The sequence below is a fragment of the Gorilla gorilla genome, chromosome 23 (assembly GCF_029281585.2).
Source record: "Gorilla gorilla gorilla isolate KB3781 chromosome 23, NHGRI_mGorGor1-v2.1_pri, whole genome shotgun sequence".
Lineage (NCBI taxonomy): Eukaryota > Metazoa > Chordata > Mammalia > Primates > Hominidae > Gorilla > Gorilla gorilla.
The window spans coordinates 15,092,116-15,151,374 of record NC_086018.1 but is presented as its reverse complement, the minus strand read 5'-3'; the positions used below and the strand labels follow the sequence as shown (position 1 = coordinate 15,151,374).

The window sequence follows — 59,259 nt, the reverse complement described above, 5'->3', positions numbered from 1 at the left end:
ATGTGCCTCATGCCATCCCTTCCTTTTCCTTCTTTTTTTGAGACGAAGTCTCGATCTGTGCCCCAGACTGGAGTGCAATGGCGAGGTCTCGGCTCACTGCAACCTCCGCCTCCTGGGTTCAAGCGATTCTCCTGCCTCAGCCTCCCAAGTAGCTGGGACTACAGGTGCATGCCACCACACCTGGCTAATTTTTTGGTTTTTAGCAGAGACGGAGTTTCACTATGTTGGCCAGGCTGGTCTCGAACTCCTGACCTCGTGATCTGCCCGCCTCGGCCTCCCAAAGTACTGGGATTACAGGTGTGAACCACTGTGCCTGGCCAAGCATCTTTCTTTTCTTCCCAGACCCACTTATGGGTCTGATGGATGGATGTGCCATTCCAATTTCCTTGACTTTGTGTAAACATAGCACCATCATCCTTACCCTACTTAATGTTTTCATGGAACCTACCGCCCCATGACCCACATATACTTGCTGATTCTATGTCTTCTACTACTCTATGGACTCTGTCCATATTGGTTCATAACTGTGTCCCCACACCTGCATGCCTGGCACTTGGCAGGCTTCAAAAGATGATAGTAGATGGCCCCTGAGACCCTCCTATGGTGAGTCCTCCACAGGGCCCTTGGACATGAACACGCCTCCCTCTGCCTTCACTCCCTAGGGAGTGTGGCAGAAGTGAAAGGACTGCAGGCCTGGCGATGGAGTCCCAGCCTGGCCATCCACTAGCTATAGGGCCTTGGGCAACTTCCTTCACTCCTCCAAGCTTCCATTTTCTCACCCGTGAAATTGCCATTGGCAATGTTTGTTTCATAGGACTATCTGAGAAATAAATGAGCTGTTATAAGTACAGTTCTGTATAATTTCAGATTATGTTCTGTTCCTAACAGAAATCTTTTTGGTCTTTTTCTTTTAGAGTCTGGGGTCTTGCTGTGTCACCCAGGCTGAAGTGCAGTGGCACAATCACTGCTCACTGCAGCCTCTACCTCTCAGGCTCAAGTGATTCTCCCACCTCAGCCTCCTGAGTAGCTAGGAGTAGAGGTGTGCCCCACTGCACCCAGCTAATTAATTTTTTTTTTTTTTAAGAGATGGGGTCTCACCATATTGCTCAGACTGGTCTTGAACTGACATCAAGTGATCCTTCCACCTTGGCTTCCCAAAGTGCTGGGATTGCAAGCATGAGCCACTGCACCTGGCCTCTAACAGAAGTTTGATTGGTGGCTTGACCCAACAGGAGGTTATTTTTCTAAGTGATGGGAAGGTCAGAAGTGGCATGTCAGGGCTGGGAGCAGTGCCAGGCTATCCTGGAGGACTCAGTGCCCACCCCACCATCCTCAGCACGTGTGCTTTGTCCAGTGGCAAGGTGGCCCCCTTACATGTGCAAGCCCCTCAGCCCCACTGAGAAGGGGGAGGGAGGGAAGGGCCCAGAGCAGAGCTCATGGAGCTTCATCCCCAGGAGTGCCCCCTTCTGACCTCCAGTTCTGCAGGTGATGATGAGGGGGTCACACAGACACCCCCAGTGACAGGCAGGGACTGGCACATTGTCGCTCAAACAAAATTCGGGTTGTGTGTGAAAGGCTCATGGGGTGCATGTTGGGCAGGTGCCTCGTGGCGCCAACAGCACGAAGGCACTGAGCTGGGTTATTCTGTCAATCTGGGTGGTGAGGTTGACCTGTTGACCTATCTGACCTGAGAGCTCATCTGGGCTGCACCCAGAGCAGCTGCTCCAGGACATGACGCAAGTCTCTGAGTCTCTGAAGACCAGCCCTGGCCTCCGAAGCACCTTTGTGTTGGCCATCTGAGCTGCTGGCCAGGACACAGTCTTGCTGGCTCACATTTGCATGGTGGTTAGCATTTTCCAAAGCATTTTGAAACAGGTGTCATCCGTTCCTACTTTGTTAGAGCCTCACAAAGCCCCTCATGGAGAGAGAATTCTTATCTATGCCATTTTCAGAAATGAAGGCACAAAGTCAGAAACCATTCATTCTTTCTCATTTAATTTCACTTTTTTATTTATTATATTTTGAGATGGGGTCCCACTATGTTGACCCAGCTGGTCTTGAACTCCTGGGCTCAAGCAATTCTCCCGCCTCAGCCTCCTGAAGTGCTGGGATTACAGGTGTGTACCACCACACACCACACACTCTGGCTGGAGTGCAGTGGTGTGATCATGGCTCACTGCAGCCTTGACTTCCTTGGGCTCTAGTGATGCTCCCACCTCACCCTCCCAAATAGCTGGGACTACAGGTGTGCACTACCACGCCCAGCTAATGTAATTTTTTTTTTTTTTTTTTGAGACGGAGTCTCGCTCTATCGCACAGGCTGGAGTGCAGTGGCGCAATCTCGGCTCACTGCAACCTCCGCCTCCCGAGTTCAAGTGATTCTCCCACCTTGGCCTCCCGAGTAGCTGGGATTACAGGCGCCTGCCACCACACCCAGCTAATTTTCTGTATTTTTAATAGAGATGAGGTCTCACAATGTTGGCCAGGCTGGTCTCAAACTTCTGACCTCAGGTGATCCACCTGCCTCAGCCTCCCAAAGTGCTGGGATTACAGGCGTGAGCCACCGCGCCCAGCCTGTAATTTTTTTATTGAGACAGGAACTTGCTATGTTACCCAGGCTGGTCTGGAACTCCTGGGCTCAAGTGATACCCCTGCCTCAGCCTTCCAAAGTGTTGGGATACCAGGCGTGAGCCACAGTGCCCAGCCCCCTATTTATTACTTGTTTGGGTTTCCTAAAGTAAAGATATCATAAGCTATTTTAGGCTGGGTGCAAAAGAGCAAGTGTCCTGCCACATGACTTATGCAAATCTAGAGAGCAGGGCCAGCCACTCAGCTCTGATTCCAATTTTGTCCCTTAGGGGCTTTGTCTAAACCCTGGAACCAAAACTCATCCAGCTGCTTTCATTTGCTCAATCCCAAATGAATGACAATGTTATCTTTTTGTGTTTTGATGGAGCCGAGTGAATAAAAAAAAAGACTGTGAGTGCATCGAATAGGATGTAAGGCCATATTTTTAATGAAATTATTAACATGGGACAAAACTTCATCAGGTTGCACATTGAACAGATAAAATCCCCTTGGGTCTGAGCCATTACCTTGGAATCAGAACACGGGCATTTCCTTGGTGTTCCCCTTGGCGGCAGCCGCCTGCTCTCAGCCTGAGGCAGGTGCAGGGAGCCTGCTGGTAATCGGGACACCCTGCAGAGCTGGGGTTGCTGTAGCAACCAGATGCTGCCTGGAGGGCGGAATTTTAAAATAGCTATAATAGTTTTTTTCACATTCTGTCACTTCCCCAGTGCTGCATCATACTGCTGAGGTGGGCCATGCGGGGACACAGGGGCCCTTGGGTGGCAGCTTCTGTGGGTGTTGGAAGTGGGAAGATGGTCTCAGGGTGTTAACTGCTGGGCAGCTGACAGCCTCAGCTTTCGCTTCCAGGTTCCTCCAGCTCTTGGTTCCAAAGCCTCGTGTCATTTTCTCTCTTTTTGGGGTGACAGAGGGGATGGAGAGAGAGAATAGGAGTCTAGCTTGAAACTCCTTCCCTACCTCCTCCCCCTCTGACTTGAGCTTTCTGGCTCTGCATCCCTAGGCGAGCAGCCTTGGCGTTCTTGGAGCTGTCTCTTTGGAGAGGGGAGGGGTGTTCCTTCTTCCTTTCTTGTCTGCTTCTTCCTTTGGTCTTTCTTTTTTTTTTTTTTCTTGAGACGGAGTCTCGCTCTGTCGCTCAGGCTGGAGTGCGACTCACTGCAAGCTCCGCCCCCCGGGTTCACGCCATTCTCCTGCCTCAGCCTCCCCAGTAGCTGGGACTACAGGCACCCGCCACCACCCCCGGCTAATTTTATTTTTTTAATTTTTAGTAGAGACGGGGTTTCACTGTGTTAGCCAGGATGGTCTCCATCTCCTGACCTCGTGATCCGCCTGCCTCGGCCTCGCAAAGTGCTGGGATTACAGGCGTGAGCCACCGCGCCCGGCCCCTTTGGTCTTTCTAACTTCCTCTATTCGGCTTCATTTATTCACATATAAATGACTGTTGCTCTCCTACCAAACGCAGTGTTAAGAAATGAGGCCGGGCTCGGTGGCTCACGCCTGTAATCCCAGCACTTTGGGAGGCCGAGGCAGGCGAATCACTTGAGGTTAGGAGTTTGAGACCAGCCTGGCCAACATAGTGAAACCCTATCTCTACTAAAAACAAAACAAAACAAAAATTAGCCAGGCAGGTGGCACGTGCCTGTAATCCCAGCCACTCGGGAGGCTGAGGCAGGAGAATCACTTGAAACCGAGAGGCAGAGGTTGCAGTGAGCCGAGATTGCACCATTGCACTCCAGCCTGGGTGACAGAGTGAGACTCCATCTCAAAAAAAAAAAAAGAAAAAAAAAGAAAGAAAGAAAGAAAGAAAGAAAGAAAGAAAGAAAGAAAGAAAGAAAGAAAAGAAACGAGAAATTCCCTTGTTCTAGAGGAATTCATCCTGTCTTGACCCTGGACTTGCCTATCAGATATCAAGCATTTTTATAAAGTTACAGTAATTAAGACACTGTTCTACTGGCAGAGGGAGAGACACAAACCAATGGCACAAAGGAGAGTACCCAGAAACAGACCTACACGTGTATGAAAATGTGGCTTCACAAAATCTTTCTTTCTTACTCATTTCATAGCCTGATATGGGTCAGGTGGCCACTCTTGACCTTTTCGCTTCAAGTGGTGACTTGGGGATCCAGGCACCCTCCAGTTGGTGATGCTGTCATCTTCCACACATGGGACCAAGGTCTGTGGGAGAGAGTGTGAATGGATAGCTGTGAAGGGATTTATGGCCGAACCAGGCTGTGGTGGGTGCCACATGTGTGCATGTTTATTGGCTAGCCACATGGTTCTAATGTGACTACAAAGAGGATGGGAAATGTGGTCTTTCTCTGTCTAGGAAGAGGAAATGGGATTGGACAGCATCTAGTCTGTCTCTGTTGCCATATTACTATTTACTAGGAATAAAGAAATTCTGGCCAGGCTTGGTGGCTTACACCTATAATCCCAGCACTCTGGGAGGCAGAAGCAGGAGGATCTCTTGAGTCCAGGAGTTTGAGACTAGCCTGGGCAACATAGGGAGAGCCTCTCTCTACAAACAAACAAAAAAAATAGCTGGGCGTGGTGGCACATGCTTGTAGTCACAGCTACTTGGAAGGCTGAGGCAGGAGGGTTGCTTGAGCCCAGGATTCAAACCTGCAGTGAACTATGATTGTGCCACTGCACTCTGGTCTGGACAACAGAGCAAGACCAATAGAGCAAAAAATTTTGTTTTGCTCAATTTTTGTTGAAATTCATGAATAGATATTAAATGTTTGTTTCTCTGTATTTGTTGAGTTGATCTTAAGTGTTCTTCTCCTTTAATCTGTTAATATGGTAAACTATGTTAATATATTTTGTTTTTATCTTTTTTTTTTTTTTTGGAGACAGGGTCTCTCTCTGTCACCCAGGTTGCAGTACAGTTGCGCAGTCCTGGCTCACGGCAGCCTCGACCTCCCGGGCTTAAACAATTCTCCCGCCTCAGCCTCCCAAGTAGCTGGGACTACAGGTATGTGCCACCACACCCCAGCTAATTTTATTGTTTAATTTTTTGTAGAGGTGAGGTCTTGCCATGTTGCCTAGGCGGCTCTCAAACTCCTGGGCTTCAAGCGCTCCTCCCACCTTGGCCTCTAGAATGTTGGGATAACAGGCGTGAGTCACTATGCCCAGCACCTGTTGTCATCTTTAACTCTTTCTTTCATCCCTGGGATAAAACTAAATTGGTTATGTTACATGTTGCTGGCCGCTACTGCTGGTAATTTGTTCAGGAGTTCTTTGTCTATGTTCATAAGTGCAATTGGTCTATGTCTTAGTCCATTCAGGCTATTAGAAGACCATAGACTGGGTGTCCTGTGAAAACAGAAATTTATTTCTCATACTTTTGGAGACTGGACAGTCCAAGATCAAGGCATCAGCAGATTTGGTGTCTGGTGAGAGCCTAATTCCTGCTCCTTGGTTGGCCTGGACCAGAGAGGTGGCCAGCCTTTGAATCTGCTCTGCACTGTGGGTCCTTGCACTCTGGGCTGGTGATGGGAGTGCCAACTCTCATGATCTCTGAATTGCCTTCAGGGTCCTTCTTCCATTATCTTGGAGAACAGCTCCTAGCTTCTGTTGCAATGGCTGATCCATACTAATCTTACTAAAGGAGCTTGGCAACAGAGCAACACCGTTAGTGTTCTCTCCAAACTGGGTTCTCGTTCTTTTCTATATGGATGGGCTGATCATTTTTCAGAATTTCAAGTTCTTATTACTTTTTGCTTAACGGTTCTGTCTTTAAGTCATTTATGTCTCTCTTGAATTTTATTGGAAGCAGTCAGAAGGAGCTAGGTAACTCCTTCAATACTTTGTTTAGAGATTTCCTAAGCCAAACATCCAATTGCAAGTTTCATTGCTTGCAATTGTTACCTCCACAAAATGATAGAACATGAACACAATTTAGCTAAGCTCTTTGCTTCTTCCTAACAAGGATGGCCTTTTGTCCAGCTTCCAGTAAGTGTTCTTCATTTCCATCGGTGGCCCCATCAGAATGGCCTTACTGCCTGTAATCCCAGCACTTTGGGAGCTCAAGGCGGGTGGATCACTTGAGGTCAGGAGTTCTAGACCAGCCTGGTCAACATGGTGAAACCCCGTCTTTACTAAAAATACAAAAATTAGCCGGGTGTGGTGGCATGCAGCTGTAGTCCCAACTACTCGGGAGGCTGAGGCAGGAGAATCACTTGAACCCAGAAAGTGGAGGTTGCAGCAAGATCACACCACTACACTTCAGCCTGGGCGACACAGTGAGACTCTGTTAAAAAAAAAATAAATTAAAAAAAAAAAATAAAGAATGGCCTTACTATATATTCCCACCAGCATTCTGTTCAGGATTACTTAGGTATTCTCTAAGAAGACTGAGGTTTCGCTACAGCTCTCCTCTTTTCTTTCTGAGTCCTCATCAGGATCACCCTTAATGTCCACATTTCTAGCACACACCTCAAAACTCTTTCAGCCTCTACCTGTTACCCAATTTGAAAGTTGATGCCTTGGCCTCTCAAAGTGCTAGGATTGCCAGGTGCGGTGGCTCACGCCTGTAATCCCAGCACTTTGGGAGGCTGAGGCTGGCAGATCACGAGGTTAGGAGATCAAGACCATCCTGGTTAACATGTTGAAACCCCGTCTCTACTACAAATACAAAAATTAGCCGGGCATGATGGCGTGTGCCTGTAGTCCCAGCTACTCAAGAGGCTGAGGCAGGAGAATTGCTTGAACCCAGGAGGCAGAGGTTGCAGTGAGCTGAGATCGCACTACTGCACTCCAGCCTGGGTGACAGAGTGAGACTCCATCTCAAAACAAAACAAACAAATAAACAAACAAACAAAAAACAAAGTGTTAGGATTACAAGCATGAGCCACCATGCCCAACCATATTTCCTTCTTTGTGTTTTCATTGTACTTGCTTTTCTTTCTCCAACTTTTATTTATTTATTTTGAGACAGGATCTCACTCTGTTGCCTAGGCTGGAAGTGGTGTGATCGTGGATCACTGTAGCCTCAAACTGCTGGGCTCAAGAGGTCTTCACCTCGGCCTCCCAAGTAGCTGGGGCTACAGGCATGTACCATCATGCCTGGCTAATATTTTAATTTTTTATAGAGACAACATCTTGCTATGTTACCCAGGCTGATCTCAAACTACTAGCCTCAAGTGACCCTCCTGCCTTAGCCTCCCAAAGTGCTGGGATGACAAGCCACTGTGCTCAGCCAATTTATTAAGTTGGATGTTTACCTTATTAAATGTTCAATTTTCTCCTTTTGTAACACAAACATTTAAGGCTATAAATGTTCTTCTTCTGCTTTGGCTATGTCCCATCCATTTTGACAGGTGGTATTTTCATGTTCATTTAGTTCTAAATATTTTCTAATTTTTGGATGATTCATTTGGAAGTATGTCTTTAAACTTCCAAATATGTGGGGGGTGGTTGGTCGTTGTTTTGTTATTTTATTCTAATCTAATTGTTGTGAGGTCAAAGGATTGGTCTGTACATGGTCAGGCTTTGTAAATGTTGCATGTAAAATTGTAAACAATGTGTAGTATCTAGTTTTGGAGGTACAGAGCTCTGAATTCAGCCATTTAGATCAAGCTTGTTAATGATATGGTTCAACTTGTATACATCTGTACCAATGTTTTATCTGTGTGAACTATCAATTACTGAGAGATGTGTTTATATTTCTCACTATCATTAGGTTATTTGCCAGTGTCTCATAAATATTACCCATTTTTATTTATATATTTTAGGGCAATGTTATTGAATACACATACATTCAGAACTATGGTCTTTCTGGAACTTGGTCCTTTTACAGCAGCAAATATGTACATAGCACTTTGTGCTGAGAACTTTCTATCTATTAATTCATTTACTCCTCATAACAACTCTGTGAAGGGGGTACTATTATTTTCCCCATTTTCTAGTGGGAAAATCAAGGAAAGAGAGATTAAGTAATTTGCCTAAGGTCACTCAGCTTCTAAATGGTGGAGTCAGCCAGGCGCGGTGGCTCATGCCTGTAATCCCCGCACTTTGGGAGGCCGAGGTGGGCAGATCACCTGAGGTCAGGAGTTCAAGAACAGCCTGGTCAACATGGTGAAACTCTGTCTCTACTAAAAATACAAAAAAAAATTAGCTGGGTGTGGTGACGGGCGCCTATAATCCCAGCTACTTGGGAGGCTGAGACAGGAGAATTGCTTGAACCTGGGAGGAAGAGGTTGCAGTGAGCCGAGATCGTGCCACTGCACTCGAGCCTGGGTGACAAAGTGAGGCTCTGTCTCCAAAAAATAAAAAAAATAAATAAAAATAAAATAAAACTAAATGGTGGAGTCAGGGTTTGAATCCAGGTAGTCTGGCTATAGAGTATGTGCCCTTCACTACTATGGCGTACTGTCTTCTATCATTACATAGTGAACTTCTTTATCCCTAAGAATATTCTTTGTCATATAGTTTATTTTTTTGGTATTAATATTGCCAAACCCACTTTTTAAAGTTGATATTTGCCTAGTTTAATTATATACATGCATTAAATTATATTTGTGTATTTTTTCTTCAGCCCTTTTTTACTTTGTTTGTCTTTATATTTTAGGGATGTTTCTCTTTTTCTTTTATTTATTTATTGTTGAGACAGGGTCTTGCTCTGTCACCCAGGCTGGGGTGCAATGGCGTGACCATAGCTCACTGCAACCTCCAACTCCTGGGCTCAAGGGATCCTCCCACTTCAGCCTTCTGACTAGCTGGGACTACAGGCGTGTATTACTACACCTGGCTAATTAAAAACGATTTTTTGAAGGCCGGGCATGGTGGCTCATGCCTGTAATCCCAGCACTTTGGGAGGCTGAGGTGGGAGGATCACCTGAGGTCGGGAGTTTGAGATCAGCCTGACCAACATGGAGAAACCCTGTCTCTACTAAAAATACAAAATTAGCTGGGTGTGTTGGCGCATGCCTGTAATCCCAGCTACTCGGGAGGCTGAGGCAGAAGAATCACTTGAACCTGGGAGGAGGAGGTTGTGGTGAGCTGAGATCTCACCATTGCACTCCAGCCTGGGCAACGAGAGTGAAACTCCATTAAAAAAAACAAAAACAAAAACAAAACCCGCCTCCCTCAAAAAAAAAAATGAATTTTTTTTTTTTTTTTGGTAGAAATGGCATCTCATTTTGTTGCCCAGTCTGGGCTCTAGGGTTCCTTCTGCCTCAGTCTCCCAAAGTGCTGGGATTACAGGCGTGAACCACCGTGCCAGGCCATGGGATATTTCTTATAAAAGCCTATAACTGGACATTTAAAAAAAAATCCATCTGATCATGTGTTGTTTAATATGACATCTATTGTGATTACTGATTATTTAGCTTTATTTCTACCATCCACTGCATTCTGACTTCTGTTATTTCTGATGAGAAGTCTGCCATTAATCTAATTGTTGTTTGTTGTAAGTAATTTGTTTTTTTACTGTTTGATTTCTCTTAAGATCTTTTTCTTGTCTAGAGTTCTACAATTTTACTTGAAAACATCTCGGAGCATGTTTATTTTTATTCATCCTGTTTAGGATTCATTGCAATTCCTAAATCTGTGGGTTGGAGAAGTTCTTTCACCAATTTTGGAAAATTCTCAGTTCAAATTTCTGTATTGTCTTTCCCTTATTCTTTTATATTCTCCTTCTGGAGCTTCTGTTAGACATATTTTGGATATTCCAATCTATCTCTCATGTCTCTTGTCTCCTAGATATTTTCAGTCTCTAGCTCTCTGTACTACATTCTAGAGAATGTCTTCATATATATTGTTAAATTTACTCACTTCAGTTGTGTCTAATTTGCTGTTGAGCTCATCCATTAATTTTTCAGTGACTATACAGCAGTCTCTCCTATTTGCAGTTTCACTTTTCATGGTTTCAGTTCCATGGTAAAGCACTGTCTGAAAATATTAAGATATTTTGAGATAGAGAGGCACCACATTCACATACAATTTTATTATAATATATTGTTATAATTGTTCTATTATTAGTTACTATTCTTAATCTCTTATGGTACCTAATTTATAAATTAAACTTTATCATAGGTATGTATAGGAAAATAAACATAGTATATGTATATCTTCAGTTTCAGGCATCCACTGGAGGTCTTGGAATGAATCCCTCATGGATAAAGGGAGGACTACTATATACTTGAAATCTAAAGGTTTCTTTTCTTTTCTTTGAGACAGGGTCTTGCTCTGTCACCCAAGCTGGAGTACAGTGGCATGATCATAGCTCATTGTAACTTCGAACTCCTGGCCTCAAATGACCCTCCCACTTTAGCCTCCTGGGTGGCTAGGAGTCACAGGCACATGCCACCACGTCTGGCTACTTAAAAAAAAAATTATTTTTATGGCCAGGTGTGGTGGCTCATGCCTGCAATCCCAGCACTTTGGGAGGCTGAGGCATGCAGATCACCTGAGGTCGGGAGTTCGGGACCAGCCTGACCAACATGGAGAAACCCTGTCTCTACTAAAAATACAAAAATGAGCTGGGTGTGGTGGCGGGCGCCTGTAAGCCCAGCTACTTGGGAGGCTGAGGCATGAGAATCGCTTGAACCCGGGAGGCGGAGGTTGCAGTGAGCCGAGATCGCACCACTGCACTACAGCCTGGGGGATAGAGCAAGATTCTGTCTTGAAAAAAAAAATTATTTTTAGAGATGAGGTCTTGCTATCTTGCCCAGGCTGATCTCGAATGTGCCCGGCCAGGTTTTTTGTTTGTTTGTTTATTTTTGAGCACCTCAGGTAGGACTGAAGTGTTTGTTTGTTTGCTTTCCCCCCAGACGGAGTATTGGTGAAACACCATATTGATCAGGCTGGTCTTGAACTCCTGATCTCACCCTGCCCCACATGGGTGGACCCTGGCCCCAACTGGCACCCTGAATGTCTCACACTGTGAGCCTGAGAAGACCAGCTCCAAGAATCAGTGCTCCTAACCATGGCAGCTTTGTTCCTGGGCACTTACCAAAGTGCAACGCTACTGGGGAGCAGAACTCAGAGTCCAGGCAGAAAACAGCCATTGGTGGCGCCTGCTATGAGTCGATGTTCCCTGGGAGGCTAAGGCATGGGCTAATGGAATGATGATAACACAGAGACCTTTAACTGAGCATGGACTCTGAGCCAGGGACTGGCTCTGTCATCGAAGAGAGATTACACACATGATCTCTCTTCATACTCACAACCATCCCTTAAGGTAGGAGTGAGGTCCTTTTTTTTTTTTTTTTTTTTTTTTTGAGATGGAGTTTTATTCTTGTTGCCCAGGCAGGAGTGCAATGGCACAATCTTGGCTCACTGCAACCTCTGCCTCCCGGGTTCAAGCGATTCTCCTGCCTCAGCCTCCCGAGTAGCTGGGATTACAGGTGCGTGCCACCACCCCTGGCTAATTTTCGTATTATTAGTAGAGGCGGAGTTTCACTGTGTTGGCCAGGCTGGTCTCAAACTCCTGACCTCAGGTGATCTGCCCGCCTCTGCCTCCCAAATTGCTGGGATTATCACCGTGCCCGGCTAGTTTTGTATTTTTAGTGGAGATGGGGTTTCTCCATGTTGGTCAGGCTGGTCTCAAACTCCCGACCTCAGGTGATCCGCCCGCCTCGGCCTCCCAAAGTGCTGGGATTACAGGCGTGAGCCACCGTGCCCGGCTGGGGTGGGGTCCTTTTTACAGATCAACATTCTGAGGTGAAATATTCAGGCTAAGACCACAAAGGTGTTAAGTGGCACAGGTGGGATGGCGGCCCCAGAGCTCCTGCCCTCACCACCATGCCAGCTTTCCAAAGGTGGTGTGTGGGGGGGAGGTGGAGATGGTGCAGGTTCTAAATTGTATATTTACCAGGGATTGGCTGTGCAGACTGACCTCCAGGGAACTGGAAAAGGCAGGTTTGGCTGAAACTGACTCTTATTTAAGAGGCAGATTTAGGGGCGAGGCCTGACTAACCCCTGCGGCTCCACTGCATACAGCTCCCTCACACTGCATGGTGTTATCACGCTGCAAGCTGTTACCTAGGGGAGATGAGCCCGCAGCAGCAGCTTCAAAGGTCATGAAATCAGGGAGCCCACAGGCCCCACAAGGGTGCGGAGGCCAATAGGGCAGGCAAGCTTTCTGCCTTGTTTTCATGGGGCTGGGAATGGGATGTTTCCATTATTGGTGAACCTCAGATTGTTTTTGAGCCCCAACTGCTCTAGTCATTTCCTTCTCCCTTAAACCCCTAAAGGCAGCACTCTACCTTCTGCCTTCCAGAGTTGCTGCATCGACATCCAGCCCCAGCCTTGGATGAGTCCTGGGGTGAGCTGGTGTGCTCTCTCCTGAGCCTGTCTACGCAGGGCCACTGACTGCATTCCTTCCTTGGTGTCTCTGTCTACTGTGGTGGGCTGTAACCCTCACCATCATCCCTTTGGAGCCTTTGTTTTCATCCAGGTGCCCACACCTCTAAATGCCCCTTTATTTTACTCTCTGCTAGACACATCTTCCTATTACGTCCCATTCTGCTTTAAAAACCTTTGAGAAGCCCGCTGGGCGGATGCCACTTGCCCAATCCCGTTCCCTCGTCTCTCCTCCCAGGCAGGTGTTTTCAGGGAACTTCTCCATCCGCTGGAATCGGGTCGTCCCTGAGATGGCTCGTGACCCCAGGGCTGGGTACATGGATATTTAGGACTATAGGTCTGGGGCTGCTGCCCGAGCCCTTTTTGCCAACATAGCCTGACTCCTCCACTGGTTTTTAGTGCCTTAGGGAGAGGCGGATGGCCCCATGGGAAGGGCGCTGGACGGAGGGTGGAGGCGAAGCTGCCCACTGCCTGCCTCAGAGCTGAGAAGGCCAGGTGCAAAGCCCGCCCTGTAGCTTGAGCCCATCGCTTGGGGGCACCGAAGCCATCTAGGTACTAACGCCCTGCGGTACAGCCGGTGGGATTCCCAGCGACTTCCTTAGGAGTCCGCGCTCCATGGGAGTCCTCCCGCACCGGTTCGCCTCGCCCTGGCGGCTGCCCGCGCCTCCTCCCGCTTCCTCCAGGCCACCGGGCTCCCGACCCGACTGTGACGCACTGCACCCCCGCCCCTTCTCTTCCCGTTGATCCAGCGTGCCGCGCTTTCTCCTCCTCTGGTCTCGCTGCTTCCTCTCCCCCTCGAATCCAGTCCTGGTTTCCCCGCCGCCAGCCTCCCTCCCTCCCGGCGGGACTCGCTCCCCGCCCCGCCCCGCCCCCGCCTCGCCTGTCTTCACCGCGGTCCGCTCGGTTCACCGCCTGCCCCCTCTCCTTGCCTCCCGGCCCGGCTCGCCCAGTCCAGTGGCTCCAGTCCGGATCTCGCCGCCGCCCGGCCCAGGTGCGAGTCCCCACTGCTGGGGAGGCGGCGGGCCCCGGCTCCCCTCGGCCGCCTAGCCCGCCTCGCCCGCCCGGGGTTGGCGGGGAGGGAATAGCTGGGCGGCCCCAGAGCTCCTCGGAGGACAATGCGCCCGGCGCTCGGCCACCCTCGCTCGGTCTCCTCCGCGTCCGGTTCCTTCCCGCCGCCCCCGGCAGCCGCCCGGCTGCAGCCCCTCTTCCTCCGCGGGGGCTCCTTCCGCGGCCGGAGAGGCTCCGGCGACAGCAGCACCAGCACCAGCACCAGCCGCGGGGGAGGCGGCGGCAGACGCGGCGGGGGCGGCGGCTCCCCGAGCAGCAGCACGGGCGCCGAGCGCGAGGACGACGACGAGAGCCTCAGCGTCAGCAAGCCTCTGGTGCCCAACGCCGCGCTCCTGGGGCCGCCGGCTCAGGTGGGCGCCCCGGCCGGCCCCGCGCCTGTCGCCTTCTCCTCCTCAGCCGCCACCTCCTCCTCCACCTCCACGCCCACCTCCTCCTGCAACATGACAGCCGCGGACTTCGGCGGGGGCGCCGCGGCCGGGGCCGTCGGGGGCCCCGGGAGCCGCTCGGCGGGGGGCGCGGGCGGCGCCGGGACCGGCAGCGGCGCCTCCTGCTGCCCGTGTTGCTGCTGCTGCGGCTGCCCGGACCGCCCCGGCCGCAGGGGTCGGCGCCGCGGCTGCGCCCCCAGTCCCAGGTGCCGCTGGGGCTACCAGGCGCTGTCCGTGGTGCTGCTGCTGGCGCAGGGCGGCCTGCTGGACCTGTACCTCATCGCCGTCACCGACCTGTACTGGTGCTCCTGGATCGCCACTGACCTGGTGGTGGTGGTGGGCTGGGCCATCTTCTTCGCCAAGAACAGCCGGGGCCGTCGGGGCGGCGCAGCCAGCGGCGCGCACAACCACCACCTGCACCACCACCACGCCGCGCCGCCCCTGCATCTGCCCGCCCCCTCGGCCGCTACCGCTGGGGCAAAGGCACGCGGAGCCCGCGGGGGCGCCGGCGGCGCGGGGGGCGGCCTGGGGGCGGCCGCGGCAGCGGGCGAGTTCGCCTTCGCCTACCTGGCCTGGCTTATCTACTCCATCGCCTTCACTCCCAAGGTGGTGCTGATCCTGGGCACGTCCATCCTAGACCTCATCGAGCTACGCGCGCCCTTCGGCACCACGGGCTTCCGTCTCACCATGGCGCTGTCGGTGCCCCTGCTCTACAGCTTGGTGCGGGCCATCAGCGAGGCGGGCGCGCCCCCGGGATCGGCAGGACCCCTGCTGCTGCAGCCCCAGCGGCACCGCGCGGCCGGATGCTTCCTGGGCACGTGCTTGGACCTGCTCGACAGCTTCACGCTGGTGGAGCTGATGCTGGAGGGCCGCGTGCCGCTGCCCGCGCACCTGCGCTACCTGCTTATCGCCGTCTACTTCCTCACCCTCGCCTCGCCGGTGCTCTGGCTCTACGAGCTCAACGCCGCGGCCGCAGCGGCTGCATCCTGGGGCCAGGCCTCCGGGCCTGGCAGCTGCAGCCGCCTTCTGCGCCTGCTGGGCGGCTGCCTGGTGGACGTGCCCTTGCTGGCGCTGCGCTGCCTCCTGGTGGTCAGCTACCAGCAGCCCCTCTCCATCTTCATGCTCAAGAACCTCTTCTTCCTCGGCTGCCGGGGCCTGGAGGCCCTGGAGGGCTGCTGGGACCGGGGCAGTCGGGCCTCCCCGAGTCGGGCCAGAGGGGGCTACGGTGCTCCGCCCTCCGCCCCTCCACCACCTCCGCCACCACCTCAGGGAGGCTCCCAGCTGGGCCACTGCATCTCGGAGAACGAGGGGGGTGCTCATGGCTATGTCAACACCCTGGCTGTGGCCTCTCAGAATTGAGGGTGAAGGGCACGGGTCCTTGGTTTTGGGTTGAGAGTCCCCAACCCCCTTGTCTTCTACCTTCTGTCACCTAGATTTGATCAGGGTCTATTTGGAAGAGGTAACCCTTTTCAGGGCTAAGGGCCAGGGTGTCCTTCTGCACCCCTGGGGTGAGGACGGCTTGGAGGGAGACCAGCAGTTAACGGTGAGGGAGGTAGGTGCACTTACCCTCTCCTCTCTTCTCCTATCCTACCCCAATCCTGACCTCCAAGGGGCTGGTACCTCTGCTTCTTGCTTTGCCCACCTCCACTCTAATTCCCATCCATTAGGAGGAGAGGGGTGCTGGGCTTTGGACCTTCTCCCTTGCTTAGAAGTGCCAGCCTCTTTTAGGCTGTGGTTAGTGGCCATTGTCCCATGCCTTGAAATTGACCCAGAACCCACTTTCCACTGATGTGTCTATTGGATTTCTTCCAGGTGATAGATACAAAGTGTATGTCTCTGTGTGTGTAGTGTTTTCTCGTGTCCACCCTGTGGCCCTTTGCAATGGGTAGGAGATCTGGGGAGGCCCTGCCCCCTACACCATACTTATCACCACCCTCCTCTTTTCTGCCTGGATTTGTGACTATGAATTCCCAGGAAGAGCTGGGCCCCTGGGAGCTGCCCAGGTACTCCCCTTGAAGGGAGAATCTCACCCAGGATCTTCCTCAATACTGCTCCTCTCTTCTCAGCTCAGGGAGAGGAGGGGATCCATTCTCTAAGGACCAAACTGCACCCTTTGTTGGGTGAGTGAGCATTTCTACCTCCGTGCTTTCAACTTTTGTTGCATCATGCACTGATGCTGCTTGCAAAAAATGAAGACAAAATACTCAGAAGTTGCATTTGCCATGGCCACTGGCTCCAGCTGGGGTTTGGTGCCAGTGTTATTACAGGGTCTGCGGAGTATCAGCCATTGGCTTGGCCTCTCTCTGTTCCTCCCTCTGCACCTAGAACTCTTATCCTTCCTGTGGTTTGGTGCCGACTGGGTCGGATCTGGGCTTAGAGTAATAGCTTTGGTGGGGTTCCTGGATGGATGTGAAGTTGGGCCTCCCATGGGCCCAAGGGAATAGGAAGCCCCATTCCCCACCTGTCCTTCCTCTAGGAAGCGTAGATCAGAAAGTGAGGTGGTGACCTCCCACCTCTGGTCTGGTTAAGAGTCTCACTAGGGCCAAGGCAGGCTGCAGAACTTTCCCTCTTCCTCTCATTGAGGGTGATGACAAGAGACATCCGGGGACTGTGCACTTACAGTCGGTGTGGAATGTCACTCTTGCAGTCTTTGAGGCAGGATAAGTACTTTTACATATTTTAAGGGTGCAGGAGGACAGCAGCTAACAAGGCCAGGAAATACTCACTTCCCTCCACCCTCAACAGGATGTGGTGGGGGTGAAACTTGAAGAATTTTTGTTTCCCCTTCTCCCTTCTTACGTTTGGGAAGTTTTATGTAGTGTAATAAACTCTAGACGAGTTACCAGAAGATGTGGATTCTAGTTCTGATTCTGTCACTCATTGGCTTTGAGTGACATATTTTTATTTCCTGGGCCTGTTTTCTCACATTAAAAAAGTAGAAGTTAGATGAGTGATCTCTAAGGTTGAAGGTAATTTCAGCTCTCACATTCTTTTGAGTTTGTGGCTCTTGAAAGCCCTGGTCCTGATGCTCCCTGTAAAGGTGGCTGGGAGAGAAGCCAGCCAGGCTGCACTTGCAGAACATTCCCTGCTCTGCACTGGGTGTGTGAAGCCCCAGCAGAGAAGGCCGGAGGAAGGGCTTGGGTTCCTGGGCTGGGTGTGGGGCAGGGCCTGGCACAGCTGCAGAGTGCACAGGGAGGGCCAGAAGTGCCAAGTCACTGGCCGTTAACTCAGCACCCAGGCCAAGCCCCCACCTCCCGCTTGAAGCCCCCTCTTCCAACTGTTTTGGGGGCTTGGAGCAGAAGACACCCTTGTAGACAGACATGAGAGGGGCAGAAGGCTTGACCAGAGTTCTCTTGAGCCTCCTCATGCTCTCAGAGCAGGGAACAGCGGGGGAAAATGTTTACACTCCATGCACAATCTGTGCTTCCAGTCCCTCACCCTATGTGGCCCAATAGCTGGCTGGATTTCACACTTAATTGGTATTTTTTTCTGCCTTCTTCCCCTGCCCCCACTGACTCCTCTCCTCTCCCTTTGATTGTACTCAAGGTTCTGGGGCCTGGGCCCTGGGTGGGTACCAACAGCTGCTCCCTGTTCCCATGTCCTCTCTCCAGCTTTGCTCTGTTTCTCTGCTACCTAATCTCAGTGACTGTGAAAGGACATTGTGTCTGAGCCATGGCCAGCCACTGGCTGGCCCCCTGATCTGCCCCCCTTCTATTGTTTGGATGGCCATCTCCTGCTGGGCCTCCCTGACTGTATAATCTCTGTACTGTTAGGTTTTTGGTGGGAGGCTGTGATAAGTTCCAATGAGCTGCCACTTCCCTGGATATGTCAAGAAGCTGATGGCAACTTGGCCAATTCTGCCAGACATCAGGCCCCCAGTTCAGCCCCAGTCACCCTCTTTTACACATGTGGGTCAACCACTGTGTGCTCAGAGGGTCAGTCCCTTCCTCTGCTGTGTTTTTCTTGAGTCCTTGCACTCACTTCCCCTGCCCCAGTCACGATGACCCCTAAAGCTTCCTTTGCCCTTGCTTTCTAGGGCATCCCTAGTGAAGGGGCATACCTGAGATTTCTCCATGGACCTGACAGCCAAGGCAGGGCACTGTCTCCTGAGGCCAGTGCCAGCACGTGCATGGTTCACAGAAAAGGATCCTGGGCTCAGAATCTCGAGAACCGCCTGCTCCTAACATTTCAGTAAGTCAGGGGCTTCCTCTCTGTTAGTCCCCAAATCCTTACTTATTTTAAAAAGACTAGACCCTCTCTAAAGACTGTTCCATTTTAACATGTCCTGATTCTGCATCCGTGGGTTTTGTGAAAGAGAGCTAGCTGGCGGTTAGAGCCTGGAAGAAGGAGGGAAGTGGCACCTCACTAGCATTTATCACTTTTTTCCTTCTCTTTTTAAAAATAAAACCAGACTCTGTTCTGAAAATAAAAAACTTGAGACTTGTGACAAGCTTCCTGTGTGGTTTGTTTTAAGATCTTTTCTGTCCTGGTTTCCTTACAAAATTCTTAAATGTCACTGTGACATTCGCCATTATTTTATAAGTTTGTGTTAACATTTTGGGTACACCTTGGCCCTTTCCTTCTAGGCAGTTGGCATGTTTTTCAGGGAGGCAGTGAAGCTGTGGCCTGGAGCTGGTGAGTGTCTTGACATGCTTTGTTGGCACAGCCAGCTCAGCTCTAATGGACTCAGCGTGAGAACGATTTTTTCTCATCACCCTAGGCTCTCTCTCACTTTTCTTTCCTTCCTTCTTTCTTTTTCTTTCTTTTTGAGACAGGGTCTCACTCTGTCACCCGGGCTGGAGTGCAGTGGCGCCATCATAGTTCACTGCAGCCTCAAACTCCTGGGCTCAAACAATCCTCCTGCCTCAGCCTCCCACGTAGCTGGGACTACAGAAGTGTGCCACCACGCCCGGCTTCCCATTTCTTTCTAAGAGTAGCTTTCCAAAGGGGGAACATCTTGAGAAACTAATTTTTAAATACTGTGCCCTCCTCTATCACTCTTGCCCCAGCCAGAAGCACAAATTCTTACGTATGAATAAGAAGAAGGCCATGGGTTTTTGTTTGGTTTTATTTTAACATGAAGGGTAGTATTAAGTCTAAGCAAGAACACTGGGTCTGCACCAAAATAAACACCCAGTGATTTTTTTTCTTAGTACAGAGGCAGCCAGTATTACACAGCCCCTCTCTGTGTTGTGACCCTAGCTTGCTGCTTCTGGCTGTGCCAAATGCTAAGCAGGGGTTTGACTCAGGACAGCCCGGGAGGCAAGGTCTGAGAGTGGAAGCTCCTGGGAGCCTGAGCTCTCTCTGCCTTTTGTTAGCTGTGGCTTTGGCCATCAACTGGAAGTATGTCATTATTTATAAAACAGGAGCAATCACAGGGCTGTGGTGAGAATCACATGAGGTGACACATGTGAAATGGTCCTTTCCCCTAAGACACGTATAATTGTAACAAGGAACAAAATTTACATAGAAAATAATTACAGAACAACGTAGGACCATGTCTTCATTTCTCCCTGGAGCGGATGTAAAATAAGGTGATTGATTTGAGCAAGCATGTTATGAATATTTAGAAATGTCTTCTAGGGAAGCAAGCTGGCGCGCACCGATTTTGGTTTGCCAGGCATATCAGAAGGCACTTTGTGACAGGTGCAGTAGGGACGCGGAGTGATCTCTTCACGTGTAGGCAACGCCCAGCCCACACCTAGGCCTTGCCTGAGTCTGGCCATGCAGTTCTTGCCCTAAGGAAGAACAGGAAAATATAGCGCGTGGTTGACTATCAGGCCCTCTGCCCCTTCCCTCGTCACAGCCACCTTCAGGGCTGCTTTCTCTCCATTTTCCTGAGGCCCAGAAAGAGGAGGTAGCTGGCACAATGCCACATTGCAGTCAGGAAGAAAAGCCAGTGTGCACCAAGGCCCTTCTTCCTCCCACATCTGCACTGCTCCAGGCAACCTTTGGTAGTCGGCTGTTGCTTGGGTCCAGCTTCCTTTCCATGAAAGCTCAGCCACTCTAGCAAAAAAGCAGGGGCTGTTTTCATCTTCTGAGAGAATCCCATGACACTGGTGAGCAGAGGCGGCCAGTGGGACACCCATGCAGGGAAGCAGGCAAATGCAGGGACCAGCCACCCGCATCCCTCCTTTCTACTCCCTCTCCTCCTCCTACCCGGTCACTGTGTACCTTCTTCCTGTCTCATCAGAGAGGAAGGATCCAGTGAGCGAACTCATCTTATAGTCAATGACCTACGGGTTATTCCTCCTGGGAAGGACTCCAGGGGGAGGTGGGCTGGGCCAGGCTTCCTGGCACACTTCAAACCATGAGACAGGAGACTGCATGTTCCTCCCACAGGCAAGACTGGCCCACCCGGGTGACTGCCTGCCTTCATCAACCTAAATGGACAGGGCGAGAGTGTGGACCCAGTGCTAGGATCTGGGAGAGGCGATGGGGCATGGAGAGCCATGCAGAGGTGGAGGGCAAGATGGACCTGGATGCCATTTCAGAGTGAGGGGAGGCCCCGTGGGAAAAGCGTCGGGTACAGAATTAACATGAAAAGCTTGTGCCATGGGTTTAGGGGTAGCTGCTTTTCTTCATATTCTTCTATAAAATATACCCATGGAATCCATATTGTTGCCATTTTTCCACAATGGACATGTTCACTCAGCCAAGTACTTCCTGAGCTCCTGAGAGATGCCAAATATGGGAACGCATATTACTTTTATAATCTGAAAAGGCAAACACCGGAGGGAGAGAGCAATACCTAATAGCAGGGAAAGAGGATCAGTGGTACCTCAGGGGGCACAAACTGCTCTGCCCCAGAAGCAGGCTGGTGCCACTCGGGGATACTGCAGGCTTGCCAGGACCCCATGAGGTGGGAACTCCTGCCCCACACACTTTACAGATGAGCAAGCTACCTAGGGCGGACGAGCAGCTGGCCAGCCCCCAACCCTGCTGCCTCTTCTTTGTAAGGATCCTCTGTCCGACACACTTGACTTGTGGGATGCAGGCCCGGCTGCTGGAGCAGCGGCCCTCCATCTCACTCTGCCCTCAGGTGCCCCGGGCCTTGCTGGAGTCCCAACTGGCAGGGCGCTAAGGCAGAAGAGGGCCCTGCATACACCTCGTTTATTTAGGAAGGGGAGCACCAACCACAGAGCCCAAAGGCTATAGAGTTAAAACCACCCACTGCATTGTAAGTACATCTTCTTCTCTCTTATGCCCTATTTAATTTTCAAAGATAAACAGGAAAGGCCAGGCACGGTGGGCTCAGGCCTATAATCCCAGCACTTTGGGAGGATGAGGCGGGCAGATGGCTTGAGCCCAGGAGTTCGTGACCAGCCTGGACAACATGGTGAAACCCCATTTCTACAAAAAAGTACACACACACACAAATTAGCCGGGCACAGTGGTGCACGCCTGTAGTTCTAGCCACTGGGCAGGCTGAGGTGGAAAGATGGCTTGAGCCTGGGAGGTCGAGGCTGCAGTGAGCCATGATTGCACCACTGTAATACAGCCTGGTGACAGAGAGACCCTGACTTAAAAACAAACAAAAAACCAAAACACAACAAAAGCAAGAAAGAAGTATATCCATCACACCCTTGCATTCAGAGATCCCAGCTCAAACTGCTGAATGGATGTTCCAGAGACTGAACACCACCCTTTTTAGACCCTAAACACCTTCAAGGACCTTCCTATGCAGAAAAGAGAAACTGGTTTTGAATCAAAGTAATTATTCCTTAAAAAAAAAAACTAGGACCAAGATAGTAGGCAGGAAAAAGTCATGAAACTCTACGCGGGAGTTGGGAGCTTGTTGGTGGCTGCGTGCATAATCGGCCTGGACACAGGCATGGTTAGATGCTCCGCTGCTTCCTTCCCAACTGGAAGCACCTCTGCACACTCAGGAGACGAGCTGAAGAGGTGGGAGGGGCACAGCGTGGAGGGCATCTGTTCTGAGACATTTCTTGGTGAAACAATTTATTAGCCACGGTTCAGAATAATACAAAAATAAAGGTGTGGCTTTATTTACACACACTCTTGAAGCTCTTGGCATTCAGCGGACAGCAAACACCATACTCAAAGTGACGGAATTAATAGCATTTAGGGTAAGCAAGGACCAGTGTGAGACTGGGCCCAGGCAACGGGGAGGGAATGTGAGGAGAAACAGGGAATGACATTAAAGAAGAAATAGACACCTTGAAGAATTTATGACTCCTTTCTCTATGTCATGTCCAGAAGAGGCAAGTCTACAGAGATCAAAGTAGCCTAGGGGTGCCTAGGGATGGGGAGGTTGGGGTGGTGACTAAGGGGGGCTGGATTTCTTTTGGGGGTAGTAAACTCTAAGACTGACTGTGCTGATGGCGGCTGAACTGTGACTATACTAAACCGGCATCAAATTGTGCAGGGTCAATTGTGGATTGTATGGTAAGTGAACTGTACTCCAATAAAGCTGTTAGGAGAACAAAGGCAGCTGCCCTGGAGATAGTAGGCAATGCCCATCAGGACATTTACTGGCATGGGCTCAAAGGTCAGCAGAGCTAGAATTCAAGGTTCCTGAGGAATGGGAGCAGATGGGAACATGTGCTCTACGCAGGAAGAGTGCATTGTGGTATCCTGTACTCTGGGCGTCGAACAGTTATTTATTGGAAGCTAGGGAAAGGTCACAGAATGCATGGTAGGTGTCCAGACCCAACGAAGCCCCTCTCCAGGATTATTGGAGAGACTGAGCCCAAAAGGCTAGTGGCTGGGAGGCTTCCGCTCCTGTTCTCCCTTGCCTGGTCCTTTGCTGCTGTTGGGTGGATTATGGGCCATACACCATCTGGGACACAGAGCTTTGGTGGCCCTGCTGCCACTAGGTAAAGTCTAACTGCAAGAAAAAACTCCGCAACTAGCAACTTCTTGACCTACGATAAGTGGCTCGACCTTCCTGCTAGAAACTCTTACCAGATCAACAAATTTATGCACTTTTATTGATAATCTTTCACGTACATGTATGTGTGTACACACACACGCGCACACACACATGCAAACTGTCCTGTTTGCTCTCCTGTCACATTTCCGAATCTTCTCCTCCTCACCGGAGGTTGGAAATATAGTTAAGGACTCAGGCATAGGAATGAAGGGCACCCTATTCCAGTGTCAGACGGCACCTCAATGTGTTCTTCAGGACCCTGAAGCCAGAAGCCTCCAGCCTACCCCCAGGAGGTACTTCAGCAACAAATTCTTCAAACACTGGCTTCAGAGCCTCTTTTCAAATGCTGTCTTTGGACCTCAGACCCTGAAGTCACAGCAGCACCCCTTCCCCACACAAGGTCTGCCCAGATCTTCACTGACCCACCACCCCTCATTTCCTTGCCCTTGCACCCTGGGGCTTCCTGAGCTCAGGGGAGCTCCAGCCCAGCTGCTCTGAAGAATCCTACGTGCTAACAGCTCCCCACTGATAGTCGGAACGTGGGTGCAGGGCTTCAGACTCACCTTCCTGCCAGATGCTTTTACGTTTCACCTCCACATTTCTCTCTTCCTATAAATGAACTCAGGTGACATCCAGCTGTGTTTAGCCCTCAGCCTCTCTCCATGCAGAGGCTCATCAGATGAAAGGTGCCCCAGGCCTCAGGACTGATGCGCACAAGGCTGTCCCCACCCTGAGCTCTGGCGACATCCCCCCAACCCCCACCCCTGATCTCTCTCACTGCCTCCCTCCTTCCCCTCCAGGCTCCACCAGCAGCTCCCTGACAAGCTCACTCCACTCACCTCCCAGCACTTACCCACAAGCTGCTTCCTTGCTGGGACTACGCTTTCCCCAACCACAATCCTTCAGCTCAGGCATCTCCTCGGGGATCCCCCCTGACCTGGGTGCCTTTCCCGTGCATGCTCACAACCCTGGGCAGGCTTCCACTCCATCTTTCTACTTTTTTTTTTTTTTTTGAGACAGGGTCTCACTCTGTTGCCCAGGCTGGATTGCAATGGTACCATTATAGCTCACTGCAGCCTCTACCTCCTGGGCTCAAGTGATCATCTGGCATCAGCCTCCCGAGTAGCTGGGACTACAGGCATGTGCCACCATGACTGACTAAAAAAAAATTTAGGTAGAGATGAGGTCTCACTATGTCGCCCAGGCTGGTCTTGAACTCCTGAGCAAGCAATCCACCTGCCTCGCCTTCCCAAAGTGCTGGGATTACAAGCATGAACCACTGCACCTGGCCCATTCAGCGTTTACATCCCGCGTGACCATCTTTTTTTTTTTTTTTGAGATGGAGTCTCACTCTGTCATCCAGGCTGCAGTGCAATGGCACAATCTCGGCTCACTGCAACCTCTGCCTCCCAGATTCAAGCAATTCTCCTGCCTCAGCCTCCCAAGTAGCTAGGACTACAGGCATGTGTCACCATGCCCGGCTAATTTTTCTATTTTTAGTGGAGATGGGGTTTCACCATGTTGGCCAGGCTGGTCTCAAACTCCTGACCTCAGAGTGATCCACCTGCCTCGGCCTCCCAATGTGCTGGGATTACAGGCGTGAGCCACCGTGCCCAGCCCATCCTGTTTGTTTAATGTGTCCTCGGCACTAGCGGTTAAGTTCCTTCATGGCTGGGGCCATGCCACATGCAATTTATCTTGGTATCCCAAATGCCCGGCACATAGTAGGTGCACAATAAATGCTGAATGAACGAATGACGGCGCCTCAAGGACGCTCTACCATTAGCTCCTGGGAGCGGGCTGTGTGGATTCCCCTGGGGATAGACGATAACCAGACCGCTGCACAAAGAAAAGTTAGGAGGGATGCCTGGGATTAAAATCCAGACATTTACACTTTAAAGCCTACATTTCACACACGAACATATACACATGCAGACATGTACACACAGATGAATACGTGCACACACACTCCTCTCTCAAGGCTGGGATCTGGGCGGTCCCCGGGGAGCCGCCCTCATGCACTGGGCCTCTCTGACTCTGACCCCATCGTGTCCCAGCCCGAGTTCTTCTGCAGCTGGCGGAAAAGCAGCTGCCGCTGGAGGCTCCTCAGGCTCTCCAGGTCCTCGGGAGAGAGTGGCAGGGCCGGCTTCCCTGGGTCCTGCTCCTCTTCTTCCTCTTCCTCCATTTCCGTGAGTCCCTCGGGGGGCTGCGGGGAGCTCCTGGAGATGTAGCCCTGGTCAGACTGCACTGACTGCCGCTGCTCCTCCTCGTAGGGCGTGTGCGGGTCTGTGAGGACCATGGCGGGTCTACTGCAGCCCCCCGGGGCCTGGCAGCTCAGACTCTGCTGGAAGAGCGAGAGCATCAAGCCTTCGAGGTGCTCCCTCACGTCCTCTGGAAGGAGGTCAGGAGACGCCATGGGGGTGCTGCCAAGGGGCGAGTCCTCGGGCTCCACAGGGAGGAAGAGGACGCTATTTCGCCCAGCGCCCGGGCTGCCCAGCAGCGGGCAGGCCTCGCCCTCCCCCGCCAGTGCCAGCCGGACTGCGGCACCGTCAGCCAGGGGCCCAGGCTCCACCGCGGCCACCAGGGCCCCCTCCTCTGCGGCGAGCACCAGGGTGTGGAGGGGCTGCGGCGCTGGCTGACCCCGGGGCAGCAGGTGAGGTTCTAGCTTTGCCACTGCTGCTCCTCCTTCCTCCCTGACCAGCGGGTCTATGGCCAGGCAGGCCTGGGAGCCAGGCTCGCGCACCAGGGGCGCCCGCTTCACGATGCCGGTTCCCGGAGGCAGCAGTGGCTCCTCAAACACCTCTTCGTCCAGGGACGGGGCATCCTGGTCATCTGCCGAGTAGAGGTTCTCACGTTCGAACCAGTCGGGACAGCGGACCTGCCAGTCCCGGAACCTGTCCAGGGCGGCGCGGAGCTGCCTGCCGCCCGGGCTCCGCAGGTAGTTGTCCCCCGACAGCTCCCCTACGCGGTGCATGCGGCCCGGCTGGAACATCTCCAGGTCCTGGATGCGGAAGTACACCTCCTCGAACCTGTCCATGAGCGGGTACCGCGGCGCCGCGCCGAACAGGTCGGGGACGTCGCCATCACAGCTGACCTCGCTGAAGTAGCAGACTACGTAGGTGCCGAAGCAGGCTGGCCTCTTGAAGTCCGGGAGGATCATGTTCATGGCTGCAGTGAACAGGTCCCCCACGGGCTTTCCGTGGTCGCAGCGCAGCCGCACAGGCGCCCCCCGGCCCAGGAGCGCCTGCCACTTGGCGCGCGTGCCGCGGGAGCACAGGACGATGATCTTAGAGTTGCTCTCCACCATCTCCTGCTTCTGACGGCCCACCCAGGTCATGACTCCTGCCTCCGAGATGGCCTGCTCTTCCAGCAGGTCCAGGGCCACTTCCGTGCCGCAGGCGGTGAGCAGGAACTGGGCGAATTTCAGGACCACGTCCACGTAGAGGGGGTGGTCGGCTGAGTAGATGATCCAGACCTTCCTGGGCTTCAGCGGTGGGGGGATCAGGTCAGCCGCAGGCAGGCCATCTAAGGAAACAAGACCACACATGCTGACCCTCACCCCAGGGCCCAGGGCAGCTCTGTGCCTGCCAGCCCAGGAGGGGCCTGGACCAGGACACAGAGCTTGGCTCCCTCCCTAAGCTGAGAAACCCAACTGAGGCCTGTTGGAAAAACCCAGATGTTACTATTCCACCTTTGGCTGCCTGAAAAAAATCAGTCTGCTGCCTTGTGGGAAAAAGAATCTCTCAACGTTCCTAGCTGGTCTTTAGCCTATACTTTAATTAAGAAAAGAAAAAGAGGCACCAAGCTCTGTTGGTCTGCTCCAGGGAGGACCTTTGTTCACAAAATACTTACCTTTCTTTCCTTGTCTGAGTGATTCAAAAAATGGCACCCAGGCCTTGTTATTGGGGGCCCTTCTGAGTGGGGTACTGGAAGGGGGTTTCTAAGGTGGGGTCTCCTGAAGGGACTTGGGAGTTAGAGCACAGGAGGCGACCCACGCACTTATCCCAGGAGAACCCTCCACTGCTTTAAAAATAAGCAAACATGCAAACCAGGAAATACTGACCGGTGTATTTGGTGTCATCACTGTATTTTTCACTTCCAGGCCCTGGAAAGGAAAAGAAATACACTGGAGTGGTTCTTTGGGAAGAGAAATAGAAACCAGCTCACAGGGTGTCTGCCCCATCCCTGACAAAGGGTGAAGGGTAAGGGGGCAGCCCCGAGACTGAGCAGGGAGGCCGTGCTAGGTGGTCGCACAGGCATGAGTCCTGGGTCTGCCACTACGAGCACTATGACCTGGAGCAGTTACTAGTGCCTCTGAAATGCAGCTTCTGCCTCTGTGAAGTGGGTCTGTATTTGCTCTTGTTTAATGGGTATTATTAAATGAGTGTGTGTATGTGAAGTGCCTGGCACGTTGTACATAATCAATTGGGATCACAGTTATTTTGTAGCACTGATCCAGCTGGGACCCCCAGTGCCGGGGGGCAGGGGGTGGGGTCCATTCTGGTTCCTCATTACGGTCCTGGTCTGCCCTGTCTCCCTGAAATTTGGCCACCCCAAACTGACTCCACATGAGGGAAAGCTCTTCCCCAGAAGTGTCTTTACAGAAGACATGCATCTTACCACATTTCTTTCCAGAAGCAGCCCCATCAGGCTGCTTGCAACATTTCCTCCTGGTATTTTTGAGGTGAGGAAGGGGAACCCACATACTTAAGCAATTGTTCCCCGCAGAGATGTGATGAAAAAACTGCTCTGCGGGGGTTAACTCCTTAGCGACAACTGGGAGGATTGAGATCCACAGATGACTGAGCAAACGACTTAGAACCTTAATCTCAATCCTAACCCTTTCAGTTCTTCCCCAGAACTGTCAAAAGACAGCCAAATAACAGCGAGGCTCCTCTTGCCTTCACCCTGTGGCGCGGGACACTTCGGAAAACAGAAGCTCAACAGCAGAAAAGAAACCAAAAGCACCGCCGCCGCCCAGCCCCAAACCTTTAGAGAGCTGCACCGCCTGTGGAGCACTGGCCAAGATGCTACTGAATGTTATCGGAACCTCCCATAGGTCCTCCCATGCCTGGCTGGTTTTCTTTCTACCACATAATGATTAACACCTAATCCTGACGAGCCTAGGGAAGGGTGGAAACAGCTTCCCAGATGACGGAAGGAGCAGCCTAGGGTCATGGTGGGCCAGGCAAGGGCTGAGGCCCCAACCGGAAGGCCTGTGTTCTCCCGGCTTAGGACTTGGCCAGCAGAGGGCTGCAGGTGGGAGAAGACACTGGTATGTACTAATCCCCACCAGCAAGCACCTTCCTCAGCTACTCATTTAACCTTCGTCACACCCTTAGAGGGAGGCATTATCAGTACATTTTACAGAAAAGTGAATCCATGGTGTGTTAAGTAACTGGCCTGTGACTACAAGGGTAATGAGGTGGGGCTGGGGTCCACCCCTGTGGCTCAGGGCAGCCGGAGCCTTCTCTATCACCCGATGCTGACCCTCACTATTCTCCCTGACCCCAGGTGTCCACGTCTGGCAGCTGCAGGATGGGGTTGTTCAGGCTGCTCCACCTGCCTGGATGATCATTCCTGACACAGGGAAACTTTACTCTGACTCCTTCCAAACTACTGATTTTAATAATACTACATTTAATAACAACAAATATAATCGTGGCTAACAGATACTGTGCAAATAGCACATGCCAGGTTCTGTGCTAAGAATTCATGTGTCTTATTTCACTCAGTCCTTACAACAGCTTTATGACGTGGTTCTCAAGCAAGAAGCTGAGGCTCAGAGAATAAAGCGATTTGCCTTGGTAGTGAGTGGTGGTGCTGGTATTAGAGCCTGACTCCAGGACAGCCAGAGCCCCAGCGCTTACCAGCTAGCCTCCAGGTCATGCAGACGATGAGCAGGATGACGGAGCCCACCAGCAGGATGGAGATGCCCGTGATAAACAAGTACACCCACAGGGGCATGTAGTCTGCGGTGAGCAGAACAGCGTGAGTGATGCGGCAGGGCCTGCCCTGCCCACCCTGAGGCCCCCAGCCCTGCTCCCCAGCCCCAGGCTCTGTCCTCTCTGGCCCCACCACGACAAACCATGGTCTCACCCCCCGCTGGGCTGGCCTCGGTTCAGCCTTGTCTGCCTGGCTGAGGCAGAGACTTCTCAAGTGGCCACTGGGGAATGTCCCCTGAGGGCTGCAGTGCTGTCGGAGAGAGATCCAAGCTTACCTGGAATTGGTTCTGCAATGAAAACAGAGGAAAAAGGGAAAATAGCATTCTTAACCCTTCCCAGTCATCACAAAAAACACAACTGACGTCCCTTGAGGGCTTTAATGATGCTGGCCCTGCACCAGGCACTCTAGATCCAGGTTGAACTTAATGAAACCATCTACAAGAGACGCTTGAGTTGCTGGTCTAAGAAGAGACACCTTGCCTCCTCCTTGGGAGGCTGGGCTCTCCTTCCAGCCTGGCTCCATGTCTGCGCCTTGCCTTCTGGTGAGCATGTGGCCACAGCCTCCCGTGCATTAGGGCATGCGACTTTTGAAAACAGCATCCCTGCTGTGTGATCTTGGACAAGTTATTCAACATCTCTGTGCCTCAGTTTCCTTATCCAGGAACCTGGGGTTTGGGGTGGGGGGATCCTCTGCTTCATAGTACCGTGACTCACAATGAGTGAGGATAAAAAAATGGACGGCATGCTGGAGCACTGCGCTCAGTGCGTGGTGCAGAACTAGGGCTCTAGGATAAAAACCACCTTATTTTCCAGTCAAGAAAGTTGAGGATCAAAAAGATTAAGTATTTTGCCTAAGGCTACATAGCTAATGAAAGACAGCCAGGAGTCCAGCCCCGGGGAGTGACACTCTAAAGCCCCACTCCACACTTCAGGCCTGAAGGACTCCAAGTTAAACTAAACTCTCCTCCCTAACCACCCCTCAGAACCAGGTAAGGACGCAGCACAGGCTGGGGGCCTTCAGCCACTTGTTCTCCCAGTATGGCCTAGGACAGCCGCATGTCCCCTACCTGGAGTGTCTGGCATTTCTGGGCAGGAAACAGTCATGGAGTGTCTGAGGCAGTCATTGAGGCAGCTGCTGAAGAAGGGCTGGATCTGCGGGCAGAGAGGGCAGGAAAAGGGCTCCAGAACTGTAGAGCGCCCATGCCTTCCAGCCAGCAGCGGCAATGGGAGAGGAGGGGATCCTGGCTGGCTACACCACGATCTCCAGGTGGCCATCATCTCCCTCCAGCAAGGGCGGGTCAGAGAACCCCTGCCCAGGTGAGGGTGGGAGAACCAGACAGGAGAAAGGCAGGGGCAGTGCCTTACCAGGCAAGGAATCCTGACTGGTAGTGGTGCTTGGTGCCACAGAGAGGACAAGCTTTCCCCTGTCCACTAGCAAGAATGCCAGACTGTGCACGCTCCCCACTCCCGTCCACACCACACTCTCCACCTGTGCACGCTCCCCACTCCCGTCCACACCTCTCTCCACCTGTGCACACTCCCCACTCCCATCCACACCTCTCTCTCCACCTGTGCACGCTCCCCACTCCCAGCCACACCACTCTCTCCACCTGTGCACACTCCCCACTCCCATCCACACCTCTCTCTCCACCTGTGCACGCTCCCCACTCCCAGCCACACCACTCTCTCCACCTGTGCACACTCCCCACTCCCATCCACACCACTCTCTCCACCTGTGCACGCTCCTCACTCCCAGCCACACCACTCTCTCCACCTGTGCACGCTCCCCACTCCCAGCCATACCACTCTCTCCACCTGTGCACGCTCCCCACTCCCGTCCACACCACTCTCTCCACCTGTGCACACGCCCCACTCCCGTCCACACCACTCTCTCCACCTGTGCACGCTCCCCACTCCCGTCCACACCTCTCTCTCCACCTGTGCACGCTCCCCACTCCCAGCCACACCACTCTCTCCACCTGTGCACACTCCCCACTCCCGTCCACACCACTCTCTCCACCTGTGCACGCTCCCCACTCCCAGCCACACCACTCTCTCCACCTGTGCACGCTCCCCACTCCCAGCCATACCACTCTCTCCACCTGTGCACACTCCCCACTCCCAGCCACACCACTCTCTCCACCTGTGCACGCTCCCCACTCCCATCCACATCACTCTTCACCTGTGCACACTCCCCACTCCTGTCCACTCTATAATTGCCACCTGTTTTGCTCCCTGCACCTGTCCACACCACACTCACCCACCTGCACTTGGTGGCGACAGCACCCTTTAAGGTTGCGTAGAGTGAGTGTGACGTTGGATCGCTGGTGGAACTCTTCTGGTCTGGGCTGAGGAGAGAGGCGAGGATGGGTAAGGCTAGTTGGGATGGGTAAGGCTAGTTGGGTAAGAACACGCTGTGGCACTGCCATGGAGAGGCTGTCCAGAGCACCCCTTAGGAAGGCCAGGGGAGAAATGCTTTTCAGGTTTCTATTCCAGAAAAAAACTCTGTTTTTGCATGGAAGCTGGTTTGTTGTAAATCCTTAAGTACGTGTAGTAACTGGTAAGTCTCTCTTTGCTTTGGCTGCTGGGAATTGGGGCAACAAATCTGTGTTCATGGACACCAGTTGTACAGAACCACACAGCACACGTTTCCTGCACTGAGCTGGCTTCATCGTATTGCCTTTATTTCTTTTTTTTAGAGATGGAGTATCACTCTTGTCACCCAGGCTGGAGTGCAGTGGCACAATCTCAGCTCACTACAACCTCTGCCTCCCAGGTTCAAGTGATTCTTCTGCCTCAGTTTCCCAAATTGCTGGGATTACAGGCGTGTGCCAGCACATCTGGCTAATTTTTGTACTTTTAGTAGAGATGGGGTTTCATCATGTTGGTCAGGCTGGTCTCGAACTCCTGACCTCAAGTGATCCACCTGCCTTGGCCTCCCAAACTGCTGGGATTACAGGCGTGAACCACTGTGCCTGGCATATTTTATGTCATTAATTTACTTTATTTATTTTTAAATTTTTATTTTCTTTTTTAGAGACAGGGTCTCGCTCTGTCCCCCAGATTGGGTGCAGTGGTGCCATCATGGCTTACTGCAGTCTCGAACTCCAACTTCAAGCTATTCTCCTGCCTTGGCCTCCCAAAGTATTGGGATTACAGGTGGGAGCCACTGCGCCTGGCCTTATTTCCTTATCTTTAGTTCCCCTTTGTCTCTATTTTCACATTTCTTTTTTTTAAATCCTCAAATCCTTTTTGTAATAAACAAAGCAAAACAAAAAGAGAACAAGGGAGCATGTGGGGGAGGAAAGAACAAAAAGGACTGAGTCATGGGCAGGACGCAGTCAACTGCCTTTCTACCAAGCGTAAGATCACTGGGGAAGAAAAAGGGCAAGGCGCCATGATCACTATGGACTAAGCACAGCCCTGAGTCGCGAGCTTCTAGCAACGCAGTTCTGTCAGACCAGCAGAGAAGAGACTCGGGGCTTGGAGGGGTGGTCCTGAGCCATGCTAGAGGGGTCAAAAAGAGCAGAGTTACCGCAGGTATGTGGTGCATGTGCTCAAAGCAACTGTGGTTCTCCATGTGCGGAAAACTGGTCAGCAGGATCTGGTAATGGGTAGATTCGTTCCACAGGGTGAAGCTCACACGCAGCTGGTGGGCCTCCAGGGTCTCCACGGTAATGTTGGGGTCCCACAGGCTGCCTGCCAAGGTCACACACGCAGGCTGGGAGTGAGGAGGGGCACGCACATGTGCATGTGTGTGCATCCAAATAAAGCTCTCCCGGGCCAGCCGTTACCTGAGCTCATGCATGGCGTGGTTACCTTCATCCTGGCGTGCTCACAGTCTGTCGACCCAGAAAAAAGGAAACTCATTAAGCCTCTGCCTTCGGAAATCTGTTCTTCCAGACTCCTGACACCAAGAACAACAATCTTTTCCCCACTGGGAGCCTGTCCACAGGTGGCCCCTTCAGAGTGAGCTCCAGGGCTGGACCCATCTTGGCATGGGTGCCAGCCTGCTTGTCTGATCCTCATCTCTCAGGGAACCCTCCTGATGCAAGTGCATTCCTGAGCTTGCTGTGGGTGACCAAGCAATCTTGGTCCCCTCCAGTTCCTTCTCTGCCCACCCACAGCTTCTTGTCCCCGGCTGCCCCTGTCTTTGCACAGGCTGAGAAGACATGTGACAGGCGTGAATCACCATGGAGGGACAGGGACTGAGTCAGTCAACTTTAGGAACAGAAGCGAGAACTGAGGAGATTCACTCCTTCAACAAATACATATTGAGCACCAACTATGCACCAGGCCCTGTTCTTGGCACTGGAGGTACAGTGGTAAACAAGACAAAGCCCTGCCCCCTGGAGATTGCAACCCAGTAGAAGAGACCAATAAAAGCAAACACACAGCATGCAGTACCAGTCAGGGAGTGATGAGCCACACGCGGTGACATAAAGCAGGGTAAGCACAGAGTGTGTGTGCACGCGTGTGTGCAGGGTGGTCCCAGGATGAAGAAGGTCAACACCATCCTTAACAAGCATTTCTTGACCAACCTACTATAATATGCAAGGCAATTCGTGAGGTTCTGGAGATTACAAAAATGGGCAGAAGACCCAGGCTTTGTTTTCAAGTGGGCTTCCTGACATAGCTGGCTATGGACAGAGAATTGTAGAGAGACTGAGGCAGGAGAATCGCTTGAGCCCAGGAGTTCGAGGCTGCATTGAGCTAGGATAGCAAAATTGCACTATAGCCTGGGTGACAAAGCAAGACCCTATCTCTATTAAAAACAAAAAGAGAGAAATGTAGGTAATAGCTGAGCTTCTGGGGAGGACAGAGAAGTAGAAGGTACATGTACATCAAAGGATGCCTGAGAAGAAAAGCCTGGCGGTAATCACAGGCAGGGTGGATAGGCATGGGGAGTAGAGCGCCATGCATGGGATGAGTGTTGGATGATGCAGGCGGAATGTAAGGTGGAAGGAGAAGAGCAAGCCACGGAGGCTGGGACCAGGCTGGGGGCAGAGGCTGCAACTTCCCCACGAGTGGCTTGTGGCTTGCCTTTATGCTATTTTCTGGGCAGGCTGGGTGCTTCTCTAGATAGAGGGAGGTGCTCTGGTTCCCATAAAACTCCTGGGATCTTGGGCCACCGTCCACTGTTGTGCCAACAGAGAATGGCCTCTGCCTCAGGGAATGGAGGTTGCAGCACACACCAAAGCACTCCCAGTCTTGGCCTCTGTTTGTTCTGTGGGTCCCAGGTGCTGGCAATGCCAGCCACTGTCTTGCTGAGCAGGGAGGCTGGCATCTGTGCCACCTGGTGCTTCCTTCTCACAGAGGCCATTGGGGAGGGAATGTCTTGGGAGGATGCTCTTACCAGGCACAAGGAAATTCTTGGACTGGTGGTTTGGGTCCCCATCAGGGATGGGCTTGGGCAGGTGGTGAACGGTCACCTCATATTCCTGGTCAGGGTCGACCACAAAGTGGCTGAAGGTAAAACGCCACTGAAGAGAAGGGAGGAAGGAAAGGTGGATGGATTACACACACCTCTGTCACCCATCTATGCCCAAAGACCCCCGTTCCCACCCACTCCTGAATATTCAGCCAAAAATAAGAACAAAGCAACAACCACGGCCAAATCCAAGGTCAGGGAAATCAGTATCTTTGTTTTTTGTTTCCTCTGGTCCTTTCTGCCTGTTTTTTTTTTTTTTTTTTTTTTTTTTAAACCTGGATCTGGCCTCATCAGTAGACAGTGAATAAGGCAAAAGAATTTGGGGAAAGTGGAAGTAGTCCCACCCCTCCCACCTGCCCTCTCAAATTCTAGGACAATGGGTATGAGAGGGCGGAGCCAGGGGACTTGGGGCTATGGAGATCTGGCACACGCCAGGCAGGTAAAAACTATTTGTCAAATGATTCTTCCTCCTCAAATGGGAAAGCCAGGGACCTCTTGAGACCATTATGGAGTAAAAAGGTGCGAAGGACAAGCTAGAGACCCCCACTCACCCTGGGCCAGCAGGCACCTTAGTTGCAATGATATTTGAATTTGTGCTAAGTTATTTTCTGGGTGTTAGAGATTACAGACATCGACTCCAACCCCCATTCTAGTTACCCTGGTGGAGGGGCAGGGGTCCTTTGCTTCTAAGTGGATGGAGGAACCTGGTTGTCACCATTCGCATAGCAGTCAAGTTTGGGGGTCCTAATTTAACATCGGAGAGGGGTTCTGCCTTTGCTGCTTGAGTTTGTGGGAGATCTAACTTGTTTTCAAGTGGCCATTTGCAGATTTAAACCAGTAGTCTTCAAACTAAGGCTTGCATCGTGATTACTTGAGGGTTAAGCACCAGTTGCTGGACCCCACCCTAAGAGTTTCTGGCCTGGGAAGTCTGGGGTGGGGCCAAACATCTCTACCAAGTTCCCAGGTGAGGCTGAGGCTGCTGGTCTACGGACCACACTTTGAGACCCACTGCTTTAAACAAACTTAAACAAGAATCAACATTTCACCATTTAGCTGTGAGCAGCAAAATGAGACTAAGCTGTTTTAGTGCTCATTTGCCCACCTACAGCAGTTCTTTGGTCTGGGCGGTTTTTTCTTCCTGAAGGTAGGCCCCAGCTTAATCCAAGTTACACATGAAAGATGTTACACAAAGTTACACAAAGATGGCAGGAGGTAGGGCTGTGGAAGCTGCCTTCCAATTCAACTTCCTTTCAGAACGAATAGCTAGGTAAAGTTGGAAGAAAAACCAGGGGTGAGTATGTGAGGGACGCTTTCAAAAATACGCTCTGTCCCTCACTATTGCTCACGGTGGCCACACCACTTCTCTTTTGACTTCTGCCCATCTCAGGCTGCCATTCTGAATTCCACAGACTCCCTCAGCACCTCTGGGTCTTCCCCACTCTAAATCAGGGTCTGAATTTGGGGACAAGAAGTCTGTACTGGTGTCATCAGTGGAACATAATCCACTCAGGAGCTGTGTTCTTACCCGCCTGTGGTGATGCCTCAGTTTGGACAGAAACTCAAACCTGACGCACAAACGTTCATTGGTGTTCAGCTGCAGGACAGATAACTCTGCACCCTCAAGGTACAGGATGCTGGCTGAAGGAGAGGGAGAAGAGAAGACAAACAGATACCGATCAGCCAAGACAAGTGCTGGGTGTGTCACTTCCCTATCTGTTGCGGTTGTTCACTCCTAAAAGAAAATCTGCCCTGTCTTACCCAACTCTCCACATCCTGTTCCTTTCAGTTCACTCTCTGGCCTCAGCCTACCGCCTTGCAGACAGTTATTTCCCAGCTGGGCAAGGAAAAATGACACTTTACACTGGGCTAGAAGTAAAGACTTTGCAAACTTGTGGTGAGGGCTTTGACAATCTCTCATGGGTGTCAAACACAGCCATCCCCACCATCCTCACGAGGTTGTGGCTGTCAGCAGGAGCACTGAGGGCGGGGACTTCCAAAAAGAACTTCCCCCATGCCCCGTTCACAAATCTGGGGCTAGTGCTCATAAGCCCCAATCGTCCCAATTCTGTAACATAAACTCTCCATTCCTGAATAGGCTTGGGGGACGTTTTAAAAGTGCTGGCCCCTAAATTCAGGGAACAGGTTGACAAATGTGTTGCCATTTTCCACTTCATTTTTGGTACTGTAGTCACAAAATTAACTGCTTGCTTTTTTTTTCCTCAGGATGCTAAAAATGTTAGGTTGAAGGAAGTCCTTTCATGAAGAATGGTGTGATGAGAAGGTATCACTGTGGGTTAATATCTAAAATGCTGAACAAGTATTTGACTGCATGAAATGACGGATCCTTATAGCACTAAATTTGAACCCCCATGTCTGAGCACAGGACTGGGAGCCCAATCCTGAGCCTGACTGGGAGAGCCACTTGGAGGCAGGGAGAATCCCCCAGGGCCCTGCTGGCATGCCCACTCACCGTCTGTCTGCAGCGTCCATTCGATGTGAGCCACGGGGAACAGGCCTCCTTGTTGGGTGTGGGCAAAGTGCAGCTGGATCTGCAGGTCCTTTGGGGAGGAGGGGGTCAGGTTTCGAGGGTGAATCCAGCTGTCATCCAGGCAGGTACCTGGCAGCCAGGGAAAAACAACATTCAGAGACTTATAGCCGAGACCCTGAGATGCCCCAGCAGCAGGTACAGACAGCTAGACAGCAAACAGCTCAGGGGCCCGCGGCCTTCCAGCCTGTGGCCCTTGGCCGGGTCCTCAGCTTTACTGTCCTGCTCCCTCTTTTCTAATGTTTACTGGGGTCACTGCAAACCTCTCAAGTCTAAAGGGAATTTTAGGAGAGATGACAAAGTACACAAGTTGATTTTGAGAAGAAGTTGTGATTGGGAATAAGGGCGCAGGAGGGATGCAGTTGTAGTAAGAGTTGCTTTATTGTTATATGTCAGGGGTCTCTAATTGGCTCAGACACTTGAATATGTGCCTCTTTGAATTAAAACAAAACAAAATCAACAGCACAGATGTCTCTCACTTTACAGTGACAAGCTGTGGCAAATCAAATTATATTATAGATACAGTAGGGCAGCACCCCAGAGAATACTTTCACAATCCAAATGACAGTTCTGTTTCTCCTTTCCTGACTTTTGCATAATGAATGTTCTTGACAGGAAGTGCAGGTGCACGCATCCACAATTCTCCGGGAACCCTCCTGCGGATGGCTGTAGCTCACAGCCTGAACCTGGAGTGGCGTGGCAGGACTTCTGTCAGAAGTTGGCAGCAGGCTCTCACTTGATTAAGAAGTCAACAAGAAGAACAGAAAAAGATGACTTACTATTCTTGACCGTGCAGTTTAGCCCCTGTGGAAAAAAGAGGGTGGTTATTACAGCTGGGAAAGGGCTTGAATTTACATGCCAGGGCCAGATGCTCTCCACTGGCTCATTCTCAGGAATGCCATCTACACAGCCTGCCCTTCTCACTTTTTGGGGAATAGGATGAGGAGTGAGTCCAGGGTATGGCAAAGGGAATGGTGCTTTTTTTTTTTTTTTTGAGATGGAGTCTTGCTCTGTCGCCCAGGCTGGAGTGCAGTGGCGCGATCTCAGCTCAGTGCAAGCTCCGCCTCCCGGGTTCATGCCATTCTCCTGCCTCGGCCTCCCAAGTAGCTGGGACTACAGGCGCCCGCCATCACGCCCGGCTACTTTTTTGTGTTTTTAGTACAGACGGGATTTCACTGTGTTAGCCAGGATGGTCTCGATCTCCTGACCTCGTGATCCGCCTGCCTCAGCCTCCCAAGTGCTGGGATTACAAGCGTGAGCCACCGCGCCCGGCACAGGAATGGTATTTTATGAGGAACTGCTACGAGCTGGGACCTTGACAATTTTAAAAGACACTGAGAGGGTTCTCTTGGAGTGCCCTGAGAAAAGGGCCCCTTCATCTCCTAAGGTTTCCAACCTTCCTGGATAACACTGCTGCAAGAGGTGCGGAAGGGGTGAAGGGCAATATTTACAGTTTCTGTGACAGATCTGTTGGGGAACATTCACTAAGTCCCTACAAAGCCGCTAGGGAAAGTATGCCAGGCCCTGTTCCGGGTGACCGTGACGAGGTCTTATCCTCAGCCCATTCTGCAGATGAGGAGGCTGAGGCACCCATATTACATTATATTGCCTCCCTCTTGGGCAGTATGTGTTAACCTTCCAAGCCTGAGGAAATCCTGATGGCCAAATTTAGAAGCCCTAGTGACAAATGCTACCAGGGAAATGTAACCATTAGGAAGGAGCTCAGGCTCAGGTGTCTCCAGTTCTCTAACTGGCAAAACAGACCAAACGCATCCCGGGGTGGAAAGTCAGATGCCGAGGCAGACCAGAAACACAATCTCAAGGCCAACAAAGTGACTGGTGTGAGTAGGGTGCCAGGGCTGACACCCTCCTCTCTCTTGAGAGGGAACAGAGAGGTAGGGCTAAGCACAGGAGAAGACCCCGTGCCACCAGGGTTCATTTATAGAGTGGTCACACACAGGATGACATCTGCACGCACCTAGGATTGACTCTAGCAAGCTACTTCACCAGGATCCTCCTTCTCTGGGACCCCAGTTCATAAGTGCTTCTCGCCCTGTTCAGCTCCTGAATTCTCCCCTACAGGTCCCGGGCTAGCATCACCACCCCACTAGGGGGCTCCGCACATGTTCCCAGCAAAATCCATCTGGCTGCCTAGGCTCACACTAATAAATGTCACTCTTTCCTAAACGGCGAGAAGATTAACTCCCCTGAGTCCTCTCATTTTTCCTCTCCCTTAAAATTCCTAGGATGTGGAGGATAAAAAAAAGCGGTTATTTCACCTTGAGATGGGGAACTCTTCTAGAGAAGGCAAACAGATACATCATTTGGAGTAACTTCCTACTAGCCACTGGGAGCTACTCAAAAACACTGCAGGATGATGCCCATGATGAAAAGCTCTTGTCTTCATGAAGACCACGAGGAAAGTGGAAGGGTCTGACAACACAGTCGGTTGATTCCCAGTGGTGCAGGCAGGTGTCCTCTCATTCCCGAGATGGAGGGAAATAGTTTGGTATGCCCTATGGAATACTGTTTTTGGTCTTGGTTTCTGATAGTTGTGGTTGCATATAAGTCTTTTCCTTCAGTTACTATTAGGTTTATAGTTTTCATTCAAAACAGCTCTGAACCTCATCATATACCTCTCCAGCACTGATTAACAAACAAGGTTTGTTAATGCACCACTAGATTATGGTGCATTGTTCTTTTGATATTCTGCTAGATTACATTTGCTAATATTTTATTTAGAATTGCATGGATTTATGTTCATAAATGAGATTGGTCCATAGTTTTTCTTTTTGTATAAGATTTGTCAAGTTTTAGAATTAAGCTTATACTAGCTTTAAAAAAAATGGACAGCTTTCCCTCTTTTTCTGTGGTACTGAATGGTCATCAATAGAGAATGGCTGAATTAAGGTGAGATCTAGTTTAAATCTAAATGTCCATCAAACTAGAAATGGTTGAATAGATTGCTATCTACTATGGAATATTATGCAAATATTAAAGAGAATGAGAATTAGTTGCATAGACATCTGTTGACCTGCAGATGGCTGGAATGTGTTGATGAGAGAGGAAAATAAGTTTCAAATAACTTTTTATAGTATGATCCCAATTTCTATGGAAATAAGTCATGAAAAAGATCTCCCTGAATATATATATATATATATATATATATATATATATATATATAGAGAGAGAGAGAGAGAGAGAGAGAGAGAGAGAGAGAGAGAGAGAGAGGGAGAACGACTAAATGAGAATAGAAACATGTTAACAGGTGTTAACACAGTTTGCTGGGGGCAAAGGGGACAGAAGCAGAGGAGATGGCATGAGGGAAGATAAGGGGAAAAAAGATTTAATCAAAACTGAAAAATATACATATAGGTGAAATATAGAACAACAATTCTATTAGAGGTAATAGCGCATTGACCATATACACATATTTTCTCCCTCTCTCCAAACAATATAACAATTATAGGAAAGAAAATTTTTTTTTGTAAATTCTCAAACTCAAAGAGCCAAACTCAGTGGACAAAAGATGTGAACAAAATTTTAAAAGTCCTTTCCAACTTGGCCCCAGCAGCATAGCTCCTGTAAAGAAGAGTGTTGGCTGGGCGCAGTGGCTCATGCGTGTAATCCCAGCACTTTTGGGAGGCTGAGGTAGGTGGATCACCTGAAGTCAGGAGTTCAAGACCAGCCTGGCCAAGAGATGGTGAAACCCTGTCTCTACTAAAAATACAAAAATTAGCTGGGTGTGGTGGCATGTGCCTGTAGTCCCAGCTATTTGAGAGGCTGAGGTGGGAGAATTGCTTGAACCTGGGAGGCAGAGGCTTCAGTGAGCCAAGACTGTGCCACTGTACTCTATCCTGGGCGACAGAGCGAGACTCTGTCTAAATAAAATAAAATAAAATAAAGTAAGATAAAATAAAATAAAAGGGCTATTCTGTCACCTGCCACCAATGAGGTGGTGACACCAGAATATGCCATCAGCATCCACAAGCACACCCATGGAGGGGACGTCAAGCAGTGTGCCCCTTGGTCACTCAAAAAGTCCCAGAACTTTGCCATGAAGGAGATGGGGACTCCAGATATGCTAACACCAGGCTCAACAAAGCTGTCTGGACCAAAGGAATAAGGAAAGTTCCATACTGTGTCCATGTGCAGCTGTCCAGAAAGCATGAGGATGAAGATTCACTAAACAAGCTCTATACTTTGGTTACCTGTGTACCCATTACCACTTTCAGAAACCGACAGTCAGACATTATGGATGAGAACAAACTGTTGATGTCAAATAAAATTATAAAACCTCAAAAATGAACAAATGAATGAATAAATAAATAACTGTCCAAGTGGCAGCAGAGTAGGCAGCTGGCTTGTGCTGAGTGGAGGAACTTCTGTCTGAATGCTACAAAAGGGAGTTATTGATAAGGAGGCCAGGGGCCCCTCAGAACCTTATAATGTTCAGGGCTTAGGGGCAGGGAGAATTAAGTGAAGGTCTACATATGGAGTGTTGGGAACCTTATCCTCTCTTTCCGTGCTCTGATCTCAGAATGCTGGCAGCCAGGCCCAAAAAAAAGACCTCCAGATTTCAGCATTTGGAGGTCACCCAATAGGCCAGGTTCACCATTAGCCTGACCTCCTATACAGTAAAGTCCAATGTTCAATAAACCTTAACTACACAGAGCATTTAATCAGCTTTTAGGACTTCATTCTTAAAATATTCTCAGACAGCCAAGGAGTACCAGATATTTGAGATAGGTTTTCTGTATGAAAAATAGATCAAAACAATTAAAAAATGCTCCTGGAAGGAAAAAAAAATGCTGTTAACACAATTAAACCAAACAAGTAAAATTATTATAGCCCTGAAGAGATACAACACTGCATCTGTAAGACAGGGGCAGGACACCGTGGACAAATGAGCAGGCAGAGAATGAAAACTGAACCTTGAAACTCAATAGAAGAAGTTCTACTAAATAAAAATTCAATAGAAGGGTTAGTCTATGAAATTGAGGACATTTCTCTGAAAGTACAAATAGAATAGGAAAAAATATATGATCATTAGAGATTCAATTTAGGAAACAAAATATGATTGACTAGATTTCTAGAAGGAGATTAACAAAAAAACAGAAGGAAGAAGTTATTTTTTAAAAAAGGAAAGAAAGAAAGAAAATATTCTGGAAGAGAAGGACACATATTCCCCGAGAGTGTGGAAAAACTCAAGCTGTATTTTTCCTCTGCCCTCACATCACCACAACAATCAACAGAAGTCACAGAAGACTTCTGTGACTACATATGGGGGGGGTGGTTTCTTCCCACCACCAAGCAAGCAATCAATTCGGCAGCAGACACCAGCTGGGTATCCTCCAATTTAATTCTGACACTATTTGGAGATAGCATCAGATCCCACAGGTTGAGTGCTCAGTCCCCAAGACCGCCCACCCCCTAGACACCAGTGGTAAGTCTGGGCCTCCAGAACTTCTAAGACCAACCGGGTTCAACGTGAGATTCTCATGCTCCTCTCTTTCAGTTCAATTAATTTGCTAAAGCTGCTCAGAGAACTCAGCGAAACACATTTCCCAGTTTATTTTAAGGATATCACAAATAATACAGAAGAAAAGGTGAGGTATAGGAGAAGGAGTACTAAGCTTCCATGCCCTCCTCAGGTGTGCCACCCTCCAGGAACCTCCACATGTTCCACTACCTGGAAGCTCTCTGAACCCCGTTTTTATGGAGGCTTCATGTGAGCATGATTGATTAAACCACTGGCCATTGCAACTTCAGGGGGCCTTCAGTTCCCTCTCCCCTTCCCAGATGTGATGGGTAAAGGGGCGGGGCTAAACGTCCCAGCCCCCTAATCCTACCTTGGTCCTTCCCGGGACCAGCCCCCATCCTGAAGCTGCCTAGAGGCTGCCAGCCACCAATGAATCATTAGTATATAAAAGATACAATTTTGGAGATTCTAAGGATTTTAGGAGTTCTATGCCAGAAAAAGGGGTTGAAGACTAAATACATATTTCACAGTATCACGTTGCCAAATTAAAAAGGTTACTAAATGGCCTGCACAAAAACAACAACAAAGACCCAGACCAAGGCCCCAAATCTTGAAACTGTTGTAATATCAGGAATAAAAAGAAGATCCTAAAAGTTTCCCAGAGAGAAAAAAATAAGTGTCATAAAAACCGATAAGACACATAATAACATTGACTTTTTTTTTTTTTTGAGACAGAGTCTCGCTCTGTCACCCAGGCTGGAGTGCAGTGGTGCGATCTCAGCTCACTGCAAGCTCCGCCTCCCAGGTTCCCCCCATTCTTCTGCCTCAGCCTCCCAAGTAGCTGGGACTACAGGCGCCACCACCACGCCTGGCTAATTTTTTTGTATTTTTAGTAGAGACGGGGTTTCACTGCGTTAGACAGGATGGTCTCAATCTCCTGACCTCATGATCCGCCCGCCTCGGCCTCCCAAAGTGCTGGGATTATAGGCGTGAGCTACGGCGCCCGGCCAATAACATTGACTTTCTTAGCATCTGTACTGTTTGCTAGAAGGCAATAAAGCAATGCTTTCACAATTCTGAGGGAAAATTATCTTTAACACAGAATTTTCACACCCAGCCAAATTATCAGAAAAAGGTATGAGGGTAGAATAAAGATATTTTGACATGAAAAGACTTAACATATATGTTCCTGATATATATGTCTATATCCATCCCTCATACATATGCTTAGGGAATTACAGGATGATATTCTCCAGCAAAATGAGGGAGTAACCCCTGAGGAAGAAGACACAGGATCCAGGACATGGGAGATTAGACCATGACAGGATGTCTGTTCTGGTCTAGACCTGTTGTGCCACAGGTCTAGAGAGCACAGACCTTGTTGGGGCTGGAGAACAGAGTGCTCTAGGAGGAAGTTCTCTGGGAAAGGGGGGGATGGAATTGATGGAATATCTGATGATTTGGAGGGAAATGATATGACAAGTCTGATAGAACAAAACTAAGACTAGTTACATGAAACATTATGCAAGTGAAGAATTAAAGCAATTATTATCTCTGGGGCAGGAGGGGAGGGGAATTGTAGCAGAAAAAATATATAATCAAAGTACACTTACTTGCCTCAGCAGTGAAGATTACTTAATTGTTATATAAATGCTGAGTATTAATTTAACTAAAATCATGATTTAACTATAATAAAAAACAGGGAGAAGTGGTGGCAGAAAGATAATGTAATTTTCATCTATTAGAAGTCAATAGATAATATCTAAAATTAACAAATGAATTAACAGTATAAGTATGTTTAGAAATATGGAGGTATATCTCAGAAGAATTAACTAAAGGAATCATATTTGGGGAGCAGGTTTAGGGGTGGCGCAGGGATCTACTGCTTTTTGTTTTAAACATCTTAGTACCATTTTTAAAGGAGGATCACCATACGTAACTTGACAAAAATTAATTAAAAGATAGAAGTTTATCTATGATGTAATGCCAAACAAATGAAAGGACTGAAAAGTAAGATAAATGAATGAAAACATTAATTTGTTTAGTGGAAGAAAGAGTAGACATTTTTTTCCTTATAATTTAATTTCATGGCTCACGCCTGTAATCCTAGCACTTTGGGAGGCCGAGGCAGGTGGATTGCCTGAGCTCAGGAGTTCGAGACTGGCCTGGCCAACAACGGTGAAACCCCATCTCTACTAAAATACAAAAAATTAGCCAGGCATGGAGGCGTGTGCCTGTAGTCCCAGCTACTCGGGAGGCTGAGACAGGAGAGCTGCTAGAACCCAGGAGGCGGAGGCTGCAGTGAGCAGAGATTGCGCCCCTGCACTCCAGCCTGGGTGACAGAGCGAGACTCCGTCTCTAACAAAAAAAAAATTTATAGAATTACATAACATTTTAAATAAAGCAAAAAAAAAAGTGTTCGGGATCTTCTTAGGATATTACTAAGACATCTCTTGTCTTGTCCAACAAATTCCTCTCCAATAGTCATCCCTAATTTCAAACCCCTCATTCGTTTTTTTTTTTTTTGTTTTTTTTGTCTTTTTTGAGACAGGGTCTCACTCTGTCATGCAGCGGCATGCTCAGGGCTCAGTGCAGTGTTGACCTCTTGGGCGCACGAGATCCTCCCACTTCGGCCTCCTCAGTAGCTCAGACTAGAGACATGCGCCACCACACCTGGCTAATTTTTGTAGAGACAGGGTTTTGCCATGTTGCCCAGACTGGTCTTGAACTCCTGGGCTTAAGTGATTCCCTTGCCTCAGCCTCCCAAAATGCTAGGATTACAGGCGTGGGGCCACTGCCCATTCTTTAAAACTAGTAGAATCAGAATATTATCTATGAGCTACCTGCTTGTGAATGGCATTACGTGAGGCATCTTGCAGAAATCAGAGGGGGGATTGTCATGACAATGAAGGTGATGGCAGCTGATGTTTATTGAGCTCCTCTTTTGTGTCTGGCATCATGCTAAGCACTTTGTACATATATCTCATTTGATCTTGACAACAATCCTATGAGCTAAGCACCCTTATCCCAACTGTACTGATGAAAAAACTAAGACCCAGGGAGGTTGGGTAAGTGGCCCAAGGTCCCACAGAGCTGGCATTTGCATGACGAAGTTTTGCTCCAGAATACATGATCTTAATCACTGCTGCCTTGTCTCTCTAAATAACAAAAGGGGCCAGGTGCAGTTGCTCACACCTGTAATCCCGACATTTTTGGAGGCCGAGGTGGGCAGATAAAGAGTTCGAGACCAGTCTGGCCAACCTGGTGAAACCCTGTCTCTACTAAAAAAATTAAAAAATTGGCCAGGCGCATTGGCTCACGCTTGTAATCCCAGCATTTTGGGAGGCCGAGGCAGGTAGATCATTTGAGGTCAGGAATTCGAGACCAGCCTGGCCAACATGGTGAAACCCCGACTCTACTAAAAATACAAAAATTAGCTGGGAGTGGTGCTGAGCACCTGTAATCCCAGCTACTTGGGAGGCTGAGGCAGGAGAATCGCTTGAGCCTGGGAAGTGGAGGTTGCAGTGAGCTGAGATCGCACCACTGCACTCCAATCTGGATGACAGAGTGAGACCTTGTCTCAAAAAAAAAATAAAAATAAAAAAATTGGCCAGGTGCGGTGGCTCACACCTGTAATCCCAGCACTTTGGGAGGCCGAGGTGGGCAGAACACTTGAGGTCAGGAGTTCCAGATCAGCCTGGCCAATATGGTGAAACCGCATCTCTACTAAAAATAACAAAAATTAGCTGGGCATCATGGTGCACGCCTGTAGTCCCAGCTACTTGGGAGGCTGAGGCAGAAGAATCGCTCAAACCTGGGAGGTGGATGTTGCAGTGAGCCGAGATCGTGCCACTGCACTGTAGCCTGGGCGACAGTGACTTTCTGTGTCAAAAAAACAAGAAACAAAAAACAAAAATCGGCTGGGTGTAGTGGTGGGCGCCTGTAATCCCAATGACTCGGGAGGCTGAGGCACAAGAATTGCTTGAACTCGGGAGGCGGAGGTTGCAGTGAGCTGAGATCGCACCACTGCACTCCAGCCTGGGCGACAGAGCAAAACTCTCTCAAAATATAAATAAATAAATAAATAAATAAATAAATAAATAAATAAATAAATAAGGGATACCTCCAATAGGCCACTATTCTCTACCCACAAGGTGAAGGTTAAGAGGAAGAAATGGAAGATTGCATTCAATTCTGTGCCTCAGTGAACACTACTGAGTGCCTGATAGAGAAAGTGGGCTTTGAACTTACAAGCACAGCCTGCTCTCAATCTCACCTTAGCACTCATTAGCTGTGCGACCTTGGGCCAATAACCCAGCCTCTCAAAAGCAGGTTCATCCTGCCAACCTTGTAAGCTGTCGTTGAGTATGGGATGAAGGAATACTTGTGAACCACCGGCACAGTGCCTGGCACAAAGAACACAACTTTGTAGCCTCTGGAAGAGTGGCATGATGAAAGTGGCTTCTGGCAAGCAAAAGATAAAGGGGTTAAACTGAGCAGCTGTTCTACAACCACAAGTCAAAACCGCAAACGCTCAGGAAAAAAGACTCTGTAATGAAATACACATCCTGTCTATGAAATTACGTGTTAACATTTACCCTGACCAACTCTTAAGTTGCTACTGTCTTTCCTATGGGCATTCCTCCAGGCTGGCGGTCATGGGAAACCTGCATGAAGCCTAGGCAGCGAGAATGGCTAACCAAAAGGAAACTCCCAGGGAAATGCAATTATTGATGGTTTCTCGTGTAATGATTTCTGTGGGGAAATCAGTCATCTGGGTTTTGAGGTGCTAACCCCAAGCATCTGGAACCAGTGCTATGGTTGGTCTCAGCTTGCCACTACCTTCCAAGCAGAGCTGACCGTTCTTTCCTTCATTCATGCATTCTTTTGTTCAGTCAACACATATGTATCAAACAGCCCCCGCATCCTGTGCTCCAGCACTGAGCTAGGAACAGGCCAGGTGTGCAGAAGCCTCCTCCCTGTCTGAGGATAGTTATGGAGGGCTAAATCGAACTAGGCTTTGGACAGACACTTACATTCTGGAAGGTGGCATGGACTTACTTTGAGAAGGCTCACCCAGTCCTGCCTTTGTGGAAATGAGGGAACCCAGGCCCAGGCAGCCTCAAAGCCCGACTGCAGAGACAGTAAGTGCAATGCTGCCTGCAAATCCAGGTCCTCTGGCCACCTCTGTGGCCTTCCCTCCCCTCACTATACCACATTGCATCCACTAAAACACCAGTGAGGGACAGAAATTTGAAGGATGTGTTTTCTTTCTTTTTAAAAGAACTAGTCAATGGAGCCCAGAGCTGTCTATCTCTGGAGAAGAGCTGTCTGTGAGGCAGGTGTATACAGAAGAGAGAGAGGAAGGAAGAGAACGAGAGACTGCAGACAAATATGAACAGCAAGTGTCTCTCTCCAGCCCTCCCTGGAGCCAGGCTGTGCTTCTGCTCCTGACTTACAGTTGCTTCACTGTGCAGTGAAAGTCAGAGCTTGGCTCCCACGCCACACACAGGAGAGTCCCATCCCCGCTTCTGGCACCTTTTCTCACTGTCCTATTACACAGACCCTCCATTCCGGCCACACACCGTACCCTGTCCCACCTAAGGACCTTGGCTCAGGCCCTTTCCACCACCTGGAATGCTCCTGCTACCCCCACAGGGCTGCCCAAATGCCTTTTCCATGAAGGACACCCCAACTGGAAGCAATTTTTCTTTTTCCTGGAATTCCGTACACTTATCAGTTGTGCAAGCAGCTTTGCTAGACAGTTCCCTAACTTCAAGCCTTGTTCCTCCCGTAGATGGGTTAGGTCTCTGGATATTAGGGTCCCCAGAGTATTTATTTATAGTTCCAGTTCCCAGTATGGCGCCCTGTACTCTGCAGGCACCTGACCAATGGCTGTCAACCCAGGCGCACCAACCCTCCATATCAGAACGCTTCATACACAGCCTGCAGGAGGGACTAGCAGGGCAGAGGGACCAGCAGGGCAGAGGGACCTGCTTTGCCCAACAGTGGAAGTCACAGGACATTTCTCAACATCATTCACGATAAAAACATCTTTTTTTTTTTCTGCGACACAGTCACTCACCCTCCACCCTCTTTCGGTAAATCCTCCATAAAACTACATAAGGAGAAATATCCCTTTGTTTTACATCCTGTGACTCAGATACTGAGCATTATTCCTTGGGGTCAGCGGTGGAGGTGGAGGTGGAGGTGGAGGGGAGGAAAGATCCCCTTGGGGATGCGGGGAAGAGGAGAGTATATTGTGGAGGAGCACAGCGTTTTGCTCTTTTTTTTTTTCCTTAAGATGGTCCTGGCTCACAGAAAGGCCACTACCTGGCAGGCGGGTGGGTCACTTCCTGTGGGCGCAGCGGGGCTACGACTTGACAGCTACAAACGTTCGACTCTCCGACTGCGCTCTCACCGGGTTCCCAGACCCAGGTGGTGGTAGTGGGGGGTGGGAGTGGCGGGAAGGGCGCCGTCTTAAGAACCATCTGCCCATCCTCAGGGCTTCGCGCCTCTGGGGAGGTGGCCCTTAGCCGCCCTCGGCAGAGCTCTCCCCGAAACATGGTGCCTCGTCTCAGCGCTCCGGCCCCCGCGTGGCTCTACGACAGCGGAGTCCCTCTGGGGGCCGCGGGTGAGGGACTCCACCTTCCGCACGGACGACGTGGGCTCGCCCGGCTCCGTCGGCGGCATGAAGGGCACGGCTTGAGGGAAGCTCCCGAGGGCGCGATGGGCCTCCCGAGGGCCGACCGTGCCCCGCCGGTGTACGTGAGGGGCGCACGGCGTGGAGCTGGGTCCAGACCCGTCCTGGCTCCTCCCCGGGCCCCTTCTCCACAGCCCCTTTCTATCAGCCCTGGCCCCCCCTCCGGCCTGGCCCAGCGCCGCGCCCTCCTTCCCCGAACTCCGCGGCCCGGGCGGAGGTGTCACTCCCGCCTCCAGTCACGACGGCGGGCCAGGTTGTGCAACACGCGCCGCGCGATGTGCCACCCCCCTCTCCCCCTATTCCACACCGCAACTCCCACCGCTCCGAGGGTCCTCCCCAGGCGCCGCGATATCTGTGCCCAAGGCTCTGAGCCCCTCTGAGCCCGCGGTGCGGACTTCCTGCCTCCCCAGCCCGGGCGCGTAGTCCCGACCGTCCGGCCCTCCGCGACCTTGCCCCGCGTCCGCAGCATCCTGGCGGCTACCGCTCCCCACGTCGAGTCTCACCGGCTGGGAGCAGACCAGCGCCCGGTGGTCCAGGAGTCGCAGGGAGGCGCCACCCGGGGCCAGCACGCCCAGGAGCAGCAGGAGCAGCCCCAGCAGGGGCCCCGGGACAGCGGACGGCGGGCTGCGTGCGGCCCCCATGGCCCCGGTGGCGTCGCGGAGGGCTCGGCCCCGGCTGGGGACGCAGCGAGCGAACGTTCTGAGGCTTTCTTTTCCGCGGTGGAGTTCGAGTCGGCTCCACTTTGCTCGCTTCCGGCTTCCAGCCCGGGCCCAGGGGCGGGCCGGGCCGAGGGGCGGAGTTTAGTCTGGGACGGGGAGGGGTTTAGGGTGAGACAGGGCCCTCCCCCCGTTCCTCCTTGCGCCCCTCCTCTCGGCCCTACGCTCAGTCCTCCCGCCGTCCCTCCCCAGTCCTTCCGGCGTCCCTCCCCGGCCCTCCTCCGCCCGCGCGCCCCAGGTGCGCTTCTCCCGCTGCTCCTGGGCCTGGCCCGTCGCGCCTCCAGTTGCACCCGCGTCGGGCTAGCGTCAACTCCAGCTGGAGCCTCGCCTGCCCCACATGCACCCTCCACCCTGGCCGTGCCGCAGCAACTGTCGATTTTAATCCTCCGCCCCCACTCACTTGATTCTTGGCCCTGTTCAGACTTCTTGCTTCTCTTGTGGGTCACTGGACGTGAAATCCCAACTAGGGATTTCAGGAAGTCCGTTTTCTTAGTCTCTGTCCCTTTTATTTTTGTTTTTTATTTTACTTTATTTTTAGACAGGGTCTCCCTCTGTCTCCCAGGCTGGAGTGCAGTGGTGCAACCGCAGCTCACTGCAGCTTCGGCCTCCCGGGCTCAAGCGATCCTCCTGCCTCTGCCTCCTGAGTAGATGGAAGCGCGGGCCCTATCCCATTTTATTGTCCCCACCCCTTTGCCTGGTTCTGCTCGCTCTGCTTTCCTTGGCTTTGCTTTCTCTTTCTCAAGACAAGGACAGCTCCGGGCTCCAGGGAGGATGGGACAGCAGTCACTTCCAGCCTCCTGGCTCGGACTCGGGGACACTTGAGTTCCTGGAGGGCAGGCAACTTACCTGGTCTGTGAGACTGTGTCCCAGCCGCACCTAAGAGAGTCGTTACTCCCCAGAGGCTCACTCCACGGCCGCGGAAGCTGTCGCCAGCGAATTACACATTTCATGAGTCTCCTTCTTAGCACGCGTGCAGCCTGCGTCCTCTCCTCTCCGGACCATGGAGGACCCTCCCAAGCCGGCCCGCGCTGCCCCTATCCTAGGTTCCTGCTTCGAGCCCGTCCTGCCCTAGTGCATCCACACGCTCCTGCCCATTCGCCTCTCCTCTCTTCCTCCCAAGACCACCATCGTCCGCTTTTCCTTGCCTATCAAGTGCGCCTCTGCCTGGCCTTGACACGCACGGAGTCTACACTCAAGTGGCTTTTCCCTGTATTTTCCACTGCCCTCGAGAGGTGGGTTTTTTCGCTGTCCGAAGCACCCGCTAACCCCCAGCGACATCTCTATGAGCCCCGCCCGCAGACACGACCCAGCTGAATGAAGCCTGAAGCTCAGTGGCCTTCAAATTGTCTGTTTCTAAAAGAATTTTGGAAAACTGCATCCTCTCATGCATTTTAAAGATGACATCTAAAATTCTCCATCCTAAGTCTAAATAGATGTAGAAGATGTAACTGTTACTTAAAAATCAGCGGTTGTCGTAGGCAGCTTCTAAGATGTGTTCTAGGATCCCACCCCCTGGGAGTCACGACCTTCTGAATCCTCCTTGCGGAGTGTGGGATGGACCCAGAGGCTTGGTTCTAACAATAGAATATGAATAGAAGAAGACAAAAATGATGGGATGTCACTTACAAGATTAAGTTACAAAAAGATCCTGACTTCTGTCTTGCCCAGCCCCTCCCTCTGAGCTCCTAGCTCTTAGGGAAGCCATGCTGGGGCCCAAGTGGCAGAGAATGAGAAAGGCCTCTGCCCAGTGCAAGACACTGAGATCCTCATTTCATCATTGCCATTATTAGTACATAATTGATAAAAAATAATGTAAACATAATACATGTTAATAATTAAACATGAATTACTTGAAATTCATTTTATTCCTAATTAGTTGATGTATCTGTGAACAAATATTGCTTATTCATAGAACAAAGCAACATTCAGCATTTAAAAAATATTTTCTTTTTCTTTTTTTTTTTCTTTTTGAGATGGAGTCTTGCTCTGTCACCCAGGCCGGAGTGCAGTGGCGTGATCTCGGCTTACTGCAAGCTCCGCCTCCCGGGTTCAGTCCATTCTCCTGCCTCAGCCTCCCGAGTAGCTGGGACTACAGGCACCTGCCACCACGCCCGGCTAATTTTTTGTATTTTTAGTAGAGGCGGGGTTTCACCGTGTTAGCCAGGATGGTCTTGATCTCCTGACCTCATGATCCGCCCGCCTCGGCCTCCCAAAGTGCTAGGATTACAGGCGTGAGCCACCATTTTTCTTCTTTTTAAAACATTGAGACAGGGTCTCACTATGTTACCCAGGCTGGTCTTGAATTCCTGGGCTCAAGTCATCCTCCTGCCTCAGCTTCCCAAAGTACTAGGATTACAGGCACGAGCTACCACCCCAGGCTAAAAATATTTTAGATGTAAGCCTTAAAAAATTGCTTACATAAATAATTATATTTGTTTCATCAATTCTTTGAACCAGTTTTCAGTCATATGCAAAGATCACATAGCCATCTTGTCACCTTTTTTTTTTTTAAATAGGGTCTCACTAAGCTGCCCAGGCTAGACTCAAACTCCAGGGCTCAAGAGGTCCTCTCATCTCAGCCTCCCAAGTAGCTGTGATTACAGGTTAGCACCACTGTGCCCAGTCAAATATTTTTATTGATTTGGCAACTGACAACTTGATTGGGTCCTCCTTCAATTTTAGTAAGGCAATATTTGGAACCTACCTCACCTGCAAAAAATAGATGTCTGTCTGTCTATCTATCTATCTATCTATCTATCTCTGTGTATACTATACACATATCTATCGATATGTGTATATAGCTATCCTGTGATCAGAGTCCTATTACACAATGGTATCTGGTGCTGTTGCTGTCTAGTGCCCAGGAGCTTATTTTATTTTATTTTATTTTATTTATTTTTTTTTCTGAGATGGAGTCTTGCTCTGTCGCCCAGGCTGGAGTGTAGTGGCAACCTCCGCCTCCCAGGTTCAAGCAATTCTCCTGCCTCAGCCTCCTGAATAGCTGGGATTACAGGCACATGCCACCACGCCCAGCTAATTTTTGTATGTTTAGTAGAGACGGGGTTTCACCATGTTGGCCAGGCTGGTCTCGAACTCCTGACCTTGTGATCTGCCCTCCTCGACCTCCTAAAGTGCTGGGATTACAGGGGTGAGCCACTGCTCTGGGCCCCCAGGGGCTTTTTTACACATTCTAAAATGTGTCCCCCAAATTTCACATGTTAGAAACTTAATACCCAGGACTGATGAGAGGCCTACCTTTCTTTTGAAAGTGGGAGAAGGACAAGTAGGAAACAAAAGTGTGGGGAAGGAAGGGAGCCTCCACCCACACTTGACATCTTCACAGCTGGTACCTTTCCTGGCAGGCAAGTGTCTGGAAGAGGACATGGGGATGTTGAGATTCTGGAGGTCCATTCCCTTCAAATCTATTCCCTTCAAGCCAGGGCCAGCAAGTTTTTTTTTTCTGGAAAGTATCAGATAGTAAATACTTCAGGCTTTGCCAACCATATAGTTCTATCCCAACTATTCAACTCTGCCCTTGTAGCAGCCATTGACAATATGTAAACAAAGGAGTGTGTCTGTGTTCTAATAAAACTTTATTTATGGACACTTACATTTAAATTTCATATAATTTTCATTTGTCCCAACATATTATTTCCCTTTTGATTTTTTCCCCTGACCATTTGAAACTGTAAAAACCAACTTAGCTCCCCGGAGGGTACAAAAACAGGCAGTAGAACAGATTTGGGCCATAGGCCCTAGTTTACTGATGTGTGCCCTAAACTTTCCAAGGCGTGCCCCTTGGAAAGTCTTCATGTAACCTCAGGGTAATGTGTACTCTCATTTGAAATTGCTATCCTGGTTCTCAACTCTGCCTACGTATTAGAATCCCATGAGGTGCTTTTTGAAATACCAATGTACAGCCACACCCTTCCACACTGATTCTGTTGGTCTGCGGTGGGGTCTGGGCATAAGTATTTTTGAGTTTCCCAGGTACGTCTAATGTGTAGCCTGACCTTGGACCACTGTTCTAATTGCTATAGGCTCTGCACACCTCTCAGGGCACAATGCTGCTTTGTGCTGTTGTTACTGTATTTCATCCAATGATCCAAAATCATTGAAAGATAAAGCCTAATTTAGGAATTTTAAAATGTAGAAAATGGGTGTCTTCAACTGGATGAAATATAGTTTTTCCCTATCTGTAAGATTGGTCCTCCCTGATGGTAAGGACCCCGGCTTCCTCACTCTTGTGTTGCTCTCACCTGCAGTGCTTGGCTGGGTGTTAGGTGGTCTGTGAATACTTGCCAAGCGCATGTCAACATTAGGCTGCTTTGCTTATTGCTTGTTCTCTGGGTTCTTACTTTTCCCCTGACAGAGCCTCATCCTGAGGAGATAGTAGATATCCAAAAAAAATTTTTTTGATTCATTGACTGATTATACAAGGAACAATAGATTGATGTCAGGAATCAGAGTCAGGGATTGGAGAACTTGGTGGTGTCTTTGGCTATGAGAAAAGGGAAATGGCCACGGATTTCATTCCAGGACAGTGAGAGAGGGGACAGAATATCCTTTGCCATGAGAAAGATGGGGTTAGGAGCTAGTCTCTGATTGACTGAGCTTTCTGTGTCCATTCTCTGAAATGATGTTGTTTGTTTATTTGACTTTTCCTCTGTGTCCTCTGCTAGTATATAATCTCAGTGAAAGAAGAGACTGCAAATCATTTTTCACCATTGCTATTCTTTGAATGTATCCCCCAAATTTCACATGTTACAAACTTAATCCCCAAATTCATATGTTGATTGGAGGTGAGGCCTTTGGGAAGTAATTTGAATGAGATCATCAAGGTGGGGGCCTCCATAATGGGACTGGTGTCTTTATATGAAGAGGAAGATAGGCCGGGCGCGGTGGCTCATGCCTGTAATCCCAGCACTTTGGGAGGCCGAGGCAGGCAGATCACGCGAGCTCAGGAGTTCACAGACCAGCCTGGGCAACATGGTGAAAACCTGTCTCTACCCAAAATACAAAAATTAGCCAGATGTGCCTGTAGTCCTAGCTGCTCGAGAGGCTGAGGCTTGAGCCTGGGAGGGAGGCAGAGGTTGTGGTTTGCTGACATTGTGCCACTGCACTCCAGCCTGGGAGATGGGAGTGAAATCCTGTCTCAAAAAAAAGAGTAACAGACCTGAGCTGACCTGCACACTCTTACCCTCTCTCCCTATGATCGCCTCTGCCGTGTTTTGACACAGCAAAGAGGCCCTCACCAAATGCTGGTGCCATGCTCTTAGACTTCCTGGCCTCTAGAATTGTGAGCTAAATAACATTTTTTTCTTTATAAATTACTCAATCTATGGTATTTTCTTATAGCAACAGAAAACAGACTAAGACAACCATATTCCCAGTGCTTAGAACAGCCTCTGTTTCACAGGAGATGATCAATAAACGTGTTTTGAATAAACTGTTGAATAAATGTGTCAACTGAGATTTACTAAGTTCAAGAGGGGTTTTTGTGGGCGGAATTTTTTTCCTTTTTTTTTTCCCAGACAGAGTCTCACTCTGTCACCCAGGCTGGAGTACGGTGGCTCCATCACAGCTCACTGCAGTCTTAACCTCCTGGGCTCAGGTGATCCTTCTGCTTCAGTCTCCCAAGTATGTGGGACCACAGGTGTGCGCCACTATGCCTGTCTAATTTTTTTTTATTACTTGTAATATGTAATATCTATGTTTCCCAGGCTGGCCTCAAACCCCTGGGGTCAGGAGATCCTCTCACGCCTGGCCTCAGAAATTTTTTTTACGACAACTTTTATTTTTATTCTTACATTGAGTTGCAACATTTAAATTGTAGTTCTTCTCAAGCATTATTTATTATTATTATTTTTTTGAGATGGAGTTTCACTCTGTTGCCCAGGCTGGAGTGCACTGGTGTGATCTTGGCTCACTGCAACCTCCACCTCCCAGGTTCAAGCGATTCTCCTGCCTCAGTCTCCCGAGTAGCTGGGATTCAGGCGCCCGCCACCACGCCTGGCTAATTTTTTGTATTTTTAGTAGAGAGGGGGCTTCACCATGTTGGCCAGGCTGGTCTTGAACTCCTTACCTCATGATTCACCCACCTCGGCCTCCCAAAGTGCTGGGATTACAGGCGTGAGCCACTGCACCCAGCCTTTGTTTTTTGTTTTGTTTTTTTTTTTTTTAGAGACAGTGTCTCACTATGTTGCCCAGGCTGGTCAGCTGATCTCAAACTATGATCTCAAGTTACCCTCTTGCCTCAGCCTCCTGGATACCTGGGATTACAGGCACTAGCCACCACATCCAGTCTTCAAGCTTTTAAATTCAACTTACAAAGCTTGCTAGTTTATTTATTTATTTAGTTGCTTACTTATTTAAACAGGTTCTAGCTCTGTTATGTAGGCTGGAGTGTAGTGGCACAATCACGACTCACTGCAGCCTCAACCTCCTGGGCTCAAGTGATCCTCTAGCCTCAGCCTCCACAGTAGCTGGAACTCCAGGTGTGCACCACCATGCCCGGCTAATTTTATATTTTTTTTGTAGAGTCAGGGTCTCACTATGTTGCCCAGGCTGACCTCAAACTCCTGGGCTCAAGTGATCCTCCCACCTCAGCTTCCCAAAGTACTGGGATTACAGGCATGAACCACCATGCCCAGCTCTAGTCCATTTATTAATCTGATAATATTGGTATAAAATAAGAACAATCACTTTTACTTGTTCTTTGATTCATGTGCTATTAACTCATAAATGTAAGAGACTAAATCTTCCTTAAACACTTAACACTACTTCAAACTTGATTCATTACATTTCCTAAGACATTTCAAACCACATCGCAAATTTTATGTGCATGTTTCTCTTAAAAGTTTCAAATGCTGACTGCTAGACTTACAAATTTAATACAAAAATATTTCTAAGCATCTATACAACACCTGAAAAAGCTAATAAATCAAACTGTTAACAAGTTGTAATAAGTTATTAAAGTAATGGCCCTCAGTTTGTTCACACCAATTCTCCTGCCTCAGCCTCCTGAGTAGCTGGGACTACAGGCGCACGCCATCATGCCTGGCTAATTTTTGTATTTTTAGTAGAGATGGGGTTTCACAGTGTTAGCCAAGATGGTCTCGATCTCCTGACCTCCTGATCCGCCCGCCTCGGCCTCCCACAGCGCTGGGATTACAGGCGTGAGCCACCGCGCCCGGCCTGCCTAGACCACTTATCTTAGAGCACAGGACTTTCCAGAATCCTGATTTTCAGAATGTGGCTGAGAGATGTCAGCGCCATTTTTCTGAGAGGTGAGCTCTTAGCAGAGATAGAAATTGTTTCTTTTCTATTTTTATTTCTAAGAGGAATTAGAGTTAGAGCCAGAGAGAGCTATTTAATTAAAAGGATGGGGGGCCAGTCCAAGGATTGTTAAACTGAAGTCCATAGATAGGCTCTAGGAAGTTTGTAAACACTTGGAAATAATTTGAAAAATGTTTGTGTGAGTGTGCTTTTCTCTGGAAAGAGAGTTCATAAATCTCATCAGATTTTTGAAATAGTTTTGGCATTAACAAAACTAAACCAAACCACCACCACTACACAACCAAACTACAACACTGAGGCTCTGATAGAGAAATTTTGTGACTGATGCCACACAGGTAGTCAGTGGCAGAGCCCAGGATAAAGAGAGCCAGATGGTGTGCTTGGTAAAGAAGTTAGAAGTTTTTAGCTCTCAGGCTAGGGGGTCTTCCTGTTGCATGAAGCCAGACTGAGAATAATTACATGCAGGAATAGCAATTAAATTTATATTTTAAAGAAAAGGTACATTGGTGGGGCGTGGTGACTCACACCTGCAATCCCAGCACTTTGGGAGGCTGAGGTGGGCAGATCACTTGAGGTCAGGAGTTCGAGACCAGCCTGGCTAACATGGTGAAACCCTGTCTCTACTAAAAATGTAAAAATTGGCCAGGCGTGGTGGCTCACACCTGTAATCCCAGCATTTTGGGAGGCCAAAGTGGGCGGATCAGGAAGTCAGGAGTTTGAGACCAGCCTGGCCAACATGATGAAATCCCGTCTCTACTAAAAATACAAAAATTAGCTGAGCGCATGGCATGGTGGCGGGAGCTTGTAATCCCAGCTAGTCGGGAGGCTGAGGCAGGAAAATTGCTTGAACCTGGGATGCAGAAGTTGCAGTGAGCTGAGAACGTGCCACTGCACTCCAGCCTGGGTGACCCAGCAAGACTTCATCTCAAAAAAATTAGCCGGGCGTGGTGGCGGGTGCCTGTAATCCTAGTTACTCGGGAGGCTGAAGCGGGAGAATCATTTGAACCCAGGAGGCATAGGTTTCAGTGAGCCAAGATCACACCACTGCACTCCAGCCTGGGTGACAGAGTGAGATTCCGTCTCAGAAAAAAGAAAAGAAAAGAAAAGAAAAGGTACATTGAGAATTGAAGAAACAGAGGAGAGGGTTGTAGGTGACTGACTAGAAATAATGTTACGGGAGGAAGAGTGAATGATGTGGTGAAGGGTATAGAACTATGAGAAAGTCCTTGTCAATCACATGGCTAGAGAATGGTGATCATTGAAAAGGAGGTAAAATATAAAAACATTTGCAGAATATTTCTCAATTGAAAATTTCACTAGGGGTTCTAAAATGGTGCTGCGGAAGCAAGCTGGCTTTACTTCCCCAACAGAAAACTGAAAAGAAACACATAGCACCAAGATCATCACCAGCAATGTTCCAGAACTCAGATATGAAGATGAGACAGTTCCTGGGGCCACATATGAAAAAAACTTTGAGACATTGTCAAGAGAATCAGACTTAAAGAAAATTTTTTTTAAAGATGGGGTCTCGCTCTATTGCCCAGATTGGAGTGCAGTGGCTCACTGCAACCTGTACTTCCCGGGTTCAAGCAATTCTCCTGCCTCAGCTTCCTGAGTAGCTGGGGTTACAAGTGTGCACCACCACGCATGGGTAATTTTTGTATTTTTAGTAGAGAGGGGTTTCACCATGTTGGCCAGGCTGGTCTTGAACTCCTTACCTCAGGTGATCTGCCTGCCTCGGCCTCCCAAAGTGCTGAGATTACAGGTGTGAGCCACTGTGCCTGGCTGAGACTCAGACTTCTATATCCATCATGCCCCTCCCTCAAATCTGCCCCACACCAAGCATGCAGAAAACTCG

The 59,259-nt window shown here is 49.9% G+C and overlaps 2 protein-coding genes across 3 annotated transcripts; one reads left to right on the top strand and one right to left on the bottom strand.

The window, feature by feature from the left end:
* Positions 1-13,536: 13,536 nt before the first annotated feature.
* TMEM121B (transmembrane protein 121B) lies at positions 13,537-18,834 on the top strand. The gene has a single exon (XM_031005313.3). It carries the CDS (start codon positions 14,007-14,009, stop codon positions 15,741-15,743), a length of 1,737 nt encoding a protein of 578 aa, XP_030861173.1. The 5' UTR covers positions 13,537-14,006; the 3' UTR covers positions 15,744-18,834.
* Positions 18,835-25,134: 6,300 nt separating this feature from the next.
* Positions 25,135-50,181, bottom strand: IL17RA (interleukin 17 receptor A). Of its 2 annotated transcripts, none has more exons than XM_004062974.4 (13): positions 49,890-50,181; positions 37,981-38,005; positions 37,127-37,273; positions 36,182-36,294; positions 34,582-34,708; positions 33,020-33,067; positions 32,761-32,924; positions 31,490-31,573; positions 30,293-30,377; positions 29,501-29,512; positions 29,151-29,252; positions 27,344-27,385; positions 25,135-26,805 (listed from the first exon to the last, which is right to left on the bottom strand). In XM_004062974.4, exons 1-13 carry the CDS (start codon positions 50,025-50,027, stop codon positions 25,295-25,297), a joined length of 2,598 nt encoding a protein of 865 aa, XP_004063022.2. In that variant the 5' UTR covers positions 50,028-50,181; the 3' UTR covers positions 25,135-25,294. The 2 variants fall into 2 exon arrangements, with proteins under 2 accessions (XP_004063022.2, XP_055230827.1); XM_055374852.2 differs by lacking the exon at positions 37,981-38,005 and adding an exon at positions 37,750-37,936 and having other exon boundaries at positions 49,890-50,007.
* Positions 50,182-59,259: the final 9,078 nt, after the last annotated feature.

Coding starts and splice junctions, on each gene's coding strand:
- TMEM121B (XM_031005313.3), top strand. CDS start 14,007: ATGCGCCCGGCGCTCGGCCACCCTCGCTCGGTCTCCTCCGCGTCCGGT.
- IL17RA (XM_004062974.4), bottom strand. CDS start 50,027: ATGGGGGCCGCACGCAGCCCGCCGTCCGCTGTCCCGGGGCCCCTGCTG. Junction 34,709..36,181: donor TGAGGCATCACCACAGGCGG/GTAAGAACACAG, acceptor CCTTCTCTTCAG/TGGCGTTTTACCTTCAGCCA. Junction 32,925..33,019: donor CACGCCATGCATGAGCTCAG/GTAACGGCTGGC, acceptor TGACCTTGGCAG/GCAGCCTGTGGGACCCCAAC.